This window comes from Stenella coeruleoalba, assembly GCF_951394435.1.
Source record: "Stenella coeruleoalba genome assembly, chromosome: 11".
NCBI lineage: Eukaryota > Metazoa > Chordata > Mammalia > Artiodactyla > Delphinidae > Stenella > Stenella coeruleoalba.
The window spans coordinates 20,003,612-20,061,940 of NC_137157.1; the positions used below are offsets into that span (position 1 = coordinate 20,003,612).

The 58,329-nt window shown below is 38.9% G+C and overlaps 2 protein-coding genes across 3 annotated transcripts; one reads left to right on the forward strand and one right to left on the reverse strand.

The window, feature by feature from the left end:
- The first annotated feature begins 4,158 nt into the window (after nt 1-4,158).
- SYCP3 (synaptonemal complex protein 3) lies at nt 4,159-13,686 on the forward strand. 2 transcript variants are annotated; one of them, XM_079935855.1, is made up of 9 exons: nt 4,159-4,586; nt 5,423-5,565; nt 5,928-5,994; nt 6,162-6,196; nt 7,905-8,022; nt 8,855-8,954; nt 9,595-9,693; nt 10,654-10,758; nt 10,888-13,686. In XM_079935855.1, the coding sequence occupies exons 1-9, from the start codon at nt 4,396-4,398 to the stop codon at nt 10,939-10,941; spliced, it is 912 nt and encodes a 303-aa protein (XP_079791981.1). In that variant the 5' UTR covers nt 4,159-4,395; the 3' UTR covers nt 10,942-13,686. The 2 variants fall into 2 exon arrangements, with proteins under 2 accessions (XP_079791981.1, XP_079791982.1); XM_079935856.1 differs by lacking the exon at nt 4,159-4,586 and adding an exon at nt 4,653-5,310.
- On the reverse strand, nt 10,782-45,805 carry CHPT1 (choline phosphotransferase 1). Its single transcript, XM_079935854.1, has 9 exons — nt 45,293-45,805; nt 30,244-30,391; nt 29,824-29,965; nt 21,913-21,997; nt 18,993-19,124; nt 16,609-16,767; nt 16,018-16,143; nt 13,707-13,817; nt 10,782-10,967 (listed from the first exon to the last, which is right to left on the reverse strand). The coding sequence occupies exons 1-9, from the start codon at nt 45,563-45,565 to the stop codon at nt 10,923-10,925; spliced, it is 1,221 nt and encodes a 406-aa protein (XP_079791980.1). The 5' UTR covers nt 45,566-45,805; the 3' UTR covers nt 10,782-10,922.
- Between the last annotated feature and the right edge of the window lie 12,524 nt (nt 45,806-58,329).

The following is a 58,329-nucleotide window of genomic DNA, read 5'->3' on the forward strand; positions in this document are numbered from 1 at the left end:
TTTCAATAGATACAGAAAAGAATTTAATAAAATGCAACACTTATTCATGATTTAAAAAAATAATAAAACAAACAAGCAAACAAAAAACTCTTAGAAAACTAAAAATAGAAGTTAAGCTTTCAAAAAGGGCAACTACCAAAATCACACACAGGGTATATGTTACCGAACCAGGTTTGTCTCGCCTGACGCCCAGCAAGATGAAACACTGAGATGCCGAGGTTTGCAGCAAAGAGGGTATTTATTCAGAAGACAGCCAAGCAAGGAGACAGGAGAACCAATCTGAGCTCTGACTCCCAAGACAAGGGGCTCGGGGTATTTATCCGATAAAAAATAAAGAAGAAGGGCGGTTCAAGGCCTGGGGAGTGCGGGGAAAGGTGATTGGAAAAAGGTGTGGTAACTGACACTCTGAGCAGGTTTAACTAGGCTCCAGGCCTCTGCATGTTCTGAGGGTAGAGTTTTTAGCCCTTTGATGTCAAAAGATCACCAAGCAGACACTCTGGAATGCCCAGCTGAAGGGTGGGTGGTCCTATCCAGACTTACCCAGCTCAGCTCAAACTATAGCAGCTGACTCCAAGTTCCTGGAAAACAACTTGGGCAAACACCTTATTGTCTAGGCTAAGTGCAGCCTGGAGGTCAGGCAAATCTTAAAACGACCTTGATTAGTGACGGCAGGTGAAATGGATTTAACGCACGGTTTCAGTATCATCACTGTTAATAGAAACTTTAGAAACATGCCCTTTAAAATTAGGAAAAATGTCTAGTATCCATGCTTTTATTCATCTTCGTACTAAAAATCCTAATCAGTGCAGGCAGAAAATGAAAAAAAGCCTATGAACTACAAAGACACGAGAACGTCATTATTTACAGATGATATTATTATAAGATCCCAGACTCTACAAATTATTGGAAGTAATAAAAGTGTTTAGCAAGTTGCTGGAGAGAAGAAGACCCAGGTCCCTGCTTCCGGGTCCATCCTCCCAACACACTTTACGGGGAAGTCCTCCTCACTGCTGACTCACCGTGACCCCCCATCCAGCAGAGTTCTTCCACCGAGGTGGAGGCCGCCGTCAGCCGGCTGATCAACCTGCACCTCGGGCCTCGTCCACTTACCTCTCTCTGAGCTTCTACTTCGAAGGCGTGGGGCGTGGGCCGCTTCTTCCGGGAGCTGTCTGTGGAGAAGCGCAAGGGCGCCCAGCGCTGTCCCCGGAGGAGTGGGGCGCCAGCGTGGGCGCCACGGAGGCCGCCACGGCCCTGGAGAGGAGCCTGGACCGGGCGCTCTTGGATCTGCAGGCCCTGGGTTCTGCGAGCGCAGGCGCCCAGCTCTGCGAGCTCCTGGAGAGCCACTTCCTGAGGGAGGAGCTCATCAAGAAGCTCCTCAAGAAGAAGGGCGTGCACCTGACAGACCTGCGCAGTCTGGCCGGGCCCCCAGGCCGAACTGGGCGAGTATCTCTTCGAAAGGCTCTCCTGTCAGCGCAACTAGGAGCCTCCAGAGCCCGGCGGCCTCTGCGAGACCCCCCTGCCTTCCCCCGCCTCGAGATCTCTGCCCGAGCCCCTTCCTCCAGCCAGGAGGCAACCTTTTTTAACCACCCTGAACCCTTCACCCAAGCCGTGGTACCACATGGAAATAAAAAAGTTCTTTTTGCAGAGGAAAAATAAGCTAGGCTATAAGAAGAAAACATAAGTGTCTGAATAGCATGAATGATTTGTAGTCTAATTCTGTAGATTTTCTAAAGAAATGGTTCCTAATTTATGTGTCTCACCTGGGTACGCTGAGTGCAGTGTATCTGATAAACTATGTTTTCTCTGGCAAGAAGAATAAAGGCACCTATTCAGACAATGTTGCATAGAATTTTAAGGGTTTCAGGGCTTCTCCGGAGACATTCTGGGTACTGGATTCAACTCTGTTGTTCCAAAATGTATCTTTGGTTTTGTTGAGCAGAGCAAAGAGCTGAGTACCTTGACCATATCATATTGTGTTGCCCCCATCAACCCCCAAACTCATGATAAAATTGCTTTTCCTGATTTTCAAGTTGATGTGATGCCATCTGCCTGTATTGAAGAAAGAGCCCTGTGAAATTCATCTTTGTGTCTCCCATTAGGTTGCTACTGAGAACACTGATTATTAATTACATCATACACTGACCTCTTTATGAAGCCTCTCAAGAGAAATTTCTTTCTGGTCTTAATATTAGGAATAACAGTGCTTCGCTTGGGTAACTGGTTTGGTTTTGCTTTATGAACACTGTAAATGATGTAACTAAGTTTCCTTTTCTGACTGCCTGCTGAAAACTTAGAGCCAAATTTGTGGTCCACCCAGAGTAAACGAGTAGGATTATATAAGCATTTTGCATACGTTTCATTCCTGGTTCTTCTATTACTAATTCCTTGGTGTATTTTATGGAGTCTTTTAAGCCACCTTAAACCCTGTCTGGAACAATGTTGTGTATAAGCAGATAAATAAACTTTTAAAATGTGGATTTAAAAAGAAATAAGACCCATATCGAAATCAATTGGATATTTATATACCAATTAGAACAAAATTATATAACAATTTGAAAAAAATAGAGACAAAATATAAGTTATTTATAAATAAATCTAATAAAAGTGCAAACTCTACACAGAGAAAAAAATGAACTTTATTGAATTATATTAAAGAAGTTCTAAATAAATGGAAAATATGCTATGTTCAAGAATCGGAAGACTCAGTTCTCTCCAAATTGATGTATAGATTTATTGCCATTCCAATTAAAATCCAGTAGGTTGTTTTGTTTTTTTTCCTGGAACTTGGAAAAGTGATTCTAAAATTTACTAGAAAAGCAAAAGTTCAAGAATACACAGGATACTCCTGAAGAAAAAATAAGGTGTGACTTGCCCTCTTAGATGCCAAACCTTTAATAAAGCTGGAATGATGAAAACTGACTTTGCCACAGGAATAGGCAAACTGACCAGTGGAACAGGCTAGGGAAGCAGACTCAAGAACATACAGAAACATGACAGATGACGTAGCTGTTAAAGGGAAAGCATGCACTATTCAATAAACTGGTTTCCACAGTGAGGGGCGGGGGCGGGGAGTAATTGGACCCTACCTGTCACCAGGCACAAAAATAAATTCTAGATGAACAAAGGCTTAAAAATGAAAACTAAAGCCTTAAAACTTTTGTAGGGCTTCCCTGGTGGCACAGTGGTTGAGAGTCCGCCTGCCGATGCAGGGGACACGGGTTCGTGCCCCGGTCCGGGAAGATCCCACATGCCATGGAGCGGCTGGGCCCGTGAGCCATGGCCGCTGAGCCTGCGCGTCCAGAGCCTGTGCTCCGCAACGGGAGAGGCCACAACAGTGAGAGGCCCGCGTACCACAAAAAAAAGAAAAAAAGAAAAAAGAAAAAAAAAATTTTGTATTTTTATGACTTCAGGATAAAAATAAATGCATTTAAAAAGATACAGAAAGCAGTCATAAATATTAACACCACTCCCATATATAAAGAGCTACAAATCAATAAGAAACACATAACTCAACTGAAAAATGAGCCAGAAACCCAAATAGATATTTTAAGGAAAAGGAAATGCAAATGGCCAATAAGCATAACAAGAGCTTAATCTTATGAGTGATTGGAGAAATACAAAAGCAGATCCTAAAGAAATATCATTTTACACCCACTAGAATGGCAAAATTAAGAAATCTGACTATACCAAGTGATGATGAGTGCATTGAACAATGGGAACTCACTGTTGGTGGGAGTATAAATTTGAAACCAATTTGGCTTTTACATCATCTAGCCTATGACTGAGAAACTTCACACCCAGATACTCTGTAAAAACTTTAGCATATATGCAGGAGATTAGAATATTCATAGGATCATTGTTTATACAGGCTGTAATCTGAAAATAACCCACATGTCCACAGACAAGAAAATAAATGAATAAATGATGGAATAGAGGCACAATGGGATATTTTGCAGCAGTGAAAATGAAAGAACTATGGCTACATGTAATCTAGATTCTCTTAGTGACATAATGTTAAGTTTAAAAAGCGAATGACAGAATACTACATAGAATATGGTACAACTTTCTATACTACCCAAACACAAACAGAACTAAGCAGAGTTGTTTCAGGGCACATACAGGTGGTAACAAAACTTAGAAAATGGGAGGGTCCAATGATTAACACAAAATTCAAGATAATTAAAAAAAAAAATCTCTGAGTAGGGAATGAGGGGATGGGAGGGAAAGGACTCCCTGAGGAGATGCAACAGGCTCTGGTAAAACTGTACTTCACAAATTAAGTTGTGTGTTCTTTATATTCTTTTGCAACATTATTATTAAAATATTGTAAAAATTTTAAACTTAAATTACAAAAAGAAACTGGAAAGTGCCTCGTTTCCGGTGTACTAGCCATAGATGCCGCCCGCAAGGTGCTCTGGGTCAACACTCTCGTTGGGCGTGGCGTGCGAGGGAGCGGAGCCCCCGGGGTCGCTGCACGCATGTGCCCTCCTGCCAGCCAATCAGAGACGCTCCCGGACGAGGCGAGGTCGGCTTTTCTTCCGCGAGAATTCTGACCTGCTTCGGAATAGCTTCGAGGCTGTGAAGAGGTTACATCTGAGGGGTTGGGGCAGGGGAGGCGGAAGCGGCGGGGACTTCTGTACTGAGGCGTAAAACTGTGGTCGTCGGCCATAGGGGTGTTTTTCAGGTGTGAGGAGGGGAGCGTTTGTCCCGCGCGGGAATGTGAGCCAGGGGTTATTCTTGACCTGTGAGGTAAATCTTACCCGCTGGGTCTCCCTGGGGCGCCTGACAGGAATTTGAAGGCAGTACAGCTCCCTGCGGGCAGGGCCGCGAGTGGGCGGAAAGGCGCTAGCTGCGCTGCCTCGGGACTGGACGCGACGCTGGGCGGGTGGACAGGTTGACAGCAGGCGAGGAGGGTGGGCCCTCGTCAGCGGGCCCACACCCCGCAGAAACCATTTAGATGAAGCCAGGTCTCCCCTTCACTGGTCCTCGAGGCCTGGGTCGTGGAAATCTTACGGGACGTTATTTTCTGCGGCTCAGGACTCAGAACGTTTTATGTTGTATTTCTGTTGCTGGCAACTTCTTTGGGGCGGGCTCGTGATCCATCCTGTCAGTAATTACGATTTTCACATTGTGACTGAAATCGGCTGGGTCTAGATTTGCCCCGATTTAGCCAGAACCTGGCCGGGCTAGGATTCCGCCGCCCTCCCGGTCCTCAGAGGCGAACCACCGCCGGCGTCAGGGGCGGCGCAGTCATTATCTTCTTCTGTTAACTTTTGGTCCAACAGGATAAATGAAAAGACTCCTAAAGTGGTATTCGACTAAAATCATCTTTATTTGATATCTCTCATTTTGAAATTTGCCAGTTCATTTAAATGGTGTCTTTGGATTCAGCAGGTTTGATTTTTTTTTTTTTTTTAATCAGAAAACATCGAAAAATGGTGCCCTCAGGAAGAAAACATACCGGGAAATCTGGGAGGACATTCATGGAGGATCAGGTTATAAGAGCCTGTGACTTTGAGAAAGTAGATAAAAAACATCTGATTGGTTCAGAGGATGTCATCGAAGGTACCGTATAGCTAATGTTGGGCAGTGACCATGTCCTGCATTTATTTTCATGTACTTCATGTTTCTTATTTGGACTTAGTGAAGCTCCTATAGCATCTTTCGCCTGATGTCTGATAAACAGTACATAGATTATTATGACATTAACACAGGAAGACTTGCAAAATTGTTCCCATAAAATGGTCTTGGATCCTGATTTAATTCCATCTAACCTGCAGAGAAAGTAGTGCATTTATACGTCTGTTTTAAAAACTTGTCTTGGCACAAAGCCTCAAAAAACCTCGAAATTAAGATATTACTCCATTTAAAAATTACCAAAATAGCATACTTAATTTCAACTTTTTCTTTTTTTATTGTCAATTCAGGGAAGACTCCAGTACTTGATAAACATGGGAAGAAAAGGACTTCTGCAGGAAAAGTTGAAGACGTGGGGTAATATGCTTAAACAATTTTCACCTCTTAGACTTAAAAAAAAGTCTATTTGGTTGTCCAATGAGTATTGCATGTAAAATACTGGGCATGTGATATTTCTTCCAAAACAAGAATGATATTTTATGGATCCTTAATTAAAAGTTTTTTGATGTATTTTTTTTTCACAGGGGTGAAGTACAGAATATGCTGGAAAGATTTGGAGGTATGTTTTAGGAGATATTTGTATTCAAAATTGTTTTAAACCATATAATTTGTATAATAGTAAGTAATAATCAGTGGAATATAAGACTGTTATTTAATGCTTTGTTCTCATATGTAAGATTTTGCACAAGTATATGTGGTTCGGCTTCATAGATTTCCTTACTAACTTTTTCCAGTTGTTGACGTGAAAAGAGATGGTGCTAACGATGGTAAGTTAAGAATGGTCCTGTTACTTTATAGGTGTGTGAGTTTAATGGACTATGAAATTTTAGAGCAAAAATGGATGGGAAAAGTGTCTATCCCTCTGTTTGGACTTTCACGGACTAAGTGATACAAACACACGCACATATCTGTATATGTTAGTTTTTCATTTTCTCAATTTAGTTATTTTCTATGGCATTCCTGTGTTCTTTAGGAAGGGCAGTGTAAATTAAAGCCTTTAAAGTAACTTTATTTTTATTTTTACATTATTAAACTATGTAGTTGAGAATTAAAGACCACCTTGCTAGTAAGCAAGAGATCAGATAAAAAGTTCATAAACTTTAAATTGTATGTCAAATACCAGTTACGTTAACTGTGTTAGGGGATAGTATTCTTATAAAAGAGTCAATATTTGGCTCCTCTCTAGTATTATTCATATAATCAAGTCTTTTTTGAAAGCTTTGCCCTATTTGGTAGTAACAAAATGCTTGTTTTACAATCTGTCTTATAAGTTTATTATTACAGATGGATATTGGAAATACAAAATATTTATGTAATAGTGTAGGTCACCTCATCATGATTACTGAAAAGTAACTATTGATGGTAGATCCCTATGCACGTGCCTAGCAAAGGATTACCTGAAGTATTAAAAAGTTTATGAAACGCAGTACTTATATTGGTAAAATGTCCCATAAGAATGTATTTAAAAGGGTTCTTTTTTCTTTTTCTTTTTTTTCTTTTTGGCTGTGTTGGGTCCTCGTTGCAGTGCGCGGGCTTCTCATTGCGGTGGCCTCTCCCGCCGCGGAGCACAGGCTCCGGGCGCACGGGCTTAGCAGCTGTGGCTCGCGGGGCTCCAGAGAGCAGGCTCAGGAGTTGTGGTGCACTGGCCCAGGTGCTCCACGGCATGTGGGATCCCCCCAGACCAGGGCTCGAACCCGTGTCCCCCGCACCGGCAGGCGGACTCCCAACCACTGCGCCACCAGGGAAGCCCTAAAAGGATTCTTGAATGAATTTATTTAGATATTTACTTAAAATAAGATTTTCCTATGCTTGGTTGGTCTTTGTCTCTTTTAGTAAAAATATTTTTTAAAGTATCACTGACTATATTTTAAAAAAGTATTTTCTTTAACTATTTTTATTCTTTTTAGACTCTTAAAATAGTTTTGCGTTTCATATAATGAGTTCTAAATTTAGCCTTTATTAGTGTTTTCTTATGAAGAAATTAAAGTCTGTCCTTCAGACCCTTTCTTTCAGTTATTAGCTCTTTTTAATCACCTCTAAATTAAAAAATTATCTCTAGTTAGGAAAATCAGAATTGGGATACCAATAACTAAAAGTTTTCTCAGAAAAAAAAAAGCAAGGAAATAATCTTGCTTTTTGATATTATGTGTATTTTTAAAGATCTTTTCAAAACTCTTGAACCAGCTTTATCCATGTTTATTTGAATACGTGGGAACAAAGTAACTTTCTTCCACATTAAATTTAATGAGTATTTATTTTCAATATAGCTGATATTAACAAGGCTCTTCTTGCCAAGAGAAAAAGACTAGAAATGTATACCAAGGCTTCTCTCAAAACCAGTAACCAGAAAATTGAAAACATTTGGAAAACCCAACAAGAGCAAAGGTAGGATGTTGTTTTTTTCACTGCCACAACATTTGCATCATTTCTTAGTATTCATCGGTGCAAATTATGAGAAGTACTATCATCTTCTACTTATTGGGATCTCCAGTAAAAAAGTATATTTGGCTTGATTTTCCTCTAAGTCCTTTAGTCCTATAACTTCATTCCTTCACAGACTTGAGAAATATTTCCTAGAAATCAATAAAGATGTCCTTTTTCCCCTTTTAAATAATGTTTGAGGGTTTTTTTTAACAATAAAGGTAATTTATATTCATTCTAAAAATACACTAGCTGAATAAAAAGTAAATGTCATATAAACCATTAGTCTTATGATAGTTAACTGTTTAACAGTGTAGAAAAAGATCAACCTTATGTATTATAAATAATTTGTATATTTTAGCTGAATTAACTATTCTTTTGTACAAAATCACTGTACCAAAATGAGGAAAAATTAAGTGAAATATTTCTATTTTGGAAATGTTATATGATAAATATAATAACTTCAGTGAATCTATTTATCATATCACAACCTATATGCAGTAGGAGAAAATGAAAAATAAATTCTTGGAGATAAAATGGACTTTTCTGGAAAATGTATATGTACAATAAAACTCCTTTAGTTTTCAAGAGCTTAAAGTACATGAGAGGGTTTTTCTGTTAGTTGGTTAGGAAAATAAATACTTCTGAATCATCATAAATCATAACTTCTTGGCTTCACATCTGAAAATTTGATATTATTTTCTTTTTTATTATAGTATAATTAGTCAAATCAGTTTTGTCTTGAAAGTCTTTCCATATTGATGTGAAATATGACAATGTTCATTATGTTTTACAGGCAGAAGCTTAACCAAGAATATTCTCAGCAGTTTCTGACTTTGTTCCAGCAGTGGGATATAGATGTGCAGAAAGCTGATGAACAAGAAGAAAAACTAACTGTTAGTATTATGCTTAGCTTTATAGCTTTATAATTAATCTACTATTACCAAGTGTCAAGTAGGAAGGGAGAGGCCGGCCTTGCAGTACATCCATGGACCTTAGCCAGGTTCCACTGCCCATTGCTGGCTATATGAGTTTGGTTCTGCTGAATGCAGAAGTACAGGCACATACCATACTCATAAAAGCTGTTGGTCTTTGCTTCGTAACATATTGTTAATATCAAGTTTGCTATTATTAATACTATGCAGAGGTTATAGTTTTTGGTAATGACAAAATCTAGGGTATGCATATGTAAGTGGATGGCTAAAGTAGGGTGAAGAACAAAAGTCATTGGTGGAAAACAGGCCAAGAAACTGAAAGACCAGCAATATTGTAAGGATCATCTGTGTTGCCATTGAAAGCACCAAGAATTAAAATATGTTTTGAGTACTGTTGAGATTTCCTACTCAATGACCGGTAGGGTTATTATATTATTGTATATAAGTGGTGAACACAAATTATGTAAACTCAGTCATAGTAAATGCTACAATCTTAAAAATATTGATTTAAAAACTATTCCTTTTAAGTGTAATGTAGAATCAATTTTTGCTAAATTTTACCCAAATTGTTATTTCATAATTTTTTCTTTTACATTTGTAGAATATGTTTCGACAGCAACAGAAAGTTTTTCAACAGTCTAGAATTGTTCAGAACCAGAGACTGAAAACAATTAAACAATTATATGAGCAGTTCATAAAGGTTTGTTGTATTTGGTAACATAATACATTCTTACAAAATATAATTCATTTGTGGAAGTAGAAGATAAATTTTTTCTCAGTTTAAGGGAAGAACATTTTGCTTATACGTTTTAAATTCTTAACAGTTTTCCATTTTGAATGCATTGCTTTCGATGTAATTTAAGTGCTAAATGCTATCACTAAGTATTACCACTTGGTGTAGGAACTTCAGTACTATATTTGACTCCTCCATCTCTCTTATTCTTCACATCCACTGCTACTGCCCTAGTTCAGAACCTCATTATTCTTTGCTTATACTATGAAAACTCTTAACTGATTTCTGTTTTCCAACCCATCCTTCGTGGGTCTGCCATATTATCTTTCTATAACATTACCTTTTCCCTCCTGAAAAACTGTCAGTAGCTTCTCATGCTAAATTCTTAGGTATTCAAGATTCACCCCCAAAAAATACGATTCTTTTTTTAATGCTCCAATTACTACATTCATCCATTACTTCCACCCTCTCCACATAACGGCTTTCTCTGAACTCACTCACTTTGAACTTTCATGCTTTTGTTTATGCTCTTGCCCTAGAATACTTTTAACCCCTTTTCCTAACCTTCCTTTCAGTCTTATTCTTTTGCCAACTAAATTGGAATTACGTCCCCATTTTCTACTATATAGCTACGGGAAGTTGTGCTTCTATTCCTTTTATAAAATTTTGTGTGATTTTTGTTTGTTTCTTCCAGTGAGAAGGTACACTACTATTGTACCTCCTTTAATAATATTTGATTTATGTCTGACATTTTCTATTCCTTCAGTGGATATTTTGGTTTCCATGTATTAGAATATTTTTATTTGAGATAAATAATGTGCATTGATGAATATTAAAAAGTTCCTGCTTTTGAAAGTTAATTGTATAAGTTTTGAACCTGAGATGAAAAGTGGTGGTTTGTAACTGAACTAGCCTTTTGTGTTTTAGAGTATGGAAGACTTGGAGAAGAATCACGATTATCTACTTACTGGTGCACAAAACGAACTTAGAAAAGAAATGGCTATGTTGCAAAAAAAAATTATGATGGAAACGGTAAGTTATTATATTTAAAATTGAAAAAATAAGGATTATTGTAAGCATTGAAATATTTTATTTGCTGAAATATGTATAACACTTATCTAAAAATTAAACAAATGTTTAATATCTCCTTTCATTTGACAGCAGCAGCAAGAGATGGCAAATGTTCGAAAGTCTCTTCAGTCCATGTTATTCTGATGACTCTTTGAAGGAATAACTTGAACCTAAGTAATATGATACAATTTATAACATTAGCTAAGAGGCATGTAAGTTTTTAGAGTGGTTGAAAATTCTGGTTTAAAATATTACATCATATTAATCATTAGCTTAAGTGCAAGACCCTTCTTCTTCACCTCCAAATAAAATAATGAAGTTATGTGAGTAGCAGCAATTCCTAAATTATATGTACCACTGTGCTTTCAGCTCTTTAATACTAATAGTGATTTTTTCTAACATTTGTCAATTAACTCTTAGCAATAAATATGATTTAATTTCAAGTTTTGGCTTCAGTGTATTTGTATCACTTCCAAAAGGTAGAAAGCATAGGTATAGATGGTTAATTAATTTTGTTCTTAAGGAAAAAAAAACCCCACAAAATCTGTTTTATACGTACACCCTTTCATGCATATTCATTAAGTTACACTACCAATTCTAATGAAAATAAGATTTCAAAAGAAAATACATTCTATTGACTTACAAAATTTATTAAACGCAACTTCAGTTTCCGTTCTGGAATAAATTAAACTGCTAAAAACCATTAACACAACTGAACAAGATATATAAATAATCCATTTTAAGACATGGATTTGTGAATGTCATTTCCACAACATCAAAATGCCATTTAATTTGGCTCAGTCCACAATTAAATGACACATGCCCTTAGTAATGACAAATTGCATCCTGCAATCTGTCTTTAACTATAAATTACACAGAATGTCTTTAACCATCTGTCTTTAACTATAAATTACACAGAATGTCTTATTTTTCAGTTTTAATATTCAGTAAGTATATGGATGTTTTTACATTCATTTCCAAATTTGAACAGTTAATTCCTACATCCTGTATTTTAAAATGTGCATTTTTAACATAGAAAAACATATGAAACTCTTGATTTAATAAATATTAAATTGTTTCAGCATTTGTTTGAAATATTTGAGTTAAACTTACTATTTTTTGCTGAAACTACTTTCACTGAATCATTCAAAAACAAAAAATATGCCCAAAAGATGGAGAAAGGAGTGACTTTGTCCTGTTTTTCCATATTTTAAATTCTAATTTTTGCTGCATAACCCACACTTATCTTAGTTTGAGGTTTTCCAAGTTTTTAAAAATGAATCCATACTGATTCTCTTTTTCTAACTGTGCTAACTTATGTAGGAAGAAATTAGTCCTCCACCATGAACAAATATCTGACATTAAGGGGACAGTTTACTTCCTAAATTTTTGCATTTTGTAAAGCCTTTTAAGCCAAAGTACATGCTGGAATGTAAATTTTAAGTATTATAAAATTTAAGTTTTAAGTACTATTCAAATTAAGAAGGTCCTTATTGAATTTACCAGTTGTTTCAGAGGCAAAATAAGTCCTCCAGAGTATTTTCTGTGTACTTAATTCACATAAGTATATATTTTTTCCTTTTTTTAAAAAAAAATATTTGTTTGTCTGCACCAGGTCTCAGTTGTAGCATGTGGGATCTAGTTCCCTGACCAAGGATCAAACCCGGGCCCCCCACATTGGGAGCATGTAGTTGTAGCCACTAGACCACCAGGGAAATCCCTATTTTTTCCTTTTAAGGAATATCAACTTTCACTCTTTTTCAATATGCCTTTTTCTTGCATATTAAGATACAGTACATGTTCATTACTCCTTTTTTAAAAAAAATTATTTCACCATACGGCTTATGGTCTACAGAACTGTTGGATAAAATTACAAACAGGTAAGATGGGAGTCTGAGGATTTGGATCACCAAAGACCCATGTGATAGTTCTATTATTCATAATGAGCAAGGTAAACACTTTTAAGTGGGAGTGGAAAGATGAGAATCAGTACATAATGTAGTTAGTTGTTGAATAACAGATACTTATTTTATCCCCATTTTACCTCAAATGAGTAAAAGTGTACTTGAAGTAGCTTTAGCTGATATTCTAAAGGGAAGATAGTTTTGCTATGTTTTCATAAATTACTAATTTTCTTACACGTCAATTGTGCTTTAGCTATTGTTTTGTTTTTCACAAAGGGAAATGTTTAATGTCTCCTTTTTTTGTGACAATGAAGTTTAAACTCAGAATATCAAGGAACAAGTTGCCCTCACTGTAAAGATTCATTTGTTTTTCTGAACTGGTAAGATAAATTCCTCTTACTGACTACAAATTACAGAAGTTGGTACACTAAAGCAAGTATTTCGTTTTATACAATAGTAATTAATGTACCTTTTTTGAAAATGGCTAATAAAAAATACCTATAACATCATTTGACTCGATAATTACACTATTACAATTCATGCACTTATGCAATATTATGAACGCACTTGTCAATTTTTAGCGAAGTAAGCATCACCCTCAAGATGGATAAAATCCTTTAAGTCCTGAATTTTTATGTAATCCTTTGGCAGAGAAAACCCCAATTGTCTGATAAGGATTTCTGAGACAAAGAGATTGCTCTTTAGAACTATAGTGGTTCACTTTCTTATACTCAGAAAATTGAAATTTCTTTCTTTGGTTTTGTTTCTAATTAATTTACAGATTGTATTACTCTGATAATACCTTGATAAAAAATGTTGCTACACAACGAGGGCTTTGCCACTGAAACAGACATAATGGAATCTACAGGACTTAATGTTTATATTAAAATATAACCTTATTTGATAGTATACTAGCCTCCTGAAAAAGGAGATTCCCTTCACTCCTAGGTTCCCCTAACTGCTTCTCCTCTTTTCCTTGGGCTATTAGTCAATATGCTTGTGAACCTGTTCAGGTGCTTGATGACATGAAGTCTTGAAGATACTTAGATGAAGGTGTCTTGAAATTTGCAGGCACAAAGCACTAAAGTACCTCATCATATCAAATGAAGAAATGACCTTTAGAAGCAAAAAAGAAAATATAAAATGGATTATGGTCTATCTTTTCTAAAGCAGCAGCTATTTTTCTGTCCTCTCACCCCCTAAACTCAAACCTTAACCAAAAATTCTTCACCGAAAATATTACATTTTATAGTTCATATTTGGACCTCACTGTAGTCCTCTAGAATATGCAGGGTATTTCACAGTTACAGAAACTGAGGCTCAGAGTGGTAAAAGGTATAAATTACAAAAGCTGGAAAACAACAGAACTCAAGTCTTCTGACTCCATATCCTTTCGATTTTCTACTGTACAACAAAGCCTCAAATTTTCTACTAGAAGGGGCTATCAGTCATTATCATGAAATCACTTCACCATATACTTTTCTTATTCCTTTGAGAGTAGCTGTAAGAAAGTAAAGGCCTGGAAGAGACATCATAGTTGAGGGAAGGCATATACAAAATTGTGTTCTTTACAAAATTAAGCGGAGGCACACTATTTAAGAACTTTCCCAGAGGCTGGGGGGAAATGCTTCCTTTTAGAAAAAGGAGCCTCACAGCTCTGCCGGTGGAGAGGGAATTCTCACCAATGGGGGGAAAAAAATCTCCTTATCAGTTACTTGAAAAACTCCGTCTGACTCTTTTCTCTCTGAAGCAAGAACCTTTTCCCTAAGGATGCCAAAGGGCACAATACGCTTATTTTGGTACACATAGTGGTTTTTTGTTTGTTTTTAATTGTGGTCCACAAAGTGTTTTAAAGAAAAATTGAATTCGACTTTCTCACCACAATCTCCACCACTGATGTAAAACCAGGCCAACTCACTCATTACAAATGAGGTGCTCAAATTTTTAACACCTGATATTTTAATTCTGTTAATTCCATTTGGTAATACTTAACGTTCACTAAAAGAAACCCTACATTGAATTTTCAGATATTTTGAAAAATCACCACCTATTTCTTACATTTAGATTGTTTTGGAGCCCTAATAATATTTATAGTGGATAGCAAATTAAAAGAAATTATTCTGATTTTCAGATATTTTTTAGCATATTGCCTGAGAAACTTTCAAGGACTAAGATTTACATCTCACCACTATTTGAAGAATGGAAGACTTCTGAATGGATATTAAGTTGTTAACTTACTCTAAAGAAAAGTATAATACTATAGAACCTAGTATAAAGGATGATCAGATGTACCCCAGGGGTCCATGCACAGAACAGACAGGCTTTGTTTTAATACCTCTATCTAACAAATAGTGTGAGATCATTTAAATTATCAAAAGGTTCAGTGTTTCTTTTAGCTCACTTTAATATTAGTTTTTGTATACCAATAACAATTTGGTGAAGTCCAGTGAGGTCTGAGGTAGCAAAATTGTCCAGAACTACCATTAATTGAAGACCAACCATAAAGATAATGTCTTAGTAAAATAAAAAATTTAGCAATGCCTCCTTTATCCACTTGTGTGATTAAAATGTTACCAACAATGATTTTCTTTTCCTCAGATGGCTAAAGCTTCTCTCTTATGCACCATAATTCTATTTTATAATCATTTTGAACAGAAATTAATATATGTATTATCCAAATCACTTTTTAAGCAGGATGCAATTAATGAGAATTTAATTTGCTTGATAAGAGGCATCATTATTAATATAAATTTTGCACTATCCTCAAGGGCCATACAGATACATAGCATTGCTTACTTCTAGCATAAAATGGTCCCAGAACCTTGTACTGGGTAGTCCTGTCTGTTCTGTTTTGTTTTGTTTCCTCAGTATTAGCTGACAGTTCTTGATACAATAGTGCCCACCTCTGCTAAGACCAACTACATTTAATTTACCTGTTATCTGCTATAAGCTCATAATAATTCTAACAAGCTGGATTAAATAAGTCAGACACTAATACATGTCTGTAGTCCTTTGCCAGAGAGTTGAAGTGATTTTTGACATCTTAGTACTGGTTTTTTGGTACTATTTTTTTTAAGGTACACAGTTGTGTTTTTAAGGATTTAGGTTGTTGGAACCCGGATCTCCAGATATGTGGGCCGTTTTCAAACACAATATAAAGCAAGCTTTAAAGAAGTAATTTTAAATGTTCAGAAACAGTTACTGTATAGATTAGAAAGTAAGGCTACCTGATATCTCACTGAAATGACTCATTTAAGCATAGTATTATCTGATATTTGTTAAAAATAAATAAAAATCTTACCAAGAAAGCACTTACCATTGCTATCCATAGAACAACATATTCGTCTACAAAATTATTAAAGTACTGGTCTAAAAATAAAAGACCTGGGCCAAGAAAGACAGTGTCTTGAAGATACAGTTCACTTTTGGTCATGTGAGCTATCTATAAAAAAGTAAACAAAATAATTTCACCATTAAATTTTAAATGTTTTAGCTTTTAGTTTCAGGATAGAATTACCTAGAACTTTAATTTACTATTAAGACAAATAAGGATAAAGAGACCATTTATTTAACCTCACATTTGATATGGGAATACTGAATCTAAAATTTCTCAAATTCATGACTGGGTAGCTTATTAAAGTTTCTAATATTTAAATTCCTTGATATCAGAAAGTTATAATTGATAATCATTGCTAAACAAATAATTAAAAGAACTTACTATACTAAGGAGTCTGTCTCTGAATCTAACATTCATTTACAGTATTACTTGGAGCACAAAGAGCTAACTATTTATTGTGATGATAACACCATAAAAAACCTACCCATTGTATGAAATAGTTTCCAGCTTTGTGTTTGAGGAACAAGTACATATTTATACCATGAATCATAAATTAAAAGAAGTTCTTACCACCAATTTCTGTGAGATTTTAGCAAAGACACATCCAAACATTAGGGTATAAAGACAAGGATGCTTTTCAAACAGATTAGTTGCTGACTTTTTATAGATCATTATTGCCAGTAAAATAATTATTCCTATGTGGAGTCCAGGTGACAAGACACTGGTACCCTAATGGATAAAGCAGAAAATCAGCACCAAATTTTAAAAATGCATTTATTACAATGCAAATATTTTCTAAGCATCTATTTTGTGTTAGGAACTAGAGACCTAGAGAAGAGTATGATAATGTATGGCCTAAAGGAGTATACAGACCTTAGCCATGCTTTTCAAACTTCCACAGAAACCTAGGGTTACACAGAGGTAATACAGTGCTTAGATGTTTGGTTCCAATTTTATATGAACACACATTTTAAACTAATAACCACTAAAAAAATAACATGATTTATTCCATACCAAATTTTACCATGCTGAAGGCCATCAACACTCCAATTGCCAAGTTAACATATTTTTGTGCAGATATTGAAATAAAGCTTAACCTGCCACTTTTTCACAATCTTAATCACTGATTAGGAGGAGTTTAATTCTGCCCTGGTCTCTCTCTATACCAATATCCCACCCCTGCCCCTGCCTTTTGCATTTAGACTACAAATGCCCTCTTACGTAACATTGTACAACCCGACCCATTACATTTTTATCTATGCGAATCAGGATGCTCTCAGCACTGCTTATCCTAAACAAAATATGGAAATAAATTTGATTTTAAGGCTTACTAAATATATAACCACCAATTTAAATGTATCCATTAAAGCAGGCTTATTCTTGTTTATTAAGTCTATATGTTATAAATTAGAACTTACTATAAAATTACATGAATATTATAAATATTACAAAATTGTATCTTAATAAAACACTATACTATATAGTAATGTTATAAATATTTAGATTATTAAAACAGTGCTTTTACCTGTACTTTGGTTCTGTAAATTTTATTCAAGGAAATCTGCTGCTAAAGAAGTTGGAAAACGACCAGTTTAAGAGTTTGAAATCAACCACTCCTTAGACATAGTGTTTGATTTCTTGGCTTCCTTCAAACATTTAATGAATTATGTCTTAGTAAAATATTCTAAAGTGGACACTGATTATCACTAGATCTCATCATCTTTAGTGGAGCTCATGTTCCTACAAGTATTCTATTTTATCATCCATGGTCAAGCAAAAAGTATTCTTAAGCATCTTATGCAGAATACTTTAACATTTCTAAAGCAATTCTGAGGTTAACTGACAAAACACCTCAAAACACAACAAATTAAAATTTCCAAATATATCAGAACTTATGTATCTAAGTGAGTTTTATACTTTGCCTTTGAATTATGTATATAAAATATATTCATAAAGATAATTTATGAATTATGTGGATTCCTTTGAAATAGGCTTAAGAGCCAATTTATAAGTCATTTAAGAGAATGAGTCTTTTTTAAAACTAAAAATGCTATATTTCATGTTTTTACTCCTCTTATTTATTAGACCTAGCTTCAAATGACTTTTTCTCAAAATCAAACCCACCCTTAAAAGATAGAAATTTTGAACTACAGCACTGAAGAAATTAGAGAGAATTAACTATAGCTTAAAGGCATTCCAAGAAGGTTTTGACAGAAGATGGCATCACTGGAGTAAGTACTTATCTTCTTGTGATCAACTACCTTGAAGATGACAATATGTTTTTTTAAACACATGGATATTATGTTATATTTGTTAAAAACCAGGCAGAATTCCTTTCTGCCTCTTTCCTGTGTAAAAGTATTGAAGAAGTTTTAAAAAACAAATATGAATAAATACAAAAGAATTATAGATGAGCAAAGTGTAAAGAACACAAATACAAGTTGTACCGACTCCAGAACTGAGGATAAAATTTTTACCTTTTAAAATATTGGGATAGTTTTAAAAATACATTTCAGTGAAATTTCAATAAAATTTACATCATGACTAATAAATTGCCCCATATGTGAAACCATGACCTTTGGCAGCTTTCCTGACATTCAACCAGGAACTCATTCCCTCCTCCTCCTCCTCTCCTATATCAGGGCCAGGCACAACGAGCAAGAAGACAAATGGCAACTCTTGATTATGTACAGTAATGAAACAGCAGATGATTAAATCGAATGTCACAAAAGTCTACTCTGAGACAGGCTGTAGAAAGAGGAAAAATTCTTTAACATCAGTCTAAACTGTTTTAAAAATGCTTTTGTGTTATGTGCCTAAAAAGAATTCTTTTAAGATATTTAGTTTCCTTCCCTATTCTTGAACTTTGTCATATTTTTAGTATCTCTGTAGCTGGGTGAAAAGAAAATTGATCATAAAATTAATACTGAATGATGATGAAATTAATGTCTTACTGCTATAGTGGATCCATTCTTGCCAACACCACCATGGAGGATAACATGGAAATAATTTGAACAGGAAAATATTGCTCCACCTACTACTCCGAGAACTGGTAAGATCTTCAATTTTATTTCTAGGACAGGTATCTTTAGGGGTAGAGGAAAGAAACACATCATTAAGAAAACAGAATTTCTTTTCCTATTAAAAAGTAAAGAAACATTATGGTACAGCCCTGTACAATAAGCTATTCTTTTTCTTATAATCAAACCTTAACTTCTGGAATGTAACCTGAAGTGGTAACTTTTCTTTTAATGGTTTTATCTCTTAAAGTGAAAAATCCAGCTAAGTCTATTTAAATAAGTGGGATGAAGTATTTCATCTCACAAGCTTTCATCTGACTTAAAGAAACATGAAAAAGGATAGTTCACTTGACTTTGGTACGTCTAAAAGGCAGCATCACAGGACAGTCAGACACCAGGGTCTGCATCATGAATGTGACAAACGTGTATGCATGCAAAAGTTTTGTGTAGTTAATATCCAGGATTAAATCTCTAGCAATATATATTTACCTGTTGGTCAATTGCTGTTCAAGAAAACTTCCAAAGGCAGCAAAGGATTTAAAAGACAGTAACAATGAATTGCCAAAAGCTGTAGGCTATTGTGTACTGAAAATATACTCTGAAATACTGCACCAAAATTTGTGGAAACTACAGATCAACAATTAAATTTAGAAGATCTATATCTAAATTAAGTATTCTTATTGATGAGAATAAGTAGGTATGCTTTCTTCCTATGGTATTGCCAAAACACTGAATGAAATGATTTTAAGATTAAATTCTTCCCCAGTATAACCAAATCAGAATTCCAAATTTAAAACACCACATCTGACAATGACCAGAGTTGCCTAACTGCCTCTAAGTCCACATGCCCCTTCTAATGGGTACTGGCTGAACAGGTACCATGAAAGACACATCACATCCCTCTAGCATATTTTAGAGGCCTATGTATCCTTGATTCTATTATTTATTCTTACATGATAAGAAGGAATATGAGTATCTCAGGGAATGTTCCTCTACTTAAAAATATGCTCAAAGTCTATTTCTGAGCCTAGTGATATGAACTGTGATTGGCAATTCTGAAACTAAATGCCACAGGGAAATCTCTTACAATTTTTAAAAAACAGACTTAATTTTTAAAGCAATTTTAGGTTCACAGCAAAACTGTACGGAAAGTACACAGAGTTCCCATATACTCCCTGCACTCATACACACATGCTTCCCCACCTATCAACATCCTCCACCAGAGTGATACAATCCATGCGTTACAATCCATGAACCTACACTGACACATCATTATCACCTAACGTCCATAGTATATATTAGGGTTCACTCTTGGTGTTGTACGTTCTATGACAATGCGTAATGCATAAATGACAAATGCATAATGACAGGTGGACAGGTATCCACCATTATAGTATCACACAGAATAGTTTCACTGCCCTAAAAATCCCCTGGACTTTGTCCATTTATCCCTCCTTAACCCCATAACTTCTGGCAATAGCAGGTCTTTTCACTGTCTCCATCATTTTGCCTTTTCCAGAATATCATATGATTGGAATCATACAATATGGAGGCTTTGCAGAGTGGCTTCTTTCACTAAATAACATGCATTTACATTTCCTCCATGTCGTTTCATGGCTTGATAGCTCTTTCTTTTTAACACTGAATACAATTCCATTGCCTGGATGTACCATATCCATTCACCCACTGGAGGACATCTACTGAAGGACTTGCTTCCAAGTTCTGGCAATTATGAATAAAGCTGCTATAAATACCTGTATTCAGGTTTTTGCAAAGATATAATTTTTTTTTTTTGGCTGTGTCATGCAGCTTGTGGGATTTTAGTTCCCTGACCAGGGATTGAACCTGGGCCCACGGCAGTGAAAGCACAGAGTCCTAACCGCTGGACTGCCAGGGAATTCCCTGCACAGACATAATTTTTAACTTATTTGGGTAAATACCAAGAAGCATAGTCGCTGGATCCTATGGTAAGAGTATGTTTAGTTTTGTATCTCTTACTATTTTTACCAGGGTTATATAGCTTAGTGACTAAAAACAGAGTCTGGAATCAGCTCCAGTACTTACTTACTAGCTATGTGTCATTGGACAAATTACTTAATCATTCTAAGACTTATTTATAAAACACAAAAATGACAGTATCTATTTCACAGGGTTGTTCTGAGGGTCAGATGAAAACAGTGATAGTAAAATATTTAGGAACATAGTAAATGTTGAGTAAGTATTAGTTGTTTACTATTGATATTATCCTTATTACTCTTCTTAACTCTCTGGGCATGAAGTGTTAGTCAGCCAATACTGTAAACTTAGGTTGTAGAGACAGAATAGTTTCTTCATAAATTTTCTGCCTATACAAAGCATGAATTTATAACAGTGGCCTCCTGAGAGTCAGATTTTATCAAAATACTGAGGTCTCCAACCACGCAGAAAATAAAAACACTCCTTAACATGGGAAACTTCACTATAGTAGGTTATAAAAAAATGCAAATTAGCAACTTTTCTTTCCTAATATTGAGGGACAAGTTTCAAGCATAAAATATTTTACTGAATTTACGTTTTATGTATCTATTTTATGAAATAAATTTTGGCCTGAAAAGGTAGTTCAACTAGTCTGTTTAATTTTATATTAGGGAAATGGGGTCGTTTTCTTTTATGTGGTAGTACATTCATGCATAGGGTAGTATATTCATGCTGTAATAAGGTATATAGCATAGTAAAATTATAAAATGAAAAAAAGGTTAAGAAATGGAATGACTATTAAATACAACTCCAAGGATTTCTGAAGAAAATTAACAATGCAATCTTTTTCCTAAATATTTTAAAGTACTTAAATATAAATTTAAATCCTCAGATTTACCGTATAGTCCCACATTGTTGCTCCTCCAAATGTAGACAACACAAAGACGATCACTAAAGCTACCTGAATTTCAGTTACATCCACTCTAAAGAGGAAAGATAAAGAACAGATGTTTGTAAATCAAATTCCTAAATACGAAGCTTAATTAACCTTATATTAAAATCAAAAGATGTAAAAATCTCTATAGGCTTACTTTATTTTTACCTTTAGTTTCATCACTGAATTATCAATTAACTACACTATTAAGTGAAAAAGCCTACAGAACAATGCACTTACATATACGTAAAAAACTTGTATATCATATATAAAATTGCTAATAACAGTTATCACGGAGATTACAGAAGGCTTTTATCTTCTACTTTACATACTTCTGCAAAGTTTGAATTTTTTAATAACAATCATGTATTACTCTTGTAATCAGGAAAAATTATGATAATATAAAAACCACCAGATGATTTAAGGCAAATTCTTAAACACTCTCAAGTCAATTTCATTTAAAAAGTAGGGAAAATTCCAAGTTTTTCTCATTATGTTACTAATAATCATTATAGTTTTTTGGTTTCCACAGACATTTTCCCACTAAACCAACATCAGTCTCTAATCTGCATCCCCTGCAGCTATCAACTCCTCTCTCCTTTGCTCCAAAAACAGGCTGAGAAGTAGTCCACATTTGTAATTTCCTCCTCTCTTCATATTTGCTGCTTAATCCATTATAGTCCAGTTTTTGGCCCCATTCTATTAAAACTGTTTAAGGTAAACAGTGACTTTCAATTTGTTGAATGCAAGGGATACATTTCAGTTACTATCTCGCATAACTCCTCTCAATATTTAAAATGCTGATCACTCCCTTTTTCTTGAAATGCTTTGCTATGTTTTTATTGCCATGTTCTCTCGTGATTCTCCTAGCTTGCTGGAAGCTCTTCCCAGGCTCCTTCCTCCACATCTTAAATGCTGTTTCCAGAATTCCTCTTTTCTCTTTTTAGATTCTCTGAGTATTACATGTATACCTAAGACTACCATCTATATGCTAATGACCTCTAAATCCGTTTCTCCTAATCCACATCTTTTTTTTCCAAGCTCCAAATTTTTATATCTGTCTACCTACTTTGCATCTCCATTTGGATGCCCTAGAGTTTTTAGATGCTAGAGGAATACTTATTGTTCTGCAAATATAAGAAATGTAGGGAACAGATCCAGATATAGAAGAAAAGACTTCTCAACTGAGTTATTTTGGGGGTATTTAGAAGGAGAAGGTGAATGGAACATTAATGCATAAATAAAAGGAAAATAATAACATCCAGGATTTGTAAGATCAGTGCTGGGCAAACCAAGGCCTCCAGGCTGCATGGAGAAATAGTCAAGTTAGTTGAAAAAGGTAAATGTAATAATATAATGTACGGTATTTTGTGGAGAAAAAGGAGGAAAAGTAATAACATTTACTAAGATCAGTTATGAGTCTTATGAACTATAAATTATGCCTGTTTTTTGGGAAGGGGAAATTGAAATGATTTTTCATGCCTGTATTGAAACAGGGGATATTACTATAGGATATTACTATACTCCAGAGCCAACATTCTTGCTACTACACCTGTGATTTATTATTAGAATTGTGCACTCTTTTTCCAGTAACAGTGGTAGAATTACATTAAGTTGATCCATAATTTTTCCAGGATACGATTAGTGACCAGAAGCAACTAGAAAAGCTGACAGAAATTATAGAACAAACTTTCTCTGAACTAAATGACACATACAGGGATTGAGCTAGGAACCTTGGTTTCACATATGCATCATTCACACCACAGATTTTAAATTAAACTGAAAGCTTCATTCTTCCTCTCTGCCTTTTAAGGATAAACTAAATAAATGACAATTTTTTTTGGAAATTTTTTATTGTTTATTTTTTCTCAGTAATTTTTTTCTTTACAATGAAGAATGTTGGTGTTCATGCATGTATGTTAAATGACAATTCTTGAGTCTGGAAAAAAGAAAGCTGAAAGGATATGGTAAAAAGGGTGGAATCACTAACAAAATCCTTAAATATCTGAAATATGAAGAGCCAGTTGAAGCTTGAAAGATATATTAGACAAGTAAAAGAATAATCTGTATAACAATTTACAAACTTAGAGAACTCATTAGGGGGTCCACGATTTTAAAAAGTAAATCCAAAGACATAAAAAATCCAAGAAAGACGGATACTGGGGATATGGTGCAGGTACATTCTCAAACTATTATAGAGAACAATCTACAACAGTGCCCTTCAAAGTGTGGTCTGGGGTTTGTTACAGTCCGCAATAAGTATAGAAATTGAGAGTAAGCATTTAGAAACTTTCATCATAGTTTGATAGAGTAATTTTGTATCTCTTGAATTGAATGAAATATTGGGGACTGCATTTTGTAAGTCTGTTTTTTAATTTTTTAATTGCATGTTATCTCTCCATGATGGATTTGGGGGGCGGGCAGGGTAGAAATTAGTTCTTTACCACAAATATGTGGAAAAATGGACATAATACCATATGGAAATTCTAAGGATTTTGAAAGAAGAGAAAATTAACACCGAGTCTAAATATTCACATGTAAATAACAAAGTACCACATAATACAAGTCAACATTGGACTTGGTTTAGATTTTTTAATTAAACTTTAAGTATTGTTTGCTGTGTTGAATTGCATGGAAGCAGACCCTTGATACATGGGAGCAAATATGCTATAAATAAGATATGCCTTATCTCACATGGCAAGTATTAATATAGGGACAGATTTTAACTGTTATCCTGTAAATTATTTCACTAACTATACTAAGGAAAATACTAATATATCACTGATTAACTTTTAAAAATCCTTAATTAAAAGTTGAAAATTATAGTTTGAGATAGTTATTAATGTTTTGTCATTTAAATTATCTTATTCAAGATAACAAATTCATATTTGTACTAAAATCTACATATTTTCAAGAGATAAAACATACAACAAAATATCTACAAGTAAAATAGAATAGTATTTCTTTTTCTGTTCTATGAAACAGTATAAAACAGTATTTTTATGTTCATAAGAAAAACAGAATAGTATTTCATAACTCTCTTCCTTCTCTGTTTAATTTTTCTTCATACAATTAGGAGAGGCACTCTGCCATGGACCCTGAGCATCCCTGCACGTTCCTGTGGGGTGTGCAAGGAATCCAAGATCCTGAGCACCCTTTACCCGGGCTATTTCTCAGGGCTGTGTATGCAGTGAGCAACCTTGAAGGATGAGGTTACATCTCCCAGCAAAGAGCAGGCTTGCTTCCACTTACTATAAAAGCAACAGATCCCTCAGTGTTCCTCTCCCATAATGCCACCCACCACATGTGCAGGCATTCATCCAGTCCCACCGCATGACCCCATGGGGCTCGGGAGTGGAGCAAGGGAACCTGGCATGAACCTGAACCTCAGGCTACTGCTTTTGCCCTGAGTTATAAAGTTGTCCTCTGCCTCTGACCCAGGAGTTTTGTGTCTTCTCTCAGCATTCAGGAAACATTAACCGGCTCGCTCGGTAGCTTGTAAGGGTAAAATCCCAGACTCTTTACAGTTCATGACACAGAGCGCTTACCACTCACTAGCTAATGTGCTATGTGCAGTATTTACTTGTTTGGCTTGCTTTATTGTCTGTCTCCCATATTAGAACATAAACTCCAAGGGGGGCAGGGATTTTTGTCTGTTTTGTTTACTCATATTTTGTTTACTCATGTTACCCTAGAACCTAGAACAAGGCCTGGCATATACCAGATGCTTAATAAATATTTGTATGAATACTGCAAAAATATTTATTAAAATTCATTGTAAAAATATTACATCAGTATTCAATAAAATCACTCAAATTATATTGACCTTCCATCCTCAAATTTATTTTAACTCAGTTTCTTCTGTATGCTTATTTCCTTATGAAATTAGTTCCTTATCAGTAACTTACTGATTAATACATGACATCTGATTTTCTTTTAGTAAGAGTTACTTTTTAATGTCACTCAAAGTAAACATACAAAAGAAATTGAATTAAATTAAAGGATATGTCATGATAATGCTAACCTTATTACTGAGTACTTCTGTCCTCCAGATTCTGTACTAAGTCCTTTATATACATTATTATTTAATCTTTACAATAACCTTTTAAACACAAGTATGATTATTCTCATTTTACAGATGAAGAAACTGAAAAAAATGAGGTTAAATAATTTATTTGTGGTCAAACAACTGGTATCTTGGAGACAGAATTTGATTCTACCCAATCTGATTCTAGAGCCTATGCTTTTCACTAGTATACTTAAAACAGGAGCAATAGTAATAAATAACTTAAAGGTCTTTGAAAATTGGAAAAAAATTAAACAGCAAAATGTAGTAAGTTTTTTAGTCCAATTAAGCTCTCATTTGGCATATTTTTCTTCAGTCTTTCAGAACAAGGGAAACCACGTTAAGTAGGCTTAAACCAAGAATACATTCATAAAACGAATTTCCACAGTAGATTCTGAGATTGTTTAGCCTGGTTTCATATATCTGTATTCTAACAACATAAACACCATAAAAATTAAACCTCTCAAAAATTGACAGATTTTCAGGAAATACGTCCTAGTCAACAATTGATACTGACTGAGTTTATAAGCATTTCCAGAGGCTTGGTTGATGTCCTACATACAGATCCTTCTTATAGTGTTAAGCTGGAACCAATGTATCCTACTCAATGCTCAATGGCATCTTTACTTTGGTAAAGTGAAAAAATACACAGACTAGGATCTGTGCCATACAGAGTAAGTATTTTACATGGTTGACCCCTGGGCACTGCAGGATCGCCTCCAGTCCCTGACATGCATGGTGCCCAACCATAACGGCCATTCCCCGAATGTTCTGAGTACTTCCTTTCCTCATGCTCCTGCCTAGAATGCTTTTACCCCAATCTGTCTGGCATATTCCATCGGCAAGTGACTCATCTTTGTATGTGCAGTTCTAGGCACACGTTAGGCTCTCAGTCAATAGCAAATGAGTATAAAATATACGACTGGGCCAGGAATGTGAACTGATTCATTTCAGAAAGATTTTGAATGAAGTTATAAGCCAGAAAGGTAAAGTCTAAGTCATTAAATAACAACAACAATTAACCAGAACATTGCATTTGTCATTAAATAACAATTAACCAGAACATTGCATTGTTATATGACTCCAGTTTACCATAGCAAGTTCACCATATTAACTAAAATGCATTAGACTTTGCAAAGCTATGTTTCTGTTTTAGCCTATTTTAATCTATACATAGGTACAGATTCTTAATTTTACATTCTTGCCTTGAATTTTTAGCCTGGCTTTTTTGTTTTTTGGCTGCTCGACTTGCAGGATCTTAGGTCTCTGACCAGGGATTGAACACAGGCCCCAGCGGTGAAAGCGCCAAGCCCTAACCACTGGACCGCCAGGGAATTCCCTAGCCTGGGAATTTGATCCTTGGGTTCTTGACCAGTGGGTAAAGAATCAGCTGAAGACTCACATTTTCCATAAAAGCTTTCCTAAACGAACTCAGCCTACAGCCAGCTTCTCCTTACTTAGGATTTCTTCAGTGCTATGGAAACCTAAAGCAGGTCATTTTCCACATGGTTATGGACTGTATTAGCAGTGTCACAGAAGTATTATCCTATCCCTTTATTACAGTATACTATATAGTTCCTAAAACGGATTTTTTAAAAATGCATTTTGTATCCTTCCACAGTACCTAATACATTGATAATCCCACAGTACTGAGCAGCAGTTGTTAAGAGTGTGGGAGACTTGAGTTTTAACCCTGGCTCTACACTTTTTAGCAGTATAAGGAAGTTACAGAACCTCTCTGCCTCATTGGTACAGTGGCGGTAATACCCTTACAGGATTAATGTGAGGAATAAATGAGATAGGGCATGTAAAGCGCTGAGTACAATGCCAGAACCATGCAAGTGCTCAGAGGTGATAGCTGTGAGTATTCCCTAATTTAGAGTCAATGTGGAAAATTGCCAAAGGCCTTCACTCTGCTAACGATCCGTAGTTTTGAGCTTCTTTCATTTATCATCATCAGAGATTTTTTTCAGAGCTACTGTTTTTCCCATGCAGCAATAAAGTGTGGCTAAAAAGAATCAGTAGACGGGGAAGCCAAAGCAGAGAATGAGCCAATGGCAGACAGCTATTAAAGGACCAGGCAGAAAGGGAGCTGATGGAAAGAGGGATAGAGAACAGAGTTCCTGCCTTGTGCATTATTTCCTGGTGTCTAAGAATGAGGCATCGGGGCAAATATTACAATGTTATTACATCATCTCATCAACTGTCTACCACAGCTGAGAGTCTCATGATTACTGTTGTTGGTGACTGCTGTAAAGGGATTACCCTTTCTGGACACACAAAAATTTGACCAAAAAGGACCTTTAGATTCCATATCTCATTATTTTATCACATAAGCCAAATGCTTTTTTTTCTTTTTAACATCTTTATTGGAGTATAATTGCTTTACAATGTTGTGTTAGTTTTTGCTATATAACAAAGTGAATCAGTTGTACGTATACTTATATCCCCATATCCCCTCCCCCTTGCATCTCCCTAGCACCCTCCCTATCCCACCCCTCTAGGTGGTCACAAAGCACAGAGCTGATCTCCCTGTGCTATGCAGCTGCTTCCCACTAGCTATCTATTTTACGTTTGGTAGTGTATATATGTCAATGCCACTCTCTCACTTTGTCCCAGCTTACCCTTCCCCCTCCCCATGTCCTTAAGTTCATTCCCTATATCTGTGTCTTTATTCCTTTCCTGGCCCTAGGTTCGCCAGTACCATTTTTTCTTTTTTTAGATTCCATATATATGTGTTAGCATATGGTATTTGTTTTTCTCTTTCTGACTTACTTCACTCTGTACAGCAGATTCTAGGTCCATCCACCTCACTACAAATAACTCAATTTTGTTTCTTTCTATGGCTGAGTAATATTCCATTGTATATATGTGCCACATCTTCTTTATCCATTCATCCGATGATGGACACTTAGGTTGTTTCCATCTCTGGACTATTGTAAATAGAGCTGCAATGAACATTTTGGTACATGACTCTTTTGGAATTATGGTTTTCTCAGGGTATATGCCCAGTAGTGGGATTGCTGGGTCATATGGTAGTTCTATTCGTAGTTTTTTAAGGAACCTCCATACTGTTCTCCACAGTGGTTGTATCAATTTACATTCCCACCAACAGTGCAAGAGGGTTCCCTTTTCTCCACACCCTCTCCAGCATTTACTGTTTGTAGATTTTTTGATGATGGCCATTCTGACCGGTGTGAGATGATATCTCATTGTAGTTTTGATTTGCATTTCTCTAATGATTAATGATGTTGAGCATTCTTTCATGTGTTTGTTGGCAGTCTGTATATCTTCTTTGGAGAAATGTCTATTTAGGTCTTCTGCCCATTTTTGGGTTGCATTGTTTGTTTTTTTGATATTGAGCTGCATGAGCTGCTTGTATATTTTGGAGATTAATCCTTTGTCAGTTGCTTCATTTGCAAATATTTTCTTCCATTCTGAGGGTTGTCTTTTCGTCTTGTTTATTCTTTCCTTTGCTGCAAATGCTACTTTTTTAAGTACTGCATATCCTTTTTCTATATTATTCAGGTCCCTTATTTTTCTCTTTCTCCTGTCTAATGTACTTGGGTTAGTAAGTTGGAGAAGAGGGAAAAAAATACAATTATCATCAAATATGTAACTATAACATGAAGAATACCTGAAAGATTAAAATTAAGGTGTAGCATTTATGGATGCTTCAATAAGTTAAAAGGTAACTTGAATTCCTGATTGACACTTTGTCCCCCTTACTATGGATAAATGAAGTATGACAGATAGTGAAAATGAATTTGATTATATTTTTAAATGTACAACTTAAAATACATACTTACTTTCCAAACCTCAACACGCCTGAAACATAAGTCTGCCAGTGAGCACAATAAAACATGAACATCCCAATAAAACAGCAGAAAAACAACCAGTCAGGATACGTTCCTAAGCGAACAGCAATTGAAGCTCCAACTGCCATAAAAACTGAAAGAAACAAGAACCATTAAGAATTTAAAATAATTAATTAAATGATTGCCACTGACTGTTTAGAAATACAGAATTTTAAGGTGCATAATCTTGGCATGAAAATAAGGCACACTAAGCAAAATAAATTCCTGAACAGACTTTCAAAACACACTGTGCAAAACTGCTTCCAACTGTAAACCAAAACAAACCAAACAGCTCAGTTTTTAAGCCATCATTAAAAGACCAACAAACAAAAAAAAACAACTATAGGAAAAAAACCTCCACTAAAACCTTACCTGTGGAAAGAGAGTCACAGCCATGGTCAAAAAGTTCCCCTAAAGGAGAACAAGAATTTGTTCTTCTGGCTTGTTTCCCATCAATAGCATCCAGTGACTGGTAGATAAAGAGTCCTAATGCACATAAAAGGTATGTCCAGTACGGTGCCTAAAAAGAAATGGAAACAATGAAGACTGGTGAGTGACAATAAGCTGGCTTCTGCTTGAAAATAGCTCAACCCAAGCCAAGTGACACATTTTCTTATGTTTGCACTTTGTATCACCCCAGTGTGTTACAAGGAACATTTATAACCTTCCTTCTACAGGTGAGAATTAAATTGAGAAGTGAATTGCTCTAGGTCATCTGCGTAGAGTGTCACAAAAGTCCGTACTGTGAGAAGCTGAAAGTTAAATGACCAAGCAAGGATTAGGACCCTGATTTTGATTCTTAGTCCACAGCTCTTTTAATATAATACTATTCATATATGGCACGGATTTGAAATTATTCAGTAAGTCTCTGCTATGAAAGAAGATCTTATAGACAAACCACAGACTCCAGCTTCCTTTCATGATGGAGTATCAGGGGCTGGATTTACTCTCCCATCTTGTATAACTAGAAAAGCAATAAAATAAATAAAACAACCATTTTCAGACACTGCAGGCAGCGCAGCACTGTGATCCCTGACAGAAGGGAAACAAATGACCGGAGCCCTGTGACTGCTCCAGCTTAGTGCCTATAGGCAGTCTCCAGGCCACAGTACAGGAGTGGGGAACCGGAACAGAGGCCAGCAATCCTGCTGTGCTGAGAAGAAACGCAGCAGAGGTCAGGAAGGTCAAGGCAGCTGGAATCCTGTGTGGCAGAGCACTGGAGAGGAGAGAGGCACAAACTGTGGAGATCTGGAGTCTTTGGCTGAGAAGTGACCTGTGCCTAATGAGACAAAACTAGTAACCAAGGCCAGGGAAAAAACCACTGGACAAACAATTCTTGAAGCCCACACAAAGCTGGGAATGGTTTATGTTCCCACCAGGCACAGCATGTAAGACCATGTAATACTTAGGGCACTGGGTAGAGTTCTCAGAAGTGTATTCCCTTAGCAGTGGGCATTAATTAGCCCTAGAGCAAAGGCCCTAACAGATGTAAAATCTAGCCTCAGAAGGATCTGACTGATTCCAGGTAACTTAACTAAAGCCAACACAAAGTACAACAGCTTAGAGGAAAACCCCACCAAACCTAGTACCCCAAAATGTAAAATTCACAATGTTTGGCATCCAATAAAAATTACTAGTCATTCAAAGAAGCGGGGAAATATGCTCTACAACTAGGAGTAACATCAATCAATAGAACCAGACCCAGGAATGACAGAGATAATGAAATCTGCAGATGAGGACATTAAAAGTTCTTATAAATATGCCTCATGTGTTCAAGAAGGTGGAGGAAAACATGGAAGACTACAGAGTAACCTCTAGAAATGGAGAGTACAATATTTCAATGTAAAATATACTAGATGAGATTAACAGAGTATTAGTGCAGAAGAAAAGATCAGTGAACTTGCAGAGTACCGATAGAAACTACCCAAAATCATGCACAGAAATAAAAAGACTAAAAATAATTGAACTGGGCATCAGTGACCTGTGAGACAACAGTAGTCTAACATATATGTAATTGAAATCTCAGAAGGAGAGAAGAAAGAGGGTTGGACATGAAACATATAAGAAAAAATGATGGCTGGAAATTTCCAAATTTGATAAAAATCTATAAACTTACATATCCAAGAAGCTCAACAAACCCCAAGCAGAATAAGTTTTTTTTTTTTAAAAACCCACCAAGGCACATCATAATCAAATTACTGAAGACCAGTGATAAAGAGAAAATCATTAAAGAAGCCAGAGGAAAAAGACACATTACATACAGAAGCATAGATAATAATGGCAGACGAAAGAGTAAACTTGAAGGTAGATCAATAGAAATGATGCAATTTAAACAAGAGAGAGAAAAAAGATTTAAAAATGACCATTCTTTCTTTCAGCACTTTATAAATGTACTCCACTTCCTCAGGGACCTGTGTGATGATAGCAATGGTCAACCCAGAATTCTATGTCTCAGAGAGGAAGTACAGCAAAATTGTTGACTAGGGTTTTAAAGTTAGATCTGTGTTTGAGTTCTTGGCTCTGTTATTTAATAGCCAAGTGACCCTGGGAAAGTCATTTAAACTCTCTAAACTTTGGTTATCTCATTTGTAAGATGTGAATAATACTTGCAGTTGTATCTGATGAAAAATATTCTTAGATGGCTCTTTACACAGAGCCTGGCACATAGTAAGTGCTCAATAAGGTTAACTATTGTAGGGAGTTCCCTGGTGGCCTACTGGTTAGGATTTGGGCTTTCACTGCTGTGGCCCGGGTTCAATCCCTAGTTGGGGAACTGAGATCCTGTAAGCTGCACACAGTGGCCAAAAAAAAAAAAAAAAAAGTTAGCTATTGTCATTAAATTGTGTTTTGCATATTTTTAGTGGCAAATATAGTTTTTAAAATATCAATGTATGTATGGTCTATGTGGTAATTCTGCAAATACCAATCAACCTGCTACCTCATTCTTCAATCTAAGTAAGTAGAAGTTTACTTTGAACTTCAATAAACATTTCATCATTTGTTAATATTACATGCCCAGTATTAATGACTACACTATTAATTGCTTTAAAAGACTTATGAAAGGCTTCCCTGGCGGCACAGTAGTTAAGCATCTGCCTGCCAATGCAGGGGACACGGGTTCGAGCCCTGGTCCGGGAAGATCCCACATGCTGCAGAGCCACTAAGCCCGTGTGCCACAGCTACTGAGCTTGCGCTCTAGAGCCCACGAACCACAACTACTGAGCCCATGCACCACAACTACTGAAGCCCATGCACCTAGAGCCCGTTCTCCGCAACAAGAGAAGCCACCGCAACGAGAGGCCCACGCACCCCAAAGAAGAGTAGCCCCGCTCATCGCAACTAGAGAAAGCCTGCGCACAGCAACGAAGACCCAACACAGCCAAAAATAAACAAATAAATAATATATTTTAAAAATGCATTATTGTATTTGATACAGCAATCCACAGAGACAAGGCAGACAAGGCATTATCATGTTCTTTGCATTACAGATAAAAGAGAAACTTAGGGAGGGGTGATAAAGTTCCATTGAGAAGAGCAGCTAGACTGGGTCTAGGCATCAAACCCAGGTTTTCTGATCCGCCCTATGGTAGATCTATCAGATTGGTCATGCTGCAGGCTACACAGACTGGATGCAGCTTCCCACCTGGACTCTTACCTATTCTTTCAAACCTGCTGAGAAGCACTTTCCTGCCCCCACAATACAATTCCAGGTGCAGTGAACCAGACGGGCGGGAAAGCGCTGCAGCTGAGAGAGATTTCTTTCCTCTTAAGCCCAGAAAGGCATACCAGTCCACCAGCTACTCGTTCGCTACCTTTCCAGTCTTCCCAAGGCCACAGGAGCTGGACCTATCTTCTCTTTACTCTGTTGTCATCACCTCCATTCCCACCTGGGAGCTATGAAACAGTCTGCAAATTTTCAACTTCTTTTCTCACCTGTTATCTCTGCAAAACAGGCCCCAGCCCGGAGATCCACTTGCCGGGAGCAGCATGCCCCTTCCTTCCAGGAGTCTGCTTAACGTGGTGTCACTACAGAAGACACTCTGGGTGGAAGCAGGATCTACAGGGCCACCCCAACGCAATTCTAGTTTTCATGTTAACTTATTTTTAAAAATTTTAAATGTAAGCATGGGAAAGTCAGGTGTGGATTACAAAGTCTTAAGCAATATATCAGAATACTTCTGCAGAAGGAGACTATATAAAAAGTGGAACTTCTCCAGATCATATTAGATTCTTAATATTTAAAGTTCTTAATTATATAATTTTTATAGTATCTACTGTATCCTTTAAGATCGGAATTTTATACTACATCATAGAAACCTTTCCAGGTCAAGCATAAAGATCTACATCATTCTTTTACATGACTGCATGGTATTCAATTATGTGGCTATACCACAATTTAAGTAATAACTCACTAATGACGAATCTTACATGACTGTGTGAAAGACTATTATATAAGTTTATTCTAGAAAACAAAATAATTACTAAGAATCAATCATAAGCCCTAGTCATTAAAAAAAAAACACTAATACATTTAAATTGCTTTTCAGTTACATCACTGAAAAAGAACTGTATACAACTAGCTATTTGGGATATTTTACTTTTTCCAGTTACTTGAAATAAAGGATTAGAGAAACCAGAGATTTGAACCAGACCGTATGGTAACTGTTCTCGTTCAAAATAACTCTGGATCAGAGAGAACACTCATATATAGATCAATTATTTATCCTGGGTATTATACCCCTTTTTATACGTGTTTGAATGAGCACACACATCAGGAAAAGGACGAAAAGATTTAGAAAGTGATCAATGAACACATTTCTTTTTTTTTTATTAATGAATTTATTTATATTCTTTTGGCTGTGTTGGGTCTTCGTTGCTGCACGCGGGCTTTCTCTAGTTGCGGCGAGCGGGGGCTACTCTTTGTTGCGGTGCGCGGGCTTCTCATTGCGGTGGCTTCTCGTTGCGGAGCACGGGCTCTAGGCACCCAGGCTTCAGTAGTTGTGGCTTGCGGGCTCTAGAGCGCAGCCTCAGTAGTTGTGGCGCACGGGCTTAGCTGCTCCGTGGCATGTGGGATCTTCCCGGACCAGGGCTCAAACCTGTGTCCCCTGCATTGGCAGGTGGGTACTTAACCACTGTGCCACCAGTGCCAGTGAACACATTTCTGCTCACTGGACAAATTTTACTTACAGCTCAGAACTTAGAATACTGGATTTTGGGGAATACATTCTTAGGTTTTCTGTAAATGAAGATGCTAGACTAGGTAGTCTCTGAGGCCCCATCTTTAATATGGAACTAGAATCCTCTCAAGAGTAGGAGGTATGTTCTCTGTTTTTAAAATCTGCTGTTTATACCATGAGAGCTAAATAACTAGATGATTAAAATCAACTGATCAGGTTAACAGGTTACCTGGTAACCTATCAGGTAAAATGGTTTCCAAAAGGAATAATACATGTCCTGGGTTTTTCCTGCAGAGTGGTTAGGAGTATAGACTCTGCATTCCACCTGCACCTGATCCTTGAGTGAGCTGGATGAGCTACTTAACCTCTCAGTGCCTTAGTTTCCCTTTATGAAAAATGGGAGTAATCACTGTGAGAATTAAATGAATTATTACATGTCAAGGGCTTAGAAAAGTGCCTGGCATATGGGAAGAGCTCAGTATATTTTAGTTATTATTTCTGATACTATATAAGAAAATTTTAGGTGATTCATAGATAAATTTTCATTTTAATACTTATATCTTTATTTAATGTATTTTGGAAAATATTAATTTAAAAATTATCTAGCATAGCTACCAAATCTATGATTGTAGATATTAAGGCTTCAAGTGTAAGTCTTTAAAAAGGAGTAGATTTAAAGTTGATGTAAAGAAAAACAGTAAATAAAAAATAGCACAGGTAATACACAAAAGCAAAAATCTTCCTCAATTAAAATTTAGGAAATACTGAAACTATACAATGCCTATTTATATGAATTTTCATACTTAAAAAGTGTCTCTTTGCTTTAAATAGCTTTGGATATAAGTTGATACAGATGCAAAAGGTATTACATAATCAGTAACGACTGGGTCACCTTGTAACAGGGAGATTTCAATTATCCAAACATCAATTGACTTCTCTCTCCATAAAAAATAGAAACTGCATTTATAAGAGGTAGGAAGTAAGAAAATCAGAAGACAGGTCAGGCATATGTGAAAAAATGTAACGCTGGTGTGGCGTTAGAGGTGGACTTTGTACCCAGTCAAGTGATTCTAGTGATTTCTAAGCTAAACTCGTGGAATTTTAATAGGCTGCTAATCTGACACGACTCTAACTCGTATTATGTGCCTGTGACACAGCTGAACCTGTGTCCAGGGGCACTTCCTTGTTTACAGAAGGAGGGTTCCCGTTGGAACCGAGGCTGGGGAGGCTCCAAAGACTTGGTGGTCACAAAGGGTAGGGTCATTCTCAGTCCTGCCCAGCAGGAAGACCCTAGCCGCTTACTGCTTCACCACGAGCTTTGGCTTCAGCTCGGGTGCAGGCCAGCATTTGAGAGGCACACCCACCTTCAGGAAATGAGGCGGGTTACAAGCTGGGGGGCTGGGCACCAACACCAGGCAACCAGCATCTCAGGGCCGGAGGGGCTTTCTCAGGACATTAGAAATCTTTACTTTGAAAGGCATTCTTCTTGCTTTGTAAATTTCCTGTGAATAGTTGTATTCTTTTTAAAAACCTCTTTTAGTACTTACTAGAATCCTTGTTGAAAATGCCAGCCTCTCACTGGGCCAAGGGAAACAGGCAGGGAGAGGGGAATGAAGAGAATCCCCTGGGCAGATCTATCATCATCAACTGTGCTGGGTGCTTTCACATCTGTTCTGCTCTTTAACTTCACAGAAACCAAGTGGTCGGACCCTCACCCAGGTCAAACCGACCAGGAGTGGGATTTAAAGCTCCTTCTATACACCACAATGCCATGTTTTATCCACACTTGAACCAGAATTCTAAAGGAGAAACAGCTTGTTTCTTGGGAATCAAGTATAGGAAAGCCACAGGAATCAAAGGGATGATCCCCAAAGCAAAGCTACTTCTACATTACCTGCAGAAGCTCCTTCTAGACAGGGCTGGATTTAGGGTGAGGCGAGCAAGGCACCGTGGCTGCAGAATTTCAGGTGGCATTTACTACTCTCAGGGTCGTGCACATGCCTGCTTGCCTCATTCTACTCTGTGCCCTGCTTCTAGAACGTTCACCTCCTGCAAGTTATTTTGCTTTAGTAAGAGAGGCCACTCTCTTACAAGAGTCCTGCCTTAATAAGCGATGCTTGTTAAGTTATTGAACTGGTTAAAAAAAAAATAGAGGGAGATAGGTGATTTTTAAAAAAGAGGAAATATTCTAGATTTCAAAGAAACCAAACCTATAAAAGAATTTGACTAGGTTATTGCCTTTTCTTATTATTCCCCCAACAAATAACTCTTTACTTTATAGTCCAAAATCCAATTGAATCTGAATTATTTAGACAGGGAATAAACCATTTCTTAAGGTCATTCTAATTTCCACAGATACACTTGCTTTTCGATCCAACTTTCTATCATCATGAAGGAAAGAAATTATTCAATGCCCTTTGACCCACCCTAGGCTGGGCACCTATCTCCTACAAACACTCTCTTAACAGACACTGACATGGATTTATATACATAGATCAAGAGGGCAGAGCAACAATTAGAGAAAGAAGAACAAAAACACCCCAAGTTAGCAGAAGGAAAGAAATCATAAAGATCAGAGGAGAAATAAATGAAAAAGAAAGGAAGGAAACAATAGCAAAGATCAATAAAACTAAAAACTGGTTCTTTGAGAAGATAAACAAAATTGATAAACCATTAGCCAGACTCATCAAGAAAAAAAGGGAGAAGACTCAAATCAACAGAATTAGAATGAAAACGGAGAAGTAACAGCTGACACTGCAGAAATACAAAAGATCATGAGATTACTACAAGCACCTATATGCCAATAAAACAGACAACCTGGAAGAAATGGACAAATTCTTGGGAAAGCACAACCTTCCGAGAATGAACCAAAAGAAATAGAAAATATAAACAGACCAGGGCTTCCCTGGTGGGTCAGTGGTTGAGAGTCCGTCTGCCGATTCAGGGGACGCGGGTTCGTGCCCCGGTCCGGGAAGATCCCACATGCTGCAGAGCGGCTGGACCCGTGAGCCATGGCCACTAAGCCTGCACGTCCAGAGCCTGTGCTCCACAATGGGAGAGTCCACAACAGTGAGAGGTCCGTGTACTGCCAAATAAGCAAACAAACAAACAAACAAAAAGACCAATCACAAGCACTGAAATTGAAACTGTGATTAAAAATCTTCCAACAAACAAAAGCTCAGGACCAGATGGCTTCACAGGCAAATTCTATCAAACATTTAGAGAAGAGCTAACACCTGTCCTTCTCAAATTCTTCCAAAATATAGCAGAGGAAGGAACACTCCCAAACTCATTCTACGAGTCCACCATCACCCTGATACCAAAACCAGACAAAGATGTCACGAAAAAAGAAAACTACAGGCCAGTATCACTGATGAACATAGATACAAAAATCCTCAACAAAATACTAGCAAACAGAATCCAACAGCACATTAAAAGGATCATACACCATGATCAAGTGGGGTTTATCCCAGGAATGCAAGGATTCTTCAATACATGCAAATATCAATGTGATACACATTAAGCAACTGAAGGATAAAAACCAGATGATCATCTCAATAGATGCAGAAAAAGCTTTAGACAAAATTCAACACCCATTTATGATAAAAATTCTCCAGAAAGTAGGCATAGAGGGAACTTACCTCAACATAATAAAGGCCATATATGACAAACCCACAGCCAACATCGTTCTCAATGGTGAAAAACTGAAACCATTTCCACTGAGATCAGGAACAAGAAAAGGTTGCCCAGTCTCACCACTATTATTCAACATAGTTTTGGAAGTTTTAGCCACAGCAATCAGAGAAGAAAAAGAAATAAAAGGAATCCAAACTGGAAAAGAAGAAGTAAAACTGTCACTGTTTGCAGATGGCGTGATACTATACACAGAGAATCCTAAAGATGCTACCAGAAAACGACTAGAGCTAACTAATCAATGAATTTGATAAAGTAGCAGGATACAAAATTAATGCACAGATACCTCTTGTATTCCTATACACTAACGATGAAAAATCTGAAAGAGAAATTAAGGAAACACTCCCATTCACCACTGCAACAAAAAGAATAAAATATCTAGGAATAAACCTACATAAGGAAACAAAAGATCTGTATGCAGAAAACTATAAGACACTGATGAAAGAAATTAAAGATGATACAAACAGATGGAGAGATATATCATGTTCTTGGATCGGAAGAATCAACATTGTGAAAATGACTATAGTACTGAAAGCAATCTACAGAGTCAATTCAACTACCACTGGCATTTTTCACAACCAGAACAAAAAATTTCACAATTTGTATAGAAACACAAAAGACGCTGAATAGCCAAAGCAATCTTGAGGAAAAAAAATGGAGTTGGAGGAATCAGGCTCCCTGAGTTCAGACTATACCACAAAGCTACGGTAATCAGACAGTATGGTACTGGCACAAAAACAGAAATATAGATCAATGGAACAGGACAGAAAGCCCAGAGATAAACCCACACACATTTGGTCACCCTTTCTTTGATAAAGGAGGCAAGAATATACAATGGAGAAAAGAAGCCTCTTCAATAAGTGGTACTGGGAAAACTGGAGAGCTACGTGTGAAAGAATGAAAATTAGAACACTCCCTAACACCATACACAAAAATAAACTCAAAATGGATTAGAGACCTAATGTAAGAGAGACACTATAAAACTCTTAGAGGAAAACATAAGCAGAACACTCTATGACATAAATCACAGCCAGATCCTTTTTGACCCACCTCCTAGAGAAATGGAAATAAAAACAAAAATAAACAAATGGGACCTAATGAAACTTAAAAGCTTTTGCACAGCAAAGGAAACCATAAACAAGACCAAAACACAACCCTCAGAATGGGAGAAAATATTTGCAAATGAAGCAAATGACAAAGGATTAATTTCCAAAATATACAAGCAGCTCATGCAGCTCAATATCAAAAAAAACAAACAACCCAATCCAAAATGGGCAGAAGACCTAAATAGACATTTCCCCAAGGAAGATATACAGACTGCCAACAAACACATGAAAGGATGCTCAACATCACTAATCATTAGAGAGATGCAAATCAAAACTACAATCACTTCACAACAGTCAGAATGGCCATCATCAAAAAATCCACAAACAATAAATGCTGGAGAGGGTGTGGAGAAAAGGGAACCCTCTTGCACTGTTGGTGAATGTAAATTGATACAACCACTACGGAGAATAGTATGGAGGTTCCTTAAAAAACTAAAAACAGAACTACTGTATGACCCAGCAATCCCACTACTGGGCATGTACCCTGAGAAAACCATAATTCAAAAAGTGTCATGTACCACGATGTTCATTGCAGCTCTATTTACAATAGCCAGGACATGGAAGCAACCTAAGTGTCCATCAACAGATGAATGGATAAAGAAGATGTGGCACATATAAACAATGGAATATTATTCAGCCATAAAAGGAAACAAAGTTGAGTTATTTGTAGTGAGGTGGATGGACCTAGAATCTGTCATACAGAGTGAAGTAAGTCAGAAAGAGAAAAACAAATACCATATGCTAACACATATATATGGAATCTAAAAAAAAAAATCTTTCCAAAGAACCTAGGGACAGGACAGGAATAAAGATGCAGACGTAGAGGGACTTCCCTGGTGGCGCAGTGGTTGAGAGTCCTCCTGCCGATGCAGGGGACACGGGTTCATGCCCTGCTCAGGGAAGATCCCACATGTCGCGGAGCGGCTGGGCCCGTGAGCCACGGACGCTGAGCCTACGTGTCCGGAGCCTGTGCTCCGCAATGGGAGAGGCCACAACAGTGAGAGGCCCGCGTACTGCAAAAAAAAAAAAAAAAGATGCAGACGTAGAGAATGGACTTAAGGACATGGGGAGGGGCAAGGGTAAGCTGGGATGAAGTGAGAGAGTGGCATGGACATATATACACTACCAAATGTAAAACAGATAGCTAGTGAGAAGCAGCCGCATAGCACAGGGAGATCAGCTCAGTGCTTTGTGACCACCTAGAGGGGTGGGATAGGGAGGGTGGGAGGGAGACACAAGAGGGAGGGAATATGGGGATATAAGTATACGTACAGCTGATTCGCTTTGTTATACAGGAGAAACTAACACAACAATGTAAAGCAATTATACTCTAATAAAGATGTTAAAAGAAAAAAAAGAGGGCAGAGCAAAAATATTTACTCAAATAAGCTGAACAGGGAATGGAGCCACAGTTTATTCCAGCCAGAAACAAGCATATGAGTGTTCTGTGGTAGAGAATGCTACTAAGCTGAAGCCAGAAGAACCAGATTCGAATCACCAAGTTTTCTCATCTACAAATGTAGGAATTGTATTAAAGAGGCTCTCAGGTCCTTCAAGCAGTCAGAGTCTGTGATTCTATTTTAGGATTAAGGAGCCAAGGAATGGGGGCCAAGGACTATATACAGAGCAGCATTCAGGCAGAACTGCTTCATCAAGGTGAGGGGGATGCAATTCAGTTCTTGTTTTCTGTTTGCCCCAACTTTTGCTTACTCGTGTTAAAATTCCCCCGGGCCAAATTGATTAAGTATTTAATCTAAGACCAGCTAAAACTGAATAACGGTGGAAAAACATCATCTCCCAAGATTACAGCTTGTTATTTCATGCATGCAGGCAATAATTTAGCAAATATTTACCAAGCACCTGCTTTACGCAAGGCACTATGCTGTGGAGAACGTGCAAATGGGCAACTGCTGTCTGAACTTAAAATATGGTAGACTGTCTTGCTCAGTAAGGACATACATAACCAAAATCGCATCACACACATAACCAAAACAAAATGGAGACGTTCCACAAGAGAGCTACAAAGACCTGTGGTGGAAGTATAGCTTTCTGGCTTGGAATCCTGGTATCAGCTTAAAGAGGTTAATTTATTTCCCTTCAGTTTCCTCATCTATGATATGGGGATAATAATAATACCTAAAGTTGTTCAGAAGATTAAATGAGATAATAGACAAAAGCAGCTTAAATTAATGCCTGGTACATAAGTAAAACCCGGTAAATGTTAGTAATCATTGTCATTATTATGGGAGCTTATAGGATTAAGTGGTTGATTTGACTCCAGAGAAGAAAAAGAAATTTCCTAAGGATGTAGCATTAGGACTGGACACTGAGAGATGAAGTTGGACAGGAAAAAGGAAGAGGAAGGAGAAAAGAGAGGGAAAAGAAGGAGAGAAATCTTTGCCATAAGAAGTAGTTCAGGGCTTCCCTGGTAGCGCAGTGGTTAAGAATTCGCCTGCCAACGCAGGGGACACGGGTTCGAGCCCTGGTCGGGGAAGATCCCACATGCCGTGGAGCAACTAAGCCTGCGCACCACAACTACTAAGCCTGCGCTCTAGAGCCTGCGAGCCACAACTACTGAAGCCTGCGCGCCTAGAGCCTATGCTCTGCAACAAGAGAAGCCACCGCAATGAGAAGCCGGTGCATCGCAACGAAGAGTAGCCCCGGCTCACCACAACTAGAGAAAGCCCGCACGCAGCAAGGAAGACCCAACACAGTCAAAAAAAAAAAAAAAAAAGAAGTAGTTCAATTTGGCTGGAGCGGAAAGTTCCTTAATGAAATAGTGGTATGAAATACAGTTCAGAACAGCACTGTAGAAGTTTAATATAAATCATTTAACTTTTTTCCTATTAATTTCCCTTCATCCCGTCATGTCCTAGAAATATCAAGTTAAAAAATAGATCAAATGTTATTATTAATATAGATATGTAGTCAGCATTACGTCCTCAATGGGTAGATAAATCCAAGCATCAGAGTCCAAAAACCATATGGGTTTTCCCTGACCCTTTCTGGAAGCAATTTGTCAAGTCTGTAAAAGCACTAAGAATTCTTAAGTCTAAGAATCAGAAAACAAGTTTCAGGCCAAGTTAAAGTCACTTAACCCTCCAGGCCTCCATTTCCTCAATAAAAATGTATGCTACTATTACTTCAGGATGGATGGATAGAAGAAATACTAAAATGGTGGGATGGCCATTCTAGGAAGGGAAGAAACTTGCCAGCCTCCTTGAGTTGATATAAGACACAAATGCAATAATGGATGTGAACGTACGTTACATACCTAATAAGCATTACATAGAACCCAAGGTATTTTTCCTACACATCACACAGAAAGGCAAGAACTGCAGATGAGATGGTGGTGGTATGTGGTAAAAAAGAATCCGGCTTTGTAGTCAGACCAACTTGGGTCTGAACCCTACCAGGTCCTGTCATTTACTAGCTCTGCGGCCTGAAAGCCAAATAGCCTGAACTGCTTTGCTTCTTTTGTGCTATTGCTGGGATTTTATCAGACAGGCAATGTGAATCCTGTAATGGTGCTTCCCCTCACTGCTTCAGCCACCTGGAAGCAGTGCAGGATCTAATTACATTTCAGAAACTCTTCTCAGTTTCATTTTATTATTTCAACCCTTACTTCCCATTTTTGGATCATTGCGATATATTTTTTTTTTGAAAAGTGCCTCAGATTCTTCCCACCTGCCATCTTTTTTTTTTAAATGAAGCATAGCCTAAAAATCAATTTAATCATCATTTTACCTTTTCCATCAGCCCCCCACCCTCACCCCAACATCCCTAAACAGATTCTCTTGGACTTCTTGGTATGCCCTGCTTTTTGGAAGTGCTCAACAAATGGTTCTTAAATTAATAATAACATTGAAAAGTTCACAATTTAACTGGCAAATATCAGAAATAACCAAATGCTGTTAGACAAATCTAGGCCCAGTAAAAACTAAATTTTATTATGGGTTTTCAGGACATTTTTAATACCAGTAATATTTTTAACATGCTGAACAAATTCTAATTTTCTACATTTATCTGCATGTAAGATATCATGTAGTCCTCACTGCATTCTTTATCTGCATGTAAGATATCATGCAGTCCTCACTGCATTCTTGTGAAGTTGGTTTGGCAGGTATTATTTCTATTTTACACAGGGAAAGCAAGACCCACATGTCACTCCATGCTGTGGCAGAACCGCATTAGAACCAAGCCTTCACTTCTAACCCAGCGCACTTTTCATTCTGGCGCACTGCCTCTGGGGAATTCTGCAAACAGGCTGCAACTTACTTGTTTAAAAACAACATGTAAATGAATTAACAACGGGAACGTCTGCTGAAAAATCATATATAATAACATATCCATCAATCAGCAAGATATTCAATACGTTTAAAATGTAGGTTTCATCAAATACTTTAAAAAATGGATCCATGTATGGAGGGCATGAAATATTTCCACTGTATTCCTGCTATCCAACCTCATCTCGAATTAGTTCTCCACAGGACCTATCCTAAAATATGATTATAAACGGAGTTCTCTATTTAAGGGGAAAAGAAAGCAATGTCACAAAACGTGCAATGTAATATTTATCCCATGTACTCTAAAAAGCTATATATGGGAGTAGCTCCCTCTACCCCCTGTCCCCCATCACACTCAGCCCAAGGGATGTTCCTGATTACCAAGTATAGAAAGCCCACATTATTTACTCGTCTTATTTTGGACATAGGTCAAATATTCATTGCTAATAAAATCCGATGGCTTTTACGATCCCTGGGTCGTGAAGATAAGGATTAACACCTTGCTAATACTTTTGTTTTCCACGAGAAAGTCAACGAAGCAACGAGGAAGTAACCTCTTAAAAGTAACTTATCTATGATCAGTGCTACCAGTAATTACAGGATCACTAGCGCAACCTTTGAGAAACGGACGGCTGAGTATAAAAGTGTTCAATGGGCATCTCGGGCTTGGCCAACCCAACCACAATCCCCAGAGCCAGGCGGGACGGAGCTGGGGGTGTTCAGTGCCCAGTGCGCCAAGGAACCGACTGCTTGTCCACCCCCCACTTGGCGCGGGATGGGGCGGCGGCCAGGCAGGCAGGCGCTCCCCGCTCCCAGTGGCCGAGACCGCCCGTCCGCCGCCCGAAGTAGAGTGGGGGTGGACACGGGACTGGACAGTGACCTTGACAGCCCCTCCGCCGTCCGGGGGAGGCTCGGGGTGGACATGGGACCGGGTAGCGGCGTGACAGCCTCCGGGCGGGCCGGGGAACGCTCGGGGCGACTGCGGCGCTGGGGCAGAGGCGGCGTTAGCCCCTCCGCGGCCCCGAGAGGCTCGGCCGCGCAGGGGGCTCTCCGGGCGCCTCCAGAGGCGCACCCGGGGCGGGGCGAGCTCGGCTCGGGCCGGGGACGCGGGGCTCCGGGGGAGAGCAGTTGGGGGTCCGCGGGCGGGCGGCTGGCCTACCTCCTCGGTGACCGTGGGGCAGTAAGAGATGAGCAGGAGCGTGGTAAGCAGGTTGATGGCGAGGCCCAGGAGGGTGATGGAGTTGGGGGCCATCCACAGCGGGATCCACTGGAGCAGCCAGGTCCAGTAGAGCTGCAGCGGCGGCTCAAGCAACGAGACGCCCGCGACGCTGTAGCGGTGTTCCTCCAGCCGCCGCAGCTGCGCCGCGCTCAGCGGCTCGCCCAGCGCCTTCAGCCAGCGCGGCGCCGGCCTGGCCCAGGCGCCCGCCGCCATGGCCGCCTGCGGGCCCCGCCGCTGCGAGCGAGCGCAGCCCGAGCCGGGCGCCCGGGCGGGGACAGGTGGAGGGAGGGGCTCGCGGGCCCGGGCCTGCGCCGGCCCGGTGGGACTCGCCGGTCGGGCCCGCGGCGGAGGTCGAGGTCAGGCCAGGCCGCCCCTGGTCCCGGGGCCTCCGCCCCCAGAGCCGCCGGCCGCGGGGGGCGGGGCCTCGGGGAGGGCTCCGGGAGAGGGGGAGGGGCCGCCTCGGCCCCGCGAGGTGTCGGGGCAGGTGGGACAGGCCCGCACTGGTCACCGGGTCACCGTGGTGGCTCCGCCGATCGTCACTTTCTAACTGGCGCGAAAAGGGCCCAGATTTCCCCAAGAGCCTGATGCACTTGCTTCTAAGTCCCGATTCTTCTCCGGGGACGGCTGGTGACGCTCCCCAGAGGGAAGTCTCGACGGCTGGACAGTTAGAAGCGGGTACTTAGCTTATGGGCTGTGCACAGCTAACTCATGCGGTGTGCACAGCTCAGATCTCCTAGTGTGCGAACGCCCTGGCCTTTAGCCGCAGCCTGCAGAGCCGGGAGGTGGGGAGCGAAGTATTGTGTGAGAACATGATTTTTGCACGTCTTGGGTCACCGGCATGAGGTCTCCATCCGTCGGCCCGAAGAGAGGTCCTGCCTGATAAACACACGGGCACAGTTCTTTCTTCCAACCCCGAGGACTGGGTCCCTGGCTGTGTATTAGCTCTAGAGAACCCTCACTTGCAGGTTCAGGGATCAATGTTCAGGGTTCAGATTCCAAGGTATAGGACCTACCACTCAGGACTTAGAAACACCGTCTAACAAGGGGACTGAATGGTTGAAAGCCAAATAAATGCCTATTTCTCAGAGCATCTGATACCAATAATAATGGATATTTTTACACACACCCTCCCTCCCAAAGACAGGGATCCAGGTGGTATCTTCCACTGGCCTGAGAGCAAGTATGCTTGCCACACAATGGCAGTTCACTTACCTCACAGCTCCTTACCTCACAATGCACCCATTTAGACAGGGGATAGCCTGTCATAAACATGTCATTTTGCACAACCTTTGCCACTTGCCTTTTTCTTCACCTCCTGGTTCTTATCATTATGCACTTCTCTAAGGCATAGAACAAGCTCAGAAACTGCTTTCGTGATAGTTCAGTAGGGCAGCGGCTATCGGCAGGTGCAGTTTGTCCCACAGATTCCACCACAACACATTGGAGACGGGCCAACAAACTACTGCCCAGCCCACCACCTGCTTCCTTACAGCCCATAAGCTAAGTACAGCTTTTTAGACTTTCTTTTTGGCTGCCATTGGGTCTTCTTTGCTGTGTGTGGGCTTTCCTCTAGTTGCAGCGAGCGGGGCCTACTCTTCGTTGCAGTGCGCGGGCTTCTCACTGCTGTGGCTTCTCTTGCTGCAGAGCATGGGCTCTAGGTGCGTGGGCTTTGGTAGTTGTGGCACGTGGGCTCAGGAGTTGTGACACCTGTGCTCTACAGCGCAGGCTCGGCAGTTTTGGAGCCCAGGCTTAATTGCTACCCGGTATGTAGGATCTTCCCTGACCAGGGATCGAACCTGTGTCCCCTGCATTGGCAGGCGGATTTTTAAGCACTGTGCCACCAGGGAAGTCCCTAGGCTTTTAAATGACTGAAAAAAAGATTTTTTTCTGTGATGCAAAATTACATGAAATTCATGTTTCTGTGCCAAGAAAGAATAAAGCCATGTCTATTCCTTACATCTTGTTTATGGCTGCTTTCTTGCTCCAAGGGCGAAGTTCAGCGGTGTGACAGAGAGCATATGGCTCGCAAGTCCTACAATACTGACTGTCTGGCGTTTTACTGTAAAAAAGATTAGCAGTCCCTTCCTTAGAGCAATATGAGGGTATCTGCAGACCAAACCATGCATTGAATATACATCTCCTAATCTGTAATGTGAAAAACGATGCTGACAAATGCAGGAAAGGAATCAGAACGACAGAGATCCACTTTTAACTATGTTGGTTTTTTGTACAGTAAACTTGGAAATACCTATCTTTTAACTTAGTGCCATGAGTAAGCCAAGGAAAAGTCCTTTTCCAGGTAAATAAATTTAACTATATTACAGATAATTTCTAATATACATGAAAAACATCAGAAAGAATGAAAGGGCAAAATACCTTTTTCCCATAAATGGGAAAAAGGTATTTCCCTCAAATAAAATCCATATTGAACAGTACCCAGATCATATAAAGAATTCCTAAAAATCCACAAGAAATAGAAAAACAATAAACTAGATTTATGTTCCGATATCTATAACAAAACCCCCCAAACGTGGTGACATAAGCAAATAGAAGTTTATATCTCTCACACGTAAATTTAGAATTGACAGCCCAGGACTGGGATGGTGGGTCCATGGTCATCAGGAACCCAAGCTCTTCTGTCTTTCTGCTCCAACATCCTCACTCTGACTTCCACCTACAAGGTCATCTCTTGGTTCTGAACAGGCTGCTGTAGTGCCAGCCATCCTATTCGTATTACAAGCAGCAGGAAAGTGGAAGAGGGTAGGAAAAAAGCTGGATGCCACTCAACTCAGCCAGCAAAGTAGAATGCTTTTTCAGAAGTCCCAAACGACAGCTGTACATACCTCCCACTGGCCAGAACTTAATCACCAGCCTACCTAAATTCAAGTGTAATCAAGGGAGAATAGATGGGTACAATCATTTGGTCAAACAGTCTGGCATTATCTGGTGAAGTTAACGTGCACATACTCTGTAACATCACAGTTCTGATCCAGGAGTGTATCCCAGAGAAATTCTTTCATGTGTCCTAGGAAACACATATAAGACCATTCATAGCATCTTTGCACAGTAACCAAAAGCTGTAAATAACCTAAATGTCTACCAATTCTGAATGGATAAAACTGTGGTATTTTCACATAATTTAATAGTATTTAGCAAGTTTAATAAGCTATGCTTATTAACATAGATAAATTGCACAAGCATAATACTGAGTGGCAAAAAAGCTTACAGAAAAAATGCACAGTATGATTTCATTCATATACAGTTCAAAGATAGGCAAGATTTTGTGTTTAGGAATACGTACATATGTGGCAAAGCTATGAAGAAAAGGAAAAAACGATGAATACAATTCCAGAGAGTCATTACTCCTGGTAGAGAGGAAGTAAGATGGGATTGTGGAAGGGCACACAGATGGCTTCAAAAGTATTGGTAATTGTATGAGTTAGGATACAAAACTACAGAGGCTGAAACAGGATAGCTGTTAATTTTTTTCTCACCTAATTGGGTAGACAATCCAGGGCTGGTATGGCAGCTCCAAGGTGACAGGGACACAGATTTCTTCCATTTTATTAGTCTGACAACTTAGTGTGTTGCCCTTGTCCTTGTGGTCAGAAATGGCTGGCCACAACTTCCAATCAATTGGAAGGGGGAAAAGAGGGGAGACCCTGTGTTCCTTTCCTTTTAAGGGCATGGCCTAAAGATGCACACATCACCCTGCTCTCATTCCATTGGCCAGAACTTGGTCACATGGTTACATTTAGCTGCAAAAGAGGCTGGAAATGAAGTCTTTAGCAGGCCAACCGTTATTCCAGCTAAGACATTTCTATTGAAAAGTGGGGGAATGGATACTGGAGTGTCATCTAGCTGTCTCAACCACAGTTTTTAAACGAGGTAATAGGAACATGGTATTCATTTTATTATTATTTATGCTATATGTATATGTAATCCTTTTCTTTTGCAAATATGGAATAGTTAAAAAGTAGTAAAGGTAATAAAAATTTAAAAAGCACATCTTCTTTAACACTCATGCTTCTAAGCTGCTTTTCACCTTTCCCCTGGTTTTTGTTTTTTGGGGGGCGGGGGGGAGCGGTTGGTGAATTTTTGGAAATTTCAAATTAATTCAAGGCGTATCTGTCTAATGTCAGAGAAAAGTAGATTAGAGATTTCCTATTATTTTGCCTCTTGCATCATGGCTTCCTTTGATTATCATGGTTTATTACATACGGATTGATATATATATAATTTTTCCTTTTCCTGAACAAACATGGCAGCTTACATTTAGGCGTTACTATCCTATGCCAGGAACTGTTCTGAGCATCAGGAGTTATTTCATTTAATCCTCACAAAAATCCTAGAAAGCTGGTACCATTATTAGTCCCCATTTTGCAGATGAGGAAATTGGAACACAGTGAGGTTCAATAACTTGCCCATGATTGCTAGAATAGAGATACAGCCAAGATTCCAGCCAATGTAGTCAGAGTCCAGAGCCTGCACTCCTACCTATGGCTAAATGTCACCTAATAAGTTACATATATTAAATAGCAGACTTAGATGAGTATTTTTGTCAATATTAAGCAGTCCTTTTTCTATATATCATCTTACTAAATTTACTAAAACTAATGATACATTCCCTTGCTCAGAGGACTTTGATAAAGTCCAACCTCCCTAGCTTGGCATTCTAAGGTCCACTCTTCTTTTCCAGTCTTATCTCCCAAGTGTCTCTTCCCTCACTCCCCTCCCTAACTCTGATGCTCCAGCTTCATGGGTCCATTAGCTGTTCCTGAACATACCAAGCGCTTCCTCATGCCCCCCCCCAACTTTGCTCCCTGGGCTTGGGGAGCACCTTCCATCCTTCATCACCCCTAAAACACTGCTTATCAGTCAAGGCTCAGCTTAAATTCCTCCTTCTCTGAGATGGCCTCTCATATTCTTCCAGTTGACCTCTCCTGCTTCCACACAGAGTACTTTGCACCTTGTGATCCAGTCTGTCTTGGGGCACTTATTTATGTACTGATCTGCTTCTTGTCCAGCCTCAGAGTATCAGGACCACATCCCTGCACTGAGTGTGTTCTTGAGTTCTTGGCACCCAGCAGACATCCATACTTTTAACAACTCTTTGTTTTGAAACAGTAGATTCACAGAAAGTTGCAAAAATTGTACACAGAGATCCCGTGTACTCATCCCCCAGCCTTTCCCAATGTCTTACGTATCCACAGTACAAGAGGCATCCACAAGTTTTTAGTTGATGGCTTATCTTGGTTTTACTACTGGTTCTTTTTGTGTAACTTGCACTCACATTTCAAATCTTCTTCCTCAGCATCTTCAACTCTAGACCAACTTCCCACAAAATGTTATAGTCTCATATAGCCACATTAGTCTAGGTGTAAAATAACTACTTCAAAAAGCCCCTGAATTTCATTGGTTTGGAAAAAGGCATGGATTGCAATCAAGAAATCACCTGGCTAGATTTGCAGTCTAGCAGAATTTTATCATTCAGGGAGTCACGCTATCTGTGTAAGGGTTTAGAGCTTTGGACCCACAGGCTGGAGTATTTAGGAAGATTAGTATAGTTCTGTGGTATATACTTGCCTTTTCTCATTTACTTGCTTTGGTTTATTTTGTTTTTATAGTTCTGTACTTTGTGACTCTAAAGTCTAAATTTTATAGAATCATGGAACCTTACAAAATACACGAGCAGAATACAGTTTTCAATAACAGACTGACAAAAACCTTTGCTCTCTTTTCTAGAAATGCTTAATTTCTGGAACAAGGTCAGAAAAGCAAATTTCACAACAGAATCCCTCAGATGTTGTAACTGTGCTTTTTATCTGAAATTGCAAAAGTGATTTAGGGTTGGAAATTGATTTCCCTCAGAGACATGGTTCTTAGCATTCTGCCCTATTTATATCCTTTAACTGTCTTTTATTTATTACCCTTTTCTGAGTTCACATCCTACTGCTTTAAAATGTTTTCCATGGTATGATCTGAGGAGCACTAGAGGGAATCTCCTTCCTCAAAAATTCCTTCTTCAGCAATCTGAGGTGCGTAAAGCCCCATGATGAGTTATTCCTATTTTGGAGTTGGGGCTTTTAGGATAAGCAGAGTAGGTCAGACTTCCATGTTAGGTTAGGTCATTATCAAAAACACCTTAGGAGGGCTTCCCTGGTGGCACAGTGGTTAAGAATCCGCCTGCCAATGCAGGGGACGGGTTTGAGCCCTGGTCCGGGAAGATCCCACATGCCGTAGAGCAACTAAGCCCGTGCGCCACAACTACTGAGCCTGCGCTCTACAGCCCGCGAGCCACAACTACTGAAGCCCGTGCGCCTAGAGCCCGTGCTCCGCAACAAGAGACGCCACCGCAATGAGAAGTTCACGCACCACAACGAAGAGTAGCCCCACTCACGGCAGCTAGAGAAAGCCCGCGTGCAGCAACGAAGACCCAACGCAGCCAAAAGTAAATAAATACATTTATATTAAAAAAAATAACACCACCTTAGGAGTGATGCTTTTATCAGAATGTCTTTCCTCTGAGACACCTGAGAGAGAATGGCTCCAAATAAATAGCCATGCAAGGACCTTGCGAGAAAGAGGGCTGAAGCTGCGCTCCCAACATGGTCGAGCACAGGAATCACCTGGAGATTCTGTGATAATTCAGGTTCTGAGTTAGCGGATCTGGAGAGAGAGCGGAGGGAAGCGTTTTCATTCCTAACAAGCTCCCAGGTGATGCTGATGCCGCTGGGAAGCGACCACATTTTGACTGATGAGGGACTGAAGCATATTCAGTCTTAGGAGGCTTGGGTGGAGGTACAGCTCTGAGCAGGCCCCAGGCGGAAGGGGGATGGGGCAGAACGAGGAGCCACAGGGCTGAGGACAATTAAAGGATAAGAAAGACCAGGCTGGCTCACTTAATTTTGGTTCAACCTGTCCTTTCCAGGGCAAAGAAGGGATATATAGATAGATATTAAATTTTCTGTCTTATATATATATATATATATATATATATATATATATATATATATATATATATATATATATAGGAATTGAGATCTACTTGTTGGTCCTCAGTGAGGGTGTTTGTTGTTCATAGTTGATGAGTCTTTTCTAACATTTTGCTGTGCTTCCCAGACTGGGATACCTTTAGCTCCCTGACAATATGCTTGGAACAACATCCCTTTGAAGATCTGGGAAGGAAAAAATGACTTTTCTATTAAATAAACTCATGTGTCATGGAGAAGAAGGTAGCATGTGGATAAACTTTAATGAGTAGCATGTGAGGGGTGGTGGCAGTGACTTCACGCTGGGCTCTCACATCCTGTCCAAAGTTGTTCTTTCTTCTGCAGAGAGGAGGGCTGTCGAGGCAGACAGGGTGAAGAGCCTGTGACGGAGGTAATGCCCGCGAAGCACAGAAGCAAGAGCTCTTTTCTTTCTAGTGTTGATCTTCTCATTGCCGTTTCCTTTCTTTAGTTCCTTGTCTGGTGAGGTTGTTTCTGGCTTCATTTCTGTCTTGCTGCTCTTGACTGCCCTTCCCTCTGTACAAATAATAATGTGTTGGTCTGTCCTCCTTTCCTCCCTCCTACTTGATGTTGACCTTGGTCTTAGCCTTCACTGAGCCCTTTCTTGCCACGCCCTCCCTCTCTGTCCATCACTGTTGCTTAACTTCTTCAGGGAGTGGAGTTACTAAAGGCAGACTTTGGGTCAAAGTCCATGCTGGGCACTATGAAGACCCCACAGTCATGGAAAGACCCAGGAAACAATTTGTCTCACCGATGAACTCCCGCTTCTACTGCTAGATAATGTTTCTTGAGCCTTAGCTAGGAGCTATGAAGAAGCACATAAAAATAACCCCACATATAGAGGCTCTGTCCCTTCTTGGCAACCTCCACTATTACCCTACCTGCCTCTAGCTCAGTGGTACTGCCCAGGGCAGGAATGAGAACTGAGTTTACAGTGAGCCCCCTTGGACACTCAGGAATGAGGCTGGGGTGACCAGTCCAATGGCACTTTATCCCATAGCTTGCAGGGGATACATCATTTGGCTCTCTAGTGCTTGGAATCTTCCAAATGACCACATGACTTCAAATCAGCTTTGGTTTATTTTGAAACGTGGCTCCCTTCCAATTATTCCTCATTCCAATTGCTCAAGACGGATGCATTACAAAGTCTGAATAGTGGCTCCTTTCTTTGCCAGTGTTGCTGGTAACGCCTAGTTATTTTTTCTTTCTTTCTTCTTTTTTTTAATTAACTTAAAAAAATTTTAAGCCAATGTTTTACTTTTTTTTTTTTTTTTTGCGGTACGCGGGCCCCTCCCGTTGCGGAGCACAGGCTCCGGACGCGCAGGCTCAGCGGCCATGGCTCACGGGCCCAGCCTCTCCGTGGCATGTGGGATCTTCCCGGACCAGAGCACGAACCCGCGTCCCCTGCATCGGCAGGCGGACTCTCAACCACTGCACAACCAGGGAAGCCCAAGCCAATGTTTTTAAATTAGTGTATAATATCTTTAATGTATTTTCTTGGTCTCCAAGACTAGGATGAAGGTGAGAGGAGAAGGCTGGAAGGATGAAATCCCTTGCCTGTGGATAGCTGTGTAAGTGCTTATCTATGAAAAAGAGAGACATTCTCTCTAAAGCTATCCCTTGGGAGAAGAAGAAGTTATGGTCAATTATGCACTTGAGTGCAAGGTTTTTGCCTTTAAAGATGTGAGTCTGCCAGTACCCCCAAGCCACACTCCGAGTGACCCCCACTGGGAGTGTTTAACTGCCCTGTCACCTCCCTGGTGTTTTGTCCCTAGTAATCAACTCCAGATAGAAGAAAAACATTTATCTAGGCCAGAGGCTACTCCAGCCAGTGCATCTGGGGACAGAGAGAGATCATCAGGTGAGTTTAAGAGGGTGATGACAGCCCTTAGAATCAGGAGAATTGGTCATTCCATTAGTGTGTTTGTTTCTCTCGTCCATTCTATCAAAATTTAATTACAAAGGATTACATAAATACCTACACGTAGCAATCAGCTAAATCTTTGGTACAAGGATGGTAATTAATGACCCAGCTAAAATAAGCAAATAAAGATAGAGTTCAATTTAGAATCAAGTAATATTACAGGGAGAGTTGGTGAGGAGACTGTCTGGTTTTCTTATTCCTTATGCTACTCCTACTCCTAGGAAAAGAAGGCCAAATTTGTATTTCTAGAATTCCATTCAAAGGAACTGAAATGAGGAAGGAGATGGAGGGTTAGGCCCGGAGTCAAGGGAGAAGTGGTGATAGTGGAGAGGTGAGAGAGATCTTGGTAAAGGGGAGTGAGGAGGGGACCAGGAAAGGGAACAGAGGTAGCTGGGGGCTGGCTGACCCCCTCATTTTTATAGCTCACGTACATAAATGTTTAGAAGTTATAAATCAAGCTAACCAATGGTTAATAAAATAGTTGTATCCTCCAGTTTTTTGGGGGGATACCCTCATAATGACCTGGAAGGCTAGATTTGAATGTAGAATTATAAAGGCTTCAGAGATACTTGCCAAAATATTGTGGCCCACCGAGGCTCAGGTCTCCCTGTGCTTTCCGCCCTGCTCCCTCCTGCACCATGAGGGGTCGCAGGTGCACACAGGCAGATGCCCTGCCTCATGCACAAGCTCAGTCACATCCTCCACACCCCAACTCCCTGACAAACAGGTGCCTCTAGGCCACCCATTGGGCCTCGGGGTATATATTCTGGCCACTTGGTTCTTCCTTGGGGGTTTGAACTCCAGGAAAAGGCCCACAAAGTCTTTAAAAGTGGACTTGGGTGCAGTATGCAAGAAGGGGGGGCGGTTCATAAGAGTTCTAAGTATGCACGTCCCCTTGGTTCCATGGCCTCCCTACTTTGTGGAGGGAGATATGGCTAGAGGAGGGCCAGAGTGAGGCTCTTGAAAATATAGAGGTCCCTCTTGCCCAGGTCCAAGGCTAATACTAAGTGGTAGAACTGTCCAGTCTCCCCACAAAGAACATGTTTAAATGTAGCAGATAAAGGGAATTCTCTGGTGGTCCAGTGGTTAGGACTTGGCGCTTTCACTCCATGGGGCCCGGGTTCTATCCCTGGTTGGGGAACTGAGGCCCCACAAGCTGTGTGGCGTGACCAAAAAAAAGGTAGTAGGTAAATAGCCAAGCTGTGGCCTTGGAGGTTGAAAGAGCGCAGGTCCACACTTGTCAAGGAAGTTTCAGAGTCACTTGTTGGGTTGGACCATAGGCATTGACTGGGTTGGACCCAGTCTACTGGGTTGGACCATAGGCATCCTGCAGTCACCAGTATAGCCTGAAGACCAGAGGCCTTTCCTTCTCTCCATTTTCTAGGCACCAAGAAAGATTCCAGTTGACCCAGGGCCTGAGATGGGACCCAGAAGGAGGGCAGAGAGAATTTCTCAATCTCTCTGGCTAGTGGGGAGCTCAGAGTCATAGTTAATTTGATTTAGAAAAATAAAATCATGTGGCATGTCCTGTACTCCAGCCTAGTGTGATACATGCATTGATAATAACAAATACATAAACCACATTAGCCGATTTCTGAATCCTTACGGTGTTCTCTTACGCCTGCAGCCTGCTCTGTGTATGTGCTTCCCTGTGGGGAGTAGTGTGGTATATTATCAATTTCTTGAAGGCAGGAAGTGGCTTATTTCTCACTGAGTTCCTAGCTGAATCCATCACAGTGCCATGCACATGTCAGACATTCACGAACTCATTTGTTGAGATGAATAGAATGTTTCAGAGATCAAGTTAAAAATGAGTGGTTAAGCAGTATGCTATTGGCACAAAAACGGAAACATAGATCAATGGAACAGCATAGAAAGCCCAGAAATAAACCCATGCACCTATGGTCAACTAATCTATGACAAAGGAGGCAAGAAAATACAATGGAGAAAAGACAGCCTCTTCAATAAGTGGTGCTGGGAAAACCGGACAGCTTCATGTACAAGAATGGAATTAGAACATTCTCTAACACCATACACAAAAATAAAACTCAAAATGGATCAAAGACCTAAATGTAAGGGCAGACACCATAAAATTCTTAGAGGAAAACATAGGCAGAACACTCTTTGACATACATGGCACTAATATCATCTTTGACCCCCCTCCTGGAGTAATAAAATTAAAAACAAAAATAAACAAATGGGACCTAATTAAACTTAAAAGCTTCTGCACAGTAAAGGAAACCATAAACAAAATGAAAGACAACGCACAGAACGGGAGAAAATATTTGCAAATGAAGTGACAAACAAGGGATTAATCTCCAAAATATACAAACAGCTTATGCATCTCAATATCAACAAACAAACAACCCAATAAAAAAATGGGCAGAAGATCTAAATAGACATTTCTCCAAAGAAGACAGATGTCCAAAAAGCACATGAAACGATGCTCAACATCGCTAATTATCAGAGAAATGCAAATCCAAACTACAAGGAGGTATCACCAGATACCTGAATGGCCATCATCAAAAAGTCTATAAACAACAAATGCTAGAGAAGGTGTGGAGAAAAGGGAACCCTGGGAACCCTCCTACACTGTTGGTAGGAATGTAAATTGGTCCAACCACTATGGAGAACAGTATGGAGGTTCCTTTAAAAACTAAAAATAGAACTACCGTATGATCCAGCAATCCCACTCCTGAGCGCATATCTGGAGAAAACCGTGGTTTGAAAGGATACGTGCACCCCAATGTTCATTGCAGCACTATCTGCCATAGCCAAGACATGGAAGCAACCTAAATGTCCATTGACAAGTGAATGGATACAGAAGATGTGGTACACATATACAATGGAATATTACTCAGCCATAAAAAAGAATGAAATAATGCCATTTGCAGCAACACGGATGGACCTAGAGATGATCATACTAAGTGAAGTAAGTCAGACAGAGAAAGACAAGTAACATATGGTATCACTCACATGTGGAATCTAATTTTTAAAAAGTGATACAAATGAACTTATTTACAAAACAGAAACAGACTTAACAGATATCAAAACCAAACCTATGGTTACCAAAGGGGAAACATCAGGAGATCAGGATTAACATACACACGCTACTATATATAAGATAGATAACCAGCAAGGACCTACTGTATAGCACAGGGAATTCTACTCAATATTCTGTGATAACCTATATGAGAAAAGAATCTGAAAAAGAATGAATATATGTATATGTATAACTGAATCACTTTGCTGTACACCTGAAACTAACACAACATTGTAAATCAACTATACTCCAATAAAATTTTTAAAAAATAAAAATAAAAGTGAGTGGGTTAAGGATGTATTGCCTTATTCCAATGTTTCTTGGAACTAGTAGGGTTTTTTCCTATTTCTATATTAATCTAGATGAAAACATTCATTAAGCCTTCTTTTAAAGTGAGTAAATAGTGTAATGCTTAAAAAATTTTTAATGTTGTATGTTTAGTTCCCCAAAAGAATTTTTGGTAAATTCTGTGATATAATGTTTTTCTTTAATAGAATGAAATTTAAACAAAATTATAGGAAAGCTAATAGCAATGACAGCTTCTGATATTTTTTGTTCTTTGCAGTTTCAGAATAGACTTTTTCTTCTTCATGGGAACTTTACAGTAAGTACCCTTAATATGAGGAGACATCATATGTAGAAAAATAACATTACCTAGCATACAATACAGTTAGAGAGGATAACTCATGACTGGGGAAACAATATTTTGTAAAAATGCTCTATAGTTGCATTTACGCAATGTTTATAAAAAGCATAACAAATTGCCCATGACTTGGCAAAACTGGTCAATGAGTATTTGAGTTAAGCAACCAGCCCACAGCTGCAATGAGGCCCTGACCCAGCAGCGAGCTGCAGGGACCACGCCGACAAGTTTGGCCACACTCTTGTTTGTTTGGTTTGCACATGGACATACGGTCTTCACGTCTTTATAGATTAGCCAGATTTCTCTTATGTAAAATATCTCAGCCAGTAATGTGTAAACAGGTTTCCTGATTAACAT

Bases quoted from the DNA above. Each gene is read 5' to 3' on its own strand.
- SYCP3 (XM_079935855.1), top strand. From the start codon at position 4,396: ATGCCGCCCGCAAGGTGCTCTGGGTCAACACTCTCGTTGGGCGTGGCG. The intron at 6,197-7,904 runs GTATGTTTTAGG...TTTTCAATATAG, and splicing joins TATGCTGGAAAGATTTGGAG to CTGATATTAACAAGGCTCTT. The intron at 8,023-8,854 runs GTAGGATGTTGT...TATGTTTTACAG, and splicing joins AAAACCCAACAAGAGCAAAG to GCAGAAGCTTAACCAAGAAT.
- CHPT1 (XM_079935854.1), bottom strand. From the start codon at position 45,565: ATGGCGGCGGGCGCCTGGGCCAGGCCGGCGCCGCGCTGGCTGAAGGCG. The intron at 19,125-21,912 runs GTAAATCTGAGG...CTACCCCTAAAG, and splicing joins CAACAATGTGGGACTATACG to ATACCTGTCCTAGAAATAAA. The intron at 16,768-18,992 runs GTAAGACATTAA...TTTATCCATTAG, and splicing joins AGAATGGATCCACTATAGCA to GGTACCAGTGTCTTGTCACC.